At 43.9% G+C, this 72089-nt stretch overlaps 1 protein-coding gene across 1 annotated transcript; it reads right to left on the bottom strand.

The window, feature by feature from the left end:
* Nucleotides 1-17613: 17613 nt before the first annotated feature.
* LOC148016609 (Thioredoxin superfamily protein) lies at nt 17614-49922 on the bottom strand. Its single transcript, XM_087663986.1, has 9 exons — nt 49831-49922; nt 49665-49724; nt 19323-19464; nt 19040-19162; nt 18910-18953; nt 18484-18609; nt 18170-18254; nt 18021-18077; nt 17614-17938 (listed from the first exon to the last, which is right to left on the bottom strand). Exons 1-9 carry the CDS (start codon nt 49920-49922, stop codon nt 17855-17857), a joined length of 813 nt encoding a protein of 270 aa, XP_087520112.1. The 3' UTR covers nt 17614-17854.
* Nucleotides 49923-72089: the final 22167 nt, after the last annotated feature.

Raw genomic sequence — 72089 nt, 5'->3', positions numbered from 1 at the left:
GTTAACTTTTGTGGATGCAGATGGCATTGAATGTCACTTGAAGGTGGGTAGCAGCCTCCCAGAAGAGGAGTTGTCAACCTTGTACAACTTGTTGAAAGACAATTTGGACGTGTTTGCGTGGTCTTACAAAGACCTAAAGGGGATTGATCCCACAATATGTCAGCATCATATTGACTTGGAGCCTGATGCCAAGCCAGTACGGCAACGACAGAGGCGAATGAACCCGAATTATTCCACATTGGTAAAGGCAGAGCTGTTGAAGCTTCTGGAAGCCGAGTTCATCTATCCAGTGGGAAATAGTGAATGGGTTTCACCCATCGTGGTTGTACCCAAGAAGAATGGCAAGCTTCGAATATGTGTGGATTTTCGCAAGCTCAATTCCAAGACGAAGAAGGATCACTTTTCGATTCCTTTCATAGACCAACTGTTAGACACAGTGGCAGGACATGAGCTTTATTCCCTTCTGGATGGATTCAACGGATATAACCAAGTGCAGATCGCAGAAGAAGACCAATCCAAAACAACCTTCACCACAGAATGGGGAACCTACGCTTACCGAGTGATGCTGTTTGGGCCTGCAATGCCCCTGCTACTTTCCAGTGAGTCATGATGGCCGCATTCCAAAATCATCTGGATGACTTTATTGAGGTATATTTGGATGACTTCTGTGTCTATAGTTTGATCCGTGAACACTGGGGACACCTGGAACAATGCTTCGGGAGTATGGGATTTCCCTCAACCCCGACAAATGCATCTTTGGGGTCTCTTCTGGAGTTCTGTTGGGCCACATTGTCTCTGCACAAGGGATATCAACAGACCTTGCAAAAATCGAAAAGATCGCAGCTTTGACAGCACCCACCAACCTCAAACAGTTGAGGGGATTCCTAGGCCATGTGGGTTACTACAGAAGGTTCATAGCCCATTTTGCAACAAAGGCAACCTCCTTGCACAAGCTTCTGAGGAAAGATGTAGAGTTTGTTTGGATGGAAGAATGTGACAAAGCCTTCAACACTCTGAAGCAGTGTCTGATTGAGGCACCCATTCTGCAACCTCCTGATTGGACGAAGGAGTTCCATGTACACACCGATGCATCTATTGAAGGCTTAGGCACTGTCCTCTGCCAGAAGGGCTCCTCGAAGCTAGATCAACCCATCTATTATGCAAGCCGAAAAGTCACTGATAGGGAACGGAACTATACAGTGAGACAGAGCTAGAGTGCTTGGCAATGGTGTTTGCCCTGGAAAAGTTTCGCCACTATCTCCTATCCACCCACTTTAAATTTTATGTGGATCATGAGGCCCTATTCTTCCTGATGAATAAAGCGGATGTGAAAGGACGAATGATGAGATGGCTCCTTCTATTCCAGGAGTTCGACTTTGAGGTGATTACTAAGCCTGGTCGTTCCCATGTTCTGGCTGATCATCTGTCGCGTATCCCACAAACTGCAGACGAGGAGCAGGATGATCCAAACCTCCCTGATGCTTCCCTATTCCTGGTAGAAACTGTAACCCCCTGGTATACAAACATTGCCAATCTGCTGGCAACCCAATAGTACCCTCCTGGCATTTCTAGTCGGGAGAGGAAGAAGCTTCTGTTAGAATCAGCCCCCTACACCCTGCTAGGCAGCGCACTGTACAAGAAAGACAAAGATGAAGTGCTCCGGAGATGTATTGCAGGAGATGAGATTGGGATTGTTTTGAAGGCTTGCCATGACGAGCCATGTGGAGGCCACTTTGCAGGAGAAGCTACAGCCAGGAAGGCTCTGCTAGCAGGATACTAGTGGCCTACCCTTCATAAGGATGCCTATGATTACTGTAAAAGATGTGATGCTTGTCAGCGAATGGGGAAACCTACCAAGACAAGTGCCATGTCACTGCAACCTATCCTTCCTTTAAAGCCTTTCGAGAAGTGGGGCATTGACTTCGTAGGTCCAATCGATCTTCCTACCAGAAGGAAACAGAACCGATACATCCTCGTATATACGGATTATGTCACAAAGTGGTGTGAAGCTAAAGCCCTAAAGCGGGACGATGGTAACAGTGTGGCCCTGTTCATGTACGAGAATATCATCACCCATTTTGGCAGTCCCTTAGAGCTGGTAAGTGACAGAGGCACTCATTTCATTAATAAAGTCATGGAAGAGTTGACATAGTTGTATAAGATCTGCCACCACAAGTCCACTCCTTATTACCCCAGAGCCAACGGCCAAGTCGAAGTTACCAATCGCATCCTCTGCTTGATTCTGACAAGAACAATTGCTGCACATCGTCATGATTGGGACGATCGACTTACAGAGGCCCTCTGGGCGTATAGAACCTCCCATAAAGCAGCAATAGGACAGACACCTTTCCAGCTGGTGTATGGTATAGAAGTTGTTTTCCCTGTTGAACTGGAATTACCCTCTTTGAGAGTGGCTATCAAAGAGCGTTTGGGGGACGATGATTCACTACAACGCCGTCTCCTGCCCTTGGAATGTTTGGATGAAACTCTCAGGATGGCTCTATAGTGCATGGAAGCCACGCAAGCTCGACGCAAGGCTTACCATGACAGCTTCATCAAGCACAAGGAGTTCAAAGAAGGTGATTTGGTCCTAGCCTATGATTCACGATTTGGCAAGTTTCTTGGCAAGCTCCAACAACGGTGGATGGGCCCATATAAGGTACTTGCTGTCAACCCTAATGGCTCTGTCCAAGTGCAGACTGTTGATGCCTCTGATGATCCCTTCTGATCAATGGATATCGCCTGAAGAAGTACTTTCCTCCTTGGGGATCTTGACAATCATGGACACCTGATCCTTTCCCTCGTTGGCGCGGCACTGTACTTCTTATGATGCTAGTTCTGATAGCCATTCTTCAGCCACTCCTAATGAGGTGGACACAACCCTCTATCCCCTCAACCCCACCTTCCAGCCTTGATCTCTTATCCTCTATTTTCCACCAGCGACAGTGGCGAGGTTGGTTCTAATACATGGTCCTTCTACCATTCCCTTGCTTAATTCGAGGAGACAATATATATATATATATATATATATATAGAAAATGACTTAGGTCCCTGTCATGCCGACCTATTCTTCGCGAAAAGGTGGAAACACCCTCGGGAATAGGGAAAACAAGAAAAACAAAAAGAAAAGAAGCAAAAAAAAAACAAGGAAAAAAAAATCTGTTATGGGAGAAAAGGAAAAAAATTCCTTGTCATAGCAGGCCTCGTTCCACGAAAAGGTGGTAAACACCCTTGGGCGAGAAGCTGGCTGTGGAAAAGGTGGCAACACCCAGCAGTCCAGAAAGTGGTATCATCAATTGAAATTTCTAGGATCCAGTTCCGAAGCTACCTCCCTTGGTACGTTGTGTCGTGGGCCTCTCTGCAGAGCGTCTAACTGTCCTCTAGACGACATGTCCTATCCAACTCAACGTTCGATTTGATGGCTACCTCCCTGGGTATGCCTCTTCAACAACTGACGACGTGATCTTCATCGATAAACAATTGAGTGATGCGAGCTTTCATCCTAACCGGATGGGGAAGTGAGTATGGTTGCCCTCTGTATTTATCAAAGTGTGAGACAGAGGGTGGAGCGAGTGACCAGTCTTTTCCCTTCAAATCAAATGAGAGGTGAGAAGTGTGAATCAAGTGTTGCACGCACGGGATGGGCCTCTCAATGCACAAAGCACCATTTGTTTCTGTGCACTACACTATAAGGCTCCCTGGCCTTTCTTCTCGCACCGTATGCTGGCATAGGGCGGGATGCACAGTTGCACCATCCAATGTGCACAAGGCATACAACCTTTGCACACGTGACTGTGAGGATTACATCAATGGGTTTCAGGACATGGTTACCCTCATGTATCTATCCACAAAGCGTGAGATAGAGGGTGGGCTGAGTGTGATTGGAATTTCTTCAATCAATTACCAAGAGGTGAGATTGAGGGACGTTACGACACTTGGAGTCAGGTATGTTCCCGTTTCCCTACGCACCCACGGGATGGGTCTCTACCGTCATCACAGGATATGCCACCCTGTTCTGTACACTGCACTGTAAGGCTCCCTTGCCTTCCTCCTTGCACTTATGCCAGATGGGTTGGACGCACTAATGCACCATCAACTGTGCACCCTGGCATACTCCCTCTGCACCATTCCCCTATCGATTCCTAAATCGGGTACGAGATATGGGTTTCAATCCTTATTCCTCGAGTGATATTAGTCCTGGGGCGAGTGACAGTTCTTTCATTTCATTTGAGTGACTCTGAGTTGATTGCAATATCCCTCGCCATCGACAAATTTCCTGCGATTCCTTCAATCACCTACCTCCCTGGGTGTTGCCGTGTGGTCCATGCCATGACGGATGTGTGCTGTGAAGATGCCTTGGTACATTTTGCAACAGTCGACAAAGACAGTGGAAGTGCCATCAACAATCAACCGTGATCCTCAACAAAATGGGCCAAGTTTTTCTAACCCTACACCTTCTGTTTCTCAATGAAGTTCATGTTTTAAGTGTGGGGACGTTAGTGGATGGTCTGTTATATGGTCCTAGGTCCCTGTTGCTTGGTTCACCCTATCCGTTAAGGTCTTAAGTGTGGGGACGCGTCCCTGCGCGTCGACATTGCCTACCCCTCTGCATATGCCTCAACCTGCTAATGCCTCTATGCCATGACTTGTTTTCACCCTAATGGAGTCCCTTCCCAACCATCTGTTCATTTTCCACCCACCCTTGGGACTGTTCCCTTGTAGTTTTCCTTCATTTCCTGATTTTGAGGTCCTGCCATGTGAATGCATCCTACATTCACCGAAGTCCACATCCAACCTTATAGCCCTGTTTCTCCCTCTGAACTGACCATTTTTCCTTTTTACCTACCCCTGTTCCGGTGCATGGTTTTCGAGTTATTAAATTTTGAAGCATTTTACGCAAATTAGCCAATTTTGCATGTGAACACGCTTTTCTTGCTTCGGAACCATGATCTGATGTCATAGCCCTTACAAAAAATTTCCCCCTGACATTTTTCCTTTTTACTCCGAGTCATTTTGATGCACGGTTTGTCCAATATTAATTTTCTGGTTTTTTCAAGACTTTTTCGTGCGTCTTTTTGACATTTTTCTATGTGAACCTGCCCTGTTTGCATCGGAATCCCAATTTGATTTGATAGCCATGTCCCCTGTGCCTTCCCCTACCTTTTTCCTTTTTTCTTCCCCCTCTTTCGACTTATGGATTTATTATTATTAATTTTTAAATGTGTTTTCGGCCGTATTTTTAGTGTTTTTTGCATATGAACCCCTCCTACTTCCACTGGAACTGTGTTTTAACATGACAACCCTATGCCATCCCTTCCTGCGGACATTTTTTCTTCTTACTGCATATCATTCCGGTGAACGGTTCGTCCAATATTAATTTTCGATCCCATTTTTGGATTTTTTTTTTGGGTTTTTCCCACGTGAATGCGTCTTATCTTAGTCAAAACTATGTCTGGACGTGATAGGATTGTCGGGCACATCTTTTTGCACATTTTTCCTTTTTCCTACACCTCGTTTCGATGCATGGATCTTTTGATATTCATTTTTAATTGTGTTTTTGGATCCGTTTTTTGTGTTTTTTGCAAGTGAACGCCCTATCTTTCCCCCAGAACTCCCGTTACACATTTTCCCTATTATCCCCCTATTGTCCTGCCCACTTTTTGTTTTTATGTCATTTCGTTTTGACGATTAGATTGGGAGATATTAATTTTTCTTTATTTTTATGTGTTTTTGCGCGTCTAGTCCCGCGCATGAACGCGCCCGTTTTTTGATTTTACGCGTCTTAACGCACCCCGGTCCCATCCGCGTGCCTTGTCCCAGCATCCGGGCGCCCTTTCAATCCCATCACAGGAAATTTTTTTACCCTTGCCCTGCGCACGCACGCGGGACAGGGGGATACGCCTCCTTTTTGGGCACCTAACCCTAAACCCTACCCCTACCCCGCCCATTACCCCTACCCCACCCCTTGGGCACCCCCCTATGGCCTGCCCTACCTCCCCCTACCCCACCCCTTGGGCACCCCCCCTATGGCCTACCCTACCTCACCCTACCCCTACCCTTTCCGGGGCATCCCCAACCCCTACCCCTACCCTGCCCATTGCCCCTTCCCACCCCTACCTTTCCCTATCCCCCCTCCCCTCTCACGACCCCTTCCCCTCCAACCGCCTCCCTCCCGTTCTTCTTCTCCCTCCCTGTCGTGCCCCTCCCCTCCCTCTCCTCCATCTTCTTGTGCCTCCCTCCTCTCCCACCTACCCTCCTCCTCCTCTTTCTCCCCTCCTCCCCTACCCCTCGCCTGTCCTTGCGGCGCCCCCACCCGAGTCGCTGATGCCCTCCTGTGGCCCTGCCGGGACGCCTTCGCCTTTGACGCCTCTGCTAGCGTCGCCCCGCCCTCTGACGTCGACAGCGCGGCCGTTGTGGCCGCCTCCTCTCCTGCCTCCCACTGGCCATTGCCAGTGGCCTCGACGCCCGCCCGCCTCGTCCTCGCCAGCATCGCCCCTGCCCCGCCTGGTGTGCCGTGGGCCGCGCCTCCTGCGTCCATGCCGTCGCCAGTGCTCCACCCGCCTCGACAGTGCCTTCCGCTCCCCACCTCGCCTGCGCAGAGGTTCTCCTGCCTCCCCACCTCCTTGCCACGTGTACCCCCCACTAAACCCCCTTTCCCACCTTCCCACCATCCAAAACCCACTAACACCCTTACCCCCTTTCTAAACCCCTATTCCCCCCCATCACCTATATTCCCCCCCACTAACACACCCTCCCACACAAGCCCCAGTCCCACCACTCAGACACACACCACCCTAACCTCCCTGAAGCACCCCCTTCACACTAAACCCCACCCTACCCCCTCTGTAAACCGTTGTTCCCCCCCCACAGGCACACCTACCAAACCCCTCCATAACCCATGTTCACCCGCCAAACCCCACACTCGCAGCTAACCCACCACACCTTTCCCAAGCTCCTGTTCCTCTGCAGAACAGCAGCGGCCCCACCATCGAAACCCTTCCATCAGTCATGTTCCCACCCGCAGGTCCTTTCCTGGTCCTTTGACACGCGCGAGTGGGTGTGGGTGATTGTTCGTGATTGATCGTGTGATAGCTCGTGCGCGGGTGCAGGAGATAGTTAGTCGGTTGCTGCCACGCAGCTTATTTCTGGGTATTTTCTCAGCTTTTTTAATTCAAACACCCGCAACCTTTAAAAAAAAAACCATTGAAATTTATATTTAAAAAAAACCTTTAAACGACCCTTAAAATTCTGAAAAAAATAAAAAAAAAACTAGCAAAATTCCTATTATTTCTGCAACCCATGGCCATATTTTTCTCAACCTGTAAATTTCAGAAAAAACATTTTCGACCATTTTAAAATTCCAAAATCTTTTAAAAATACCCCACACAATGAAAATAATTCATTCAAAATGCTTAACAATTCCAACTTAATAACCGACAAATTCCTAAAATTTCCATTAACATTTTTCCTTATTTTTGGCATGTTTTCTAAGTTGTACAAATACTTTATTATACACCTAAATTCATCAAACCAAAAAACAAAAAAACACAAAAATCAAATATAAAATAACATAAAAAACAAAATCCTTTTTTATCCAAACACCAACTAACCATCTAGGAAAAAAAAATCCAGATATTTTTGGATTGAGGAGAGCGCATTCTTTGCATTTACATACGCCCACTACTAGGTATTTTTCTTTTTATTTGTTATTTTTTTCAACTACCCCACAACCCACGGTTAATTCAAAAAAAAAAAACAAAACAAAACCAACACACCAACAAATAATAAAAAAATGAACCCTTAACACCACCATGGCACGCACATTTTGCGCTAAACACACCATTTTTTAAAAATAAAAATAAACCCGCCATTCACTTAACACGAGCTAAGTGCGCTAAAGAGGCACTTTAATATTTTTTATTAAAATGAACCAACCGTCACAAGAGCGCTGGCAAAAAAGCGCTCCAGATCACCTTAATTTTTAGTACATGAACTTGCATTTAGAGACCCAGTCTAGGTATCGAAGTCCGAGATTCGAATTAAAGCATCGCTTTCACCTAATAATTGGTAATTAAAATTTTAAGAAGGAACCGTCATTTTCTTGCTAAGGTTTATCACTTAATAAAAATTTACACATTCTTAATAATTTATTAAAATGAACATTTCATTAAATTAATTCCCCCTCACTGCACTTATTTCCCATTTTTAACGAACCCGATTTCGTGGGATGGGTATGCGCAGTCTTTGGAGTTATTTCCATGGTCAAACACCGGTTTATCAACGATGTGGTCTTGATATGTGTAGGTTGTGGTGATGTTTTGGTTCAGTATCTTTGTTATGGTTAAGGATACGGTGTGTAGTTTTTTTTCTTTATTGCCTGATATGGGGATTTGGGTGTTTGTGTGATGCATAGCATGAAACTTCGGTCGCATATGTCTCAAGGTCATGTCGAATTTTTTCTAGGCTGTGGTTTGCTTGGGGATAGTTGGTCGAGTCACGTTTTATCGTTTTGGTTGTTCTCTTATCCTTGGTTTTTTGTCTGTTGCTTTGCAGGCATTCTCCTTGATTGTCTGTGTTGTGGTGTGTGTGTGTAACCATCTGAATGGCGCCTTCTCACGCTCCTCCTCCTATCCAGTATGTCCCACTAGTCAATAGGGATTACTCTTCCCTACTCACTTTTGAGCATCTCACGAAGGTGGGACTCGCTACTTTTGTGGCTACCTCCTTTCCATTGCTTCCAGAGGATCCATCATTGTGTGATGAGTTTCTGGCCTCCTACAGCAAGAAGTCGGGACTGGTCCAGGGTATTTCTATGACTTTGATACCTCGAGGCCTAGGGAAAGCTCTGTCTCTTCCCTCCAAATGTGAACCCTTTGTTACCACTCGCCAGCTTTTCTCTAATGAAGAGATTCTGAAGCTGTTACAAAAGCAGACAAGGGAATTGTTGGATGTTAAGAAGGTGATCAACTCTTCAGGAGTTTCCTTTTTCATGATCACTGATCCTGTGTGGAAGATGGTCTGTCAGTTTCTCCAGGACAGGTTTATGCCTGCCAAAACGCCACCCCAGTACTACTTGTCCAAAGAGCTTTTCACAGCTTCAAGGATGGTGTTGAAAGGAGTCGCTATTGATTGGAGCACTTATCTCCTCACTAAAATGGATCAACATTTCGTCAAAGTCACTAAGGGCAATGTTACCAATGTCACCTATGGATCGTACTTGTCTGCCTTCTTGACCTATTCAGGTTTACAGAAGAGTGTGCCTCCACCTCCTCCATCAGATCCAGTACCTCCTCCTCCACCTTCAGATGAGTCAGACCCAATTGATATAGAGGATGATGATTCTCCGCCTCCCCTGGTCATACAGCGCAAACGCTTGAAGCGGGTAGCGGATAAAGCTCCTTCAGTTCTTCCTTCAGTGCCCATTCCTGCTACCTCTGGCAGTGATCTCCTTGGTTATCTCACTTGTAATAACCTGCTCAAAGCACATCGCGAAGGTTCGTTGGACATATCAATTCCCTCACTGAACAGTCTAGTCTCAGGAGATGCAATTCCTTTCCTTTGTAAAGACATTCAGAGTTCCATTGAATTGTCAGTGACAGCCTGTGTTCAACAGCTGTACGCTTCCTTTTATGAAGAGCTGATGTAGTCTAAGGACCAATTGCATAAGGCAACATCCGAGTTAGCCTCTGCTAAGGATACCCTAGCAGATTTGTTTAAGCAGATGGAACAACAAACCCAACTGGTTGCAACCCAAAGAGATGAGATCTCTTCTTTGAAGATCCAGTTAACAGAGGCTCAACCAGAGGTTACTAGCCTTTCATAGGAGAAGGAGAGGATGTCCAAAGAAGCGCAGGCATTCCAAACTCTTTTAGATGACAAACTTTCAGTCTTACAGACTGCTAATGACACAGTGGAATCACAAGCTTCCCAAATCAAGTAGTTGCAAGATCAACTGGCAAAGTCACGGTCTGTTCCTCCAAGCCCAAATGTTCCCTTGATCCCTTCTCTCTCATAGTAGGACTTGGCTGCTCTTCAGAGACAGGCTACCTTGTGTCCTCTATTCCAAGATAAAGTGGAAAGATTGCAATCTAGAATGGATTTGTTATGGTCTACATTTGAGCAGTTTCAGGAATATGTTCCTCTAGACCATTCTTTCTTTGTCCACTACCAATTATAGAAGTTGGCCTTCTACATGAAGCTTTCCACGATGGATTTACCTCTTCCAGAGGATGGGTGGAGTGGGGCTTGGTTTGTTGAGTTGCTGACAGAGGTGGTCAGGATGGTGTTTGCAGATTCTGTCACGACAGATACCATGTTGATGTCATACATGTATCTACGAGGAGACTTGTTGATTCCAGAAGAGGTGGATATGGCTTGGTATGTGGGAGACGTGGTTCTACAAGTTGTTTTGTATGTCAACCATTTGGAGTTGCGCATAGGTGACATGTTCCAGAGTTACTCCTCCAAAGCGGCTAATTGTCCTGATAATTCCTGGTATACCATGATTGATTCTGTGGTCCTGAATCAAAGACAGAACACAGCCCCTACCTATGCCCAGAGTACTAATCAACTGAGGGTGGATCTCTTAGCTTATCTTTCAAAACATAATCCGTTTGATTCTACCTTTTTTGATACCTATCATAGAAGATCTCTCTTAGGACCTTCTATTCCTACCCTCCTGTATTACCAACAAATGGCTTATCGATATGATATATATCTTTCCCTTTGTCAAACTAATTCCACAACTATTTTACCCCTTCTTTTCCAACCTTCATCTTTCACTCAAATTCCCATTTTTACATACTGCTCCTTTATTGAGGATAGAGTATTTTCCCCTTCTCCATCCATTCATGTACCTTCCACCTTTCCTATTTATCAGTTAACACCCTTCTTAACTGATTCCCTACAAATTTCAACCACTCCTTCTTTAAATCATTCTTCCTTTTATGATTTTTCCTATCCCTCACTTCATCCCCTTTTTCTTATTCCACTTCCCTCTCCTAACACTTCTATATCTCAACCACCTCAGTTGCTTAGTGACTATGACGGGTTTGATTATCAGATTTCCAGAAGAAGGGGATGGAGCTCGAATGATTCCCTTACAAGACCTCACATAAATTGGCCAATAATTCCAAGAGAATGGACAGCTACCAGTCAAGCATATCATAACTATATTCATTTTGCTCAGCAGTATTCACAGTCTACAGATCCTTCAGTGCGATTAACTGCTCATTTTGCTTGGTATCTGGTGTATATGCATAGGGATTCTCATAATGATTCAAAGCCTATTCCAAAGTTGTGCATGAATGTCAATGTGAGCATTGATTTCCAACAGCTCGATATATTGTATTTTCATGTCCTTTGTTTGCCTAGCAGATACCTGGTCCTGTTGGAAAGGATGTGCTATCTTCAATTTTTTTAGAATCCTCCCAAAACATTTATAGATGAATCATTATCTATGGATCGTTTTCGAAATCATCAATCTTTCAAGAGGGATCATCTTCATTGATACATTTTCCAATGTATGGTGGATGCTTTTTAATGAAAATCTCTCTTTTTGGAGGAGTCATTCAGATGGTTGTGTTGTGTGTAGTATTTGTGTTGTGAGTTCATTTCTGTAAAAAGAACATGGTGGTTTCCTATTGGATTGGATTTCGTGCAAGCTACATTTTGGAAAATTGTGGTGATGGGGTCGTGGTTGGAGAGTTGAAGATGCTGATGAAGAAGAAGAAACCTCTTATATCCTTTATAAGTTTGTTGTGATTTCTAGTTTGATAAGAAGTGTTAATGTATAAAGGCTTTTCCTTTCGTTGTATTTTTATACAAGATACAAGTGATAAGTTGGGGTCGTGGTTGTATGGATTGTTTTTGAAGAAATATTGAATATTAAAGTTGAGCTTTTACCTGAACTTGTATTCCCTTTTTCCTGGGTTGCGAGGACGCTTCCTTATTAAGTGTGGGGATATGTTGAGTGTTGAAATGACTTGTTTTTTGGCTGATTTTTGTTGTTTTTTAGAGCTGAATGGTTGATTTTATGAGATGATTGATTGGTTTGGAAGTGGTTTGAGAGTATTTTGGATTATATTGATTGTGTTTTGGAAATTCATGATGTTGATTAGTGGAGATATGAGGTTCTGTGATGTTCTGATTGGTTCTGTATACCTTCTGTATAGCTTCTGTTTTGTTCTGTTTTGTTTTGATTGTCTTCTGTAAAGAGGGATGGAGTATTGATTGATGAAGATTGAGATATTGTGAAAGCTTATTGAATGGTTTGTGAGAGTTTTGAATGGTTTGAGTATGAGTTATATGGTTTTGATGACCTTCTGTAACCTTCTGTGGAGCTTCTGTCTCTGTTCTGTTCTGTACTGTAGCTGTTCTGGTACTGTTCTGTGACTGTTCTGTATGTGTTCTGTTGGATGAGAGTGTAGCTTGGGAAAGTTTTCTAGCCTTAGAAAGAGGTGAATACAAGTGCAAAAGAGTTGAAAGAAGTGAAAGAAGTAGCTGCTAAAGACTCAAGTAAAGACTGGAGTGAAGTGACAGTAGTGAGCTATAAAAAGACACTGTAGTGGCTCTGGTGACTCTTCATATCAGACATACCTCTTGGGAGGGGTATCCACGATCTAAGAAGGATTATTGAGAGTGATTTTAAGAGATTGTAGTGAGGATATGATGTATTATTGATGGAGAGAGAGAGAGAGAGAGAGAGAGAGAGAGAGAGTCAGAGATAGCCAATTCTATTGAAACAAAGTGATTGTATATGAGAGATTGAGAGAGAAGACTATGAAGATATTGAAGATGAATACTATGTGATGTATTTCCATTCAAAGATGGTGTATTCATTTGCTTTCTTTGTTCTATTGATGGATTTTATGAAGATATTGAAGAATATGGTTGATTCTATCAAATCTGCGGGAGATCTATATGATGCTGCATGAAGATTTGTTATGCCTGGTGTTCTTTTCTTCATTGTGATCATATGAAACATAATAAACAAGCTTGTTGATGTTACAAGATAGATTTTCTTGCAAGAGAATTCCCTTTTCCTTGGTGTTCCTCTTGGGGCTCCATCCTAGAATACCAACCCACTCAATGGTCTTTATGGGCTACTTATGTTTCTCCTCATTGGAGATTACATCATGGTTTTTCACTATCATTTTAGTCTCTTGATCCCATACACAATATCCCATCTCTGCTGAATGATTTCTAAGGGGATGAATTTTCTACAATTAGGATTAAGCTTGTTTCGCTTATCCTTCTAGATATGCATATAGACCTCATAGCCAAACACCCATACGTGGTCATAGGAGCACATACCACATCTCTTTAGAAATCTTGCCATCCAATGGCTTGCTAGATGATAGATTAATCAAGTGAATGGTTTTCTAAATAGCTTCAATTATCATTCCTCAAGCATTTATGCTTCATATCTAACTATTTTCTACATAAGCTAAGGACTTTGGAAATGTATTAGATATATCACTCTTCTTTCAAATAGGATAAGATGATACTTTCCTTATAATATCTTCAATGAATGTTACAAAATAAGATGCTCCTCCCAATGAGGCTATAGGCATAGGTCCATACACACCACTATGCATTTATTCTAATGGTTTGGACTTCCTCATACCCACACCCTTCTCAAGTGACATTTTAGTTTCTTTTCTATACATGTAATGCTCATATATTTCAAAGTCAAAGAAATTGAAAGATGGAAGATATTGTAAATGAGAAAAAACTTTTATTTTACTATCATTGCCATATGACCCAAACTGCCATGCCAAAGTGGCAGATAATTTTCCATTGCTATGCTGTGATTCTTCACACTAGATACATCCAAAGAGTACAAAGTGCCAAACTTTGGCCCTCTAGCAACAAGTGACCCTTTCTATATCTTCCAAGCATGACTTCTTATGGACCGTCCTAAAGCATCAAAGAGGACCCATTGGCAAGCAATGAATGTACATCTCCCACTCTAATAGTGTTGCATACAAAGTCATTTTCCAATTGAACACACCCTTTCTACCTTCATCATATGTAGCAAACCACTCCCTACAAGGAGTAACACAAAATTATACCCTTGAATCAAGGATCCAATCTTGAGACATACTATCATGGGTAGCAACAAGGAATGCAATCCCAAGAGTAGAGACATATAGTACATCACCGTCATCGGTATTATTTAAGTGGTATTTACTTGTTTAATTTTAGCCATTGGCTTTTTTCTCTTTCTTATAAACTCATTTTGAGATCATTAACCTAATAGTAGAGTGTGAAAGCTTATCCATCTTATCCCATGCACCTATAGCCACATCCTCATGATTTTCTCCTTGCTTAACCTACTTCTTTTGCACTAATGTTATATATTTGCTCTTTCCAAATTCAAGAAGTTTATGCCATCCAACTTCTCAATGTTAAACAATGCATTTTCTAAAGCTTAAGACATCCATAATCATTGCAACATGTGCAAACTAATAAGCAACAATGCTAGTATCAATTGCACAACCAAGAAGATAAGTATCATAATGGCTAAACAATGGCTAACATAATGTCAAAATAGTTTAATCTTGATGCCAAAATAATGTCTAAACACTCCTCAATATATACTTATTTTTTGTAAATTTTCTAGAAGTTTCAAATCATGAAACAACCTCAAAAAGTTTCATAAAAACAACCCTTTATTACATCTTCTAAAACAAGTTTCCTTACTACTACAGTGTGTACAATATGAACCAAATTTCAAATATAACTAGCTCAGGTCTTCCACAGTGTGAAAATAGTTTGAGCAAGTGGCTCACAAAAAATATCATTATCCTTTGAATAAATACATTACAAAGGATTAACTTTAAGAATAACATTGATCTAACAAGCAACATCGGTGCATAGTGAATATGAAGGTGAGTGCTTGATTATCTAACTTAGATGCTTCCATCCATAGATTATTGAACATTAAGGCTAACCCAAATGTCTTTTCCATCAATCTTGCCATATAATGCTCATTGACAAAGCCTTTTAATATTATTTTCACAACATTAATAGCCTCAATATTACTACCAATATATTGTACATTGTTCACAAGAACTACATCTTCCATGCTCAAAACTAACCCATTTTTTGCTTGCTTTTAGCATTGTTCTCCTCATGCATGTCAATAGGAAGAAAGCACGTGCAAAAGGTGTGCTCTCTCCACAATTCTTAATGTGTCATGTTTACAAATCTCTTCACTCTAACCACTCGAAACTCAACAACTTGAGGTTATTCTAGAGCATGACATGAACCACAATTGGAAAATCTCCTTTAGGTTATTTCTAAAAGCATGATATGGACTATAGCTATGAATTGATATCAAGATCCCTAAAATAACCTCAAAAGATTAGTTGTTAAGCAACTAGAGAGACAAGGTTGAAAGTACTACAACCTAAGAATAGTGCAAAGTGCATACCTTTACTACTCCAATACCCTATATTTTTGCATTGATTCACTTGTTTTCTTCCTACTTGCATACAAGAGGAGAGGAGTGTTAAGCAAGGTAAGCATGGCTAGTTCTAAGCCTACCTATAGTGATATTGGTGCCATAGCATGTTTACTCTCAATTACCACTAAGATTCTTAAAATTCTATACTACGAGTTTAATAATATATATGATAAATTGGTTTGGGGTAAATATGTTGGTTCATATTCCCACTATAAAGTAGGGTATTTCCATAAGAATATCTAAGACCTTAGACTTCAACACAAGCAATGGATCATGTCCTCTTACATAATGGCTTCAACATGTTAGGCATAAAACTCCCACGCAAACATTCACAAAGTCTTGCAATACCCAAAAGCTGTCAATAATAACAAATTTGCTTCACCTATAATGTAAAATCTAAAAAGGTATAAATTTCCTATGCAAACATTCACAAAGTCTTGCAAAACCCAATTGGTGTCAATATAACAACTTTGCATCACATACAATGACTATCAAATAAATTCAATAAGAAATTATTAAGTGGTTCAAGGGCAAAGTCCCTCTTTCAAAAGGGCAAGGCAAATTATTCACTTGTGTTAGCTATTTGGATAACATAAATCTAGTGAAAAAACTAATGGATTGGCAATGATGAGCTGTTAATTGCTTACATACAATATTGACCATGTAGGAAAGGCAACCAATAGTATAAGCATGCTAATCGATCCACTTTGGAAAGGCAAAGTTGTAAGGTATAACATTATGGATGATTACACGATAGCTGGTGAAACTTGGAAAATAATTGCTGCCTCACCCAATAATGGTTGCAACATGCAAGAGGTAGTGACAAATTCATCACATAAACTATTTATCATTTTCAATCAAAATTATAAGGACTAGTAAAATGGGCTTGAACCCATACCTCATTCTCTTAGGTGTGATGGGTCATCTAGAACCCATACCTCATTCTTTTAGGTGTGATGGGTCATCTACAAGTACCCGCCACTAGCACTTCTAGGCATGTCAAGATCTACATTGCAATGTTTTATTAACAGGCCCCACTACTGTTTTAAAAGCGTTATCCATCACACAATTGGCCTTCTTACCCTAAATGTATACTAAGAAAATATACAACAATTTACCCTAGACCTAGACTTGAAAAGGATGTAAGTGATTGGGCTTTATATGTTTTTCCCCAAACCTTAGAAAAGGCATGTCCTAGAACATTAAACAACCTAGGGAATCTTGGAACTATGATCAGCATACCTACCTAGAGAAAGCAAGTTTTAGGCTGTTCTCTTGTACACTTCCATTCAACAAACATTTGGAATTTCATAAGGCATAACTGTAGCATAAAAATTAGAATTTGTTTTAAGAATGTAACTTAATGATGGGCACATTGATCTTAGCTGCGAAGCTGAGGAGAACAGGTGCCACAAATGGGCTTTGTAAATGTGGAGTTCTAGAGACTCCAAAGCATCTCTTTTGGAATGGCTGTCAGGCCTCCCAGACTCTGCGTGAAGTGGTCACCAAAATCAGACAGTTCAATCAAAATGCTAATGGTCTGAACAGAGTGTCAAGGAATCCGCACTTGTCATGGTTGGTCACAAAATGCCAAAGACGGTTCAAAAGTGCAGGCCAAATTTACTCTGGACATGGCTGGTGCTTTAAGTCTTGATTTTACATAGATTCATCTTCAGAGTTCCCAATTCACTGGACAAGCACCACTTAGGTACACAGCTTTTCAACAAGGCCACTGGCTGACATGCTACTCTAAGCAATGCCGTAATGCAAAGGTCCTGGATATGGGTATTCATGGGGGCTGCATACAGTAGTATGTGACCCATGAAAAACATTTGTTGGCACAGGTGTGCTTCCAATGTTTGGCCATCAATGTATTCAGGCTAGTAACTCTTCAAGAAATCTAGCAAGCAAGAGTTAAACTCCTGTTTTGAGTGTGAGAATCTGCAGATTATCTGGACCGGGATTCGCCCAAAAGTATGGTGGTATCTAAGTATGCTTTCTAATACGGGTTTTCTTGGTCATGCAGAATCATGTAAGTTAGCCAGCTGACTTAACTACTAACTCATTCTGTAATTGCAACATTTTTTTTCTTTTTTGCATCCAAGAATGGAAGGAATACAATTACAAGTGCAAATAGTAAATGTGTAAAATCTTGTGTTAACATTTAATCTCTTACAAGTAGGAGCATGATAGTAAAGTCCATTTGTATACAAAGTCTTACTGTACAATATCACACCCCACTATCGCACTGGGTGAAAGTTGACATAGGTTTTAAGCCGTAAATTCAGCATATACATTTGTAGTCCATCTCCTTGCTTACAACCAGAAAACTATGTATATTTATACAAACTTCAAAGATACGGTTAGCCTGTCTCATGCTGATTATGTACTAGTTGCTGCCTGCTCAAAAACTTTCAAGAAGGATTCTGGTGGCTGGGCACCTGACAGTTGACGTTTGCCATTGATCTGACAGATTATTGTGGTTAGACGGTAGCTTCATCATACTGTAAAAATGCTTGCTCCAAAGCCGAAATACAAGTATACATACCAGAAAATGCGGAACACCAGTTACACCCTGAGCATATCTTTGTAAATCCAGTTGAATCTGGAAAACAAGGGGGTAAAACTTAAGTCACAAATCCTCTCAACTGATGAGAAGATCTGTCTGTTCTCTGTAACAAGGAAGTTGGGAACTACCTCTTTGGCACCTGCAGTCGGATCATTCAGCATTTCCTCTGCCCCACTTATACCAGCTTTTGATGCAGCTTCCAGCAGGACTTTCCTGCATCAGACAGACACATGTCTAGATGTATCACACATCTAAACATAGAAGTGACTAGATTTACATTTCCCCCCCCAAAATGTTCTATACTATGATAAATTGCATGGGGTTTTCAACAGTTGAGAAACTGTGATGTCAAGCTAGTTTTCTAGAAGTTCATGCAAAGTAGAGAGTTCTGTACAGCATACCATTAACCTGCACCCCCCACAACATTAAAGAGCTAACACACCTGTCACCAATGTACTTTTCTTGTGTGAAATAATTCAAAAACAACTCCTCGACCAGGGCATTTTGCTTATCAAGGCCCTGCCTACCAGCCAACTCAATCAGCCTGTGGCTATCCCAAGTAGAGCCTCTGCAAAAATTATGTTTAGGATAAGCAAGGTTGAGAGAGATTCTAATACTGAGAATCAGTAGATTTAAGTCAAAACTTGACAATTAAACCAAAAAAAGCTCCATATTGCCCACTCTGTTATGCCTTATCCAAACAGTACTGAGGATAACATAGAATTTCTCCTTGTTATCAAATGCCCACAAATGATTGCACAGTCAACAGTTCAAACATTATGTTGCCATCATTACTCCTTTAGTCATGTGGATTTTAAACTGTAGAGACCACAAGTAATGTAAAGGTTTGACAGCATAAAAGACTTACGTCAACCCCCCCAACTTGAATGACAACCCTAGTTCATGGAACACCTGCACACAGCCAGAACCATCAATGAACTCCGCAGAAAAATGTGACTGCAGTCTACAATTAGTGTTATAACAAGCATCTTCATCACCTGAGTAAGTCGATCTCTTATTAAACTTGTACGTTCCACACCAAACTTCTTTTTGTAATATTCCACCTTGTCTATCCCTTCTTTGTCTGCATTTGGATTGAGAAAAAATGGATGCCACTGGACCTGGAAAAAAAACCACACAAACCTTCACTTAACAACCTGACCATTTTCACTTTTGGAAGGATAAAACCCGGTCTTCACAACTGGGTCATTTTCTCATTTTTCAATATGAAATACCAAGAAAAGAACAAGAACTGTGGACAATGAAATCCAACTGTCATACCTCAAAGTTGTACCGGTCCTTTGAAAGATTCATAGCATTCTCAAGATACCGTTTCCCAACAAAACACCATGGACATACAGTATCAGACGTGACATCTATATGGATGAGTGGCTTCATGTGCTTGGACTCCGCCATTAAACCTCTGGAAAAGCAGTAGGTTAAGTATTATTTTGGGAAACGCCCTCATCTTTAAAAACCCCACCAATAGTGTAAGCTTAAAGAATCTATGGAAATGGCATATAGGAGTAGTTCACATTAAGCAAAAGAGTAATTCAAAACAGCTTGTAGCACTAAGAAATGTGGACGAATTAGAAACATAAAGAATTTCTGTTTACAGCCAATCTTGCTATCTTGTTGACATTGTGCAACACGTCACTATTCAGGAGAGGCCTAAAAGACAAACGACATGTTTACAATCTTAGATAGAGAGGAATTTTTTAGTAATTCTGTAAAGCAGCTGACAGTAATAAGCCTGTGCTTTTTTAAATGCAACATTCAGCCTCATTTGACCAAATACACATGGTCCAGTTGCATGTTCTACAGAAGACCATCAAGGGTTAAAACTGCCACTCAATGTTCATAGATCATCAGATTGCAACAAAACAAGGCATCCTAGGAAAGTACCAATGGAACAGCAACACAAAATAGCAACTCACAGGAAACAGGAAGGAATGTGGAACCAACCTTCCTTTTTACACAAGGGTGGTGGAACACTAAAATGCACTGATCTACAGCAATTCACAGCAAGAAATAATTTGATAAAATGAATAAAAGTAAAATTGAACGTTTCACCACTTTGCACTAGAATACGCCTCTGAAAATTAGACAATCCAACATCCAATTGGCCCCAAAATGTTGACACCCCTTGTAGTATGGGCTATTTGCAAGAATCTTTAACCCTCACTATTGCATGGAAGAATTTGGCAAAGCTGTTTGAAGTAAATACAAAGGCCAGAAAGTTGCAGCTCAAGTCAGAGACCAAGTGAAAAGAGGGAACCTGTTTAGTAACATTACTTCCACATTGTATAACTAAGAACTGACCAAGTTAATTCTCCAACGAGTTTTGGAATAACATGCTATCCCCTATAACCAGCAACCACCAAGTTCAATTTTCCCCTCGATTTGATGTGCATCTGGGCACAATTTGGGACTTGAACACTTGCATGCAAGTCCCAAATGACCAACAGCATCCAGGCCAAATTGCCCACACATATATCCAAATTCTCATCTATTTTACTATCTACTGACTGAATTTACATTAGCAACCTTCTAAAATCTCTAAGGCATGAATGCATGCATTCCAATGCTGCCATGCAAAGCCTAATTCCTTGTTAGTTACAAGCTAAGGTCAGCAAATCAACAACACCACAATCAAGTTCAAATCTAAGGCTCAAATTTTCCAATTTCCTTCCCTAGGTGGCACATGCATCAAGTCTAAATGACAGACAAGTACGGGAGAGAAAAATCTACATTTCCAACCCTAAAACAATGACCAGCACCAAAATCCCAAATTTGCCCCTTGATTTGAGCACATGTGGCCACAAATTGGGTCTTCTACACTTGCATGCGAGTCACCCTAGCCATAGATGACTAATTCTTCTCATATTTGCTATAATTTCTCAGATTGCTAGTAAATCCCCTTACTACTTTGCTGAGATTTGATAGCAAGCTTTTCGAGGCAGCAGAGAAACCCTAATTTCTACAAAAGTTGAGAGCTGTATCAGCAAATTAGGGCTGAGAAAATTCAAATATGCTAAGGGAGAAGAGATGATCGGCAAGTTAAAAAGAAAATTCTCTAAATTTTTCTACAAGAGAGATGCTTGCACAGCAATTGCATTGCAGTTCCAACCCCAAAAAGTGTTGCAGATCAGGCCTCTTTATTGTCTCTGATGGTTTATTTGTGCTCCCTCAACCCGTCACTCAATTTTCCACCTCAAATATTCCGCAAACAAACTAAAATGGGAGAAAAACAACCCAACATGGAAAATACACTTGCATGCTATTAGAAGTGGATACAGCAATGGAAGCTTGAAAGAATGCCGAAATAGACTGTTGAACACAAGAGAAAAGAGAGAGAAAACAGAAAACACAAGAACACTGCAAAAGAGAACTTAAAGATGTGCTCAGGAAATGGAATCCATATACCAAACACAAGACAATTGCACACAACACTGAGTCACTGGCTGCATGGCCACTGGCTTCGGCTCCCTCTCTCCACAAGACATGCATTAGATCTACAAGTAATGAATAATAACTGCCTGTGAAGGAGGAGCCCAAATATATACGCAAATAATAATGCAATAATTGCATCAGGTCAGCCAAGAATAAATGCATAAATCACTAACAAAATAACTGATAAAAAAGGCCTAAATATCACTCTAATGCCAAGCCTACTCGAACACATGCCCAAACTCACACATGTACTGACTAGACTACTAAGACCCTATGTCACATCATGGGTGATCTGGATACAATGATACAATGATAGTGACTCATCATAGTCCATACAACAAAGACTACTACAATAGAACCATGCATATTGTCATGAGGACATGTATTTTTGAAACCTCACTTAATATGTGGATTAATTTTTAATCACATGGTCAAGTAAATGTTGCAAATGTGAGCTGTAATTGGGGTTAGAGTAAATTTACGAGCCCAAGACCCGAGAAAATCACAGGATATCAAAGGCAAAACTTGCTGTAAGTTATGCCGCACAAGTACTAGGTGAAATTTGGTGCCACTTGTTGGCCTAGGTCACTCATTTGGCCATAAGTGTCAGTTGGTAATACTAGAGAAGTAGTGTTTAATGATACCTAACACCAATTTGATGGTCAAAGATAGCGTAGAGACACTCGGGATTTGATTATTGGCCAGTCAGATTATTTTTCAACGCACCAAAATAATTATTAGATTAATTTTCAGTATTTTAAGACTGAATTAATATTTAATTATGGATAATGTTAAAAAAACCATTTCGGAAGGCTGCCACTTGTCAAAAATGCCCATGCAAGACTAAAAAACGTTTTTGGAGACTGGAGAGATGCATTTTTTATATATTCAATCTACAAGAGAGAGAGAGGAGATGTTACTGGTCTGATTTGCAACCATTGGAGGACCTTCTGAGACAGCCAGGGGCAAGAGAAGACCTATCAACAATAGATGATAACATCTACGAGCTGTTGAGATAGGGCAGCAGCAGTAAATGACTGATTTTCTTCAATTCTTTGCATCTACAAGCTGTTGAGACACGGCAACAGTAGTAAATGACAAATTTTCTTTAGTTCTTTAAAAAGAAAGTCTGAATTTTCTCTCTCCTCAGCATTCTCTCTCATCTCCCAACCTTTCTACAGCCTTGCTCCAAAGATTGCAGCATTGAGATCACTAGAGGCTGAGAAATTTCAGATTTCTTTGCTGTAAACCCTAATTTGCAGCAGAAATTAGGGTTTAGCAACAACCTCAAGAAGCGTGCTAAAAATTGGAAGGTCCAAGACTTGGATTCAACAAGGCTGAAGCTGTTTTTAGCCTATTCAAGTGGAGGGACCAGCAAATAATTGAATTTGGGTCATTTTCCATCTCCATCAAAGCGGGTGAAGGCCAATTGATTGCCCGAATCAAGGGGCAAATCAAATTAAAGACTTGTTGGTCATTTTGAACAGCAAGGGAAGTTGAAATATCAAAAGAGATTAGGAGAATCCCATTGTACATCAACTTCTTCTTCAATTAAGTTAAATAAATACCGAAAGGGGCACTAGTTTTGGAGCCAACAGGATGTCCAATATCCAAGATTATATAGTAAAGTGTACTTTTCAGTTTTGTGAATTTGTTAATTGCTGTAAATAGTGCTTAATCAAGTTATTTACCACCCTATCCGAGGAGGAAGGCTGGTTACAGGTATCCAAGTAGTGGGTGATCAAGCCACCACCAAGGTGTCTCAAAGAAAACTTGATTGTTGATGCCAATCGTATCAAAACCTAAAAACAGAAAAGAATCATAGTATCTCTCGGTATCTGTCATCAATGCCTCGCAATAGCACACATGATCACCTTGTCAAAAATGCCTCTCGGCATATATGAACATGGATTCCCCACCTTTGGCCAAGATTGCCAAACTGTCCCCTCATGTCAGCTAAAACTAGAAGCCAATCCCACTCTCTATCAAATAACAATCCATCATGAACTCGAAAGTCAGCCCCAACTCCAAGATTTTGAAACCTGCCAAACTTCAATCAATGCATCAAGAAAATCCCTCTCTAAAACTTGTGTACATGTATATACCTATATAGATAAGGCTCACTTGCCCCACCTCACCACTCTCTCATATCCCTTCTCTGGCATTGGAGAGTTGTGAGGCATGGCTGCATCACTTGCACTAAAAGTAGCAATAGCAGGAGTTGCCAAGCCCTTCCCTCCATCAAAAGATGACCCTTTTTGCACCTTGGCCTTTGCCTTGGCTACAAGATCTAAAGTGGACATAGTTGCCAAGAAACTTGTTTCATAAGGTTTGGAAACTCCTTTCATAACTAGGCATTTCATAAACATATAAAACACCTATTTTAAACTTTAACAAATGCCACACCCTAAATGACTTGGGACTTTTATAATCATCGTTTATCATGGATTTACTTAACATGTTCATATAGATATTGGCATTGATTTCCAAGGTTTTATTTTGGGTTGTTATCCATGATGATTAACATATCGATGGCTCCTTTTACAACTAAAGTTGATATTGGGCATGGATAGTGGACCATAATACACGCAAATATTGATGTTATGTTGAATGTTCATTTGCATTGTATAGAATAATGAATAATGTCAATCCATGTTTTCTACGTTACACGAGTCATATAATGTATGTATATAAAACTTTCCTACTTTTTTATATCTCGAATGAAACCGGTTTCTAACATTTTAGGAAACTCGCATGAAACCTACAAAACCCGTTTCATACCTCCGATTTCAGAAACCCTTGGCAACTATGGAAGCGGAGTCCAAGGAGACAAATGACTCAAAGAGGAGTCCATATCCTGCTGCTATTGCTTCTCCTTCTTCCTCAAAGCCACAAACTACTTGCAAAAATGTCCTTTCTTACCACAATGATAACATTGGGCCTTCAACTTCTTATCACCCCTCTTGAACGCTGCAAATGCCTCATTGGAGCCACCATACTGAGATGGAAGCCTCCCCTGTAACTAGAAAGATGCCTCATCCTTCAGCCGCATGGAGAACATACGAATAAAGCTTACTGGCATCAATATATATGGGCTTGCAAAGCATTGGCCACTCCATCAAGCTTCAAAGGGAGCTTGTAGAGCACAATCCCCACAATATGACCCTCTGGAAGGACAGACTGCATGTATCGAATTTGATCATTTACATATGTAACACAAAGCGAAAATGATTGAATAGCATCCTTCAACTCAAACTTCATCTGCTAAGCTATCCATTAAGGGTAACTGCACGTATAGTCGAATGAGCCTTGCACAAAATCTAAAGTTTTGCCCATATCACTGAAGCAATCCTGCAAGAGGTGAAAGCTAGAAAAACTTCTTTAGAGATACAATGAAGCAGGGTAGAATATGCATAGGCATCATCGATATCCCATGTGAGCACAGCTTCTTCATAGTTGTCCTCGTCAAAATCAATTGGAAGAGAAGTGGGGCGTTCAGGACACTCAAAAGCTCCAAAAAAAACGTACCATAACCGCTTCCGCACAAACCATGCTTTCATAACAGCACTCCATGTTAGATAATCAAGGCCATGTAATTTGTCATCAGTGGATCAGCAAGAGGGAGCCATCTAGAGAGGATAGGAAGAGAAAAGAAAGAAAAGAAGAGGAGAGACAGACAGAGGCTATAACCAAACCAACAACACAAACTGCACTAAACGGAGTTCACATGCAATATAGACAAGCTGATCACAAAAACAAATATTGAAAGCAAGAAAATATATAAGAAAACAACCAACAAACAGTCGCCTAGCACTGTATCAATAGTAGAACATGAAAACACAAGACAATCAAAACGCAAGTTGTAGGAGCATTTAATGCAGTAAACGCCGATTGGAGAGGCTAGAAACAAGATGATTTGTAGCAAATACAAGTTGCCTGATCAAGAGAGGGCAAGAGAAGATCAGCAAGCAACAGGGGAAGACCTGCAATCAACAGAATACAACAATAAGAGCATAGATCCTAAAATCTGATACCATGTCAGAAGTGGATATAGCAATGGAAGCATGAAAGAATGCTGAAATAGACTGTTGAACACAATACAAGAGAGAGAGAGAAGAGAAAACACAAGAACACTGCAAAAGAGAACTCACAGATGTGCTCAGGAAATGGAATCCATATATCAAACACGAGACAATTGCATACAACGAGTCACTGGCTGTGTAGGCACTAGCACTAGCTCCCTCTCTCCACAAGGCATGCATTGGATCTAAAAGTGATGAATAATAACTCTATGAAGAGAAGCCTGAATATATAGACCAATAATAGTGTAATAACTGCATCATGTCGGTAGCAATAAATGCATAAATCAACAACAAAATGACCAATAAAAAAGACCTAAATATCACTAAAATGCCCAACCCATTGGGACACATGCCCAAATTCACACATGAGCTGACTAGACTGCTAATACATGCTGCCCAAAACTGTCCAAACTTTACATTTGGCAAATTTTCATTTTCACTAGGGCCTCCACCTGCAAAAACGAGTTGCCTAGCCCTTTGGCCCTACCCCCATTTTTACTACCATTTAATGCTGCTTGAAACTTTTGCCAAAAATGGGTGCAACAATGGAAGCGTAGAAGACTATTGTGATAGATTGTACAATAGAAGAGAGAGAGAGAACAAAAGAACATTGCAAAAGAAAAACTCAAAAGAATGCTCGGAAAATGGAATCCATAAACCAACAAGACTAGCTCCCTCTCTCCAACAAGACTAGCTCTAGAATAATGCAAGCAAATGAATAATTGAGGAGGAGGGAGCCCACAAATGAATAGGCATAAAATAATGCCTAAGCTACATCAGGTCAGCCAGCATCATAATGGCCTTAAAAAACAGTCCGCCAACCAAGAAATGCTAGGAACCATAAAAATAAGCACCAAAAAAATACCTAAAGTAATATGTTGTGCCTAGCCCACAAATACACATGCACAGATTCACTCATGAGCTGGCCAATTTGCTGACACCCTCTCTCAAATTATGAGTAATCTAATTCGAAACGATGATACAATGATAATGACTCGTAATAGTCTATACAACAAAGACCATCAGAATAGAACCATGGATACCCAAGCAATGTGGGTGATTAAGCCAATACCAACGTGCCTCAAAGAGAACCTAATGTTGATATCAACCATACCAACTCGTAAAATAGAGAAGAATAGTAGCAACTCTCTATGTTTATCAGCTATGCCATGGAGTAGCATACATGATCAACTTGTCAATCAATGCCTTTAAGTATACATGACCATTGATTCCCCACCTTTGGCCAAACCGCCAAAGTGTCTCCTCATGTTAGCTCCGACTAGGAGCTAATCCCATTCTCTATCACAAAACAGCCCATCATGAACCTGGATATCAATCCTAGCTCCACAATTTCAAAACTTGCCAACTGCATCAAGGAAGTCCTTCTCTAGATCTTATGCACCCGTATATCTATATGGATGAGGCTCACCTGCCCTGCCTCACCATGCTCTAACACTCCCTCTCTAGCACTGGAGAGTCGTGAGGGATGACACATCATCTATGCTAGAAAGCAACAAAAGTAAGGGCAGCCAGCCCCTCCCCCATCTCTAAAGAGGATCATCCCTTTCGCACCTTTGCCTTCACCTTGCCAAAGGATCCAAGTTGGAGTCGGAGGAAGAGGAGAAGGATGACTTGTCGAAAGACTCAGCATCCTTTTCTTCTTCTTTTATAAAATTGAAAACACATGGACAAACCAGCCAAAACACAAATTGATGAAGCATTAAATGTAGCCAGACAGCCAGCAAGAAGGTTGCCTCAGCAAAACACACAAGCTGTGGTTCAAAATGCTGTTAGACAGTCATTTCCTGGACAGACGAATGTCAGCAACCACGTCAGCAATCTACGTAGGTGCCACATGGCAGCCTGCAGTCAGACAGGACAGGCTGCAGCCAGACAGGTTTTTATATTATTTTCCTACAGTAGGCTGCATTTAATGCAGCCGACCTGGTGCTGGGCATTCTTTTCTTTTTGGCTATTTATAGCCAGTTGGTGGCACACTCCAATCATTGTCATTATTCAGTGATTCAGATTTTAATCTTGAGATCTGTTGGCTGAGATAGACTGTGCTCGGGCTGACGGAGATCGAGGTCATCAAATCGGAGACACGCGCAAATATTTCCTCTGCCCCCATGTATTTCTGCACTCTTATACAACATACTCTACGTTTACAGTCTCCTTTTCTCTCTCTTCTCTCTGTGTTCACTCTCTTTGTCTTTGTCCTACGCTTCCGCATTGCTGCACTCTAACATGGTATCATAGCAGTGAAGATGGACTGACTGAGGGTTGAACCTATCTGAAGAGGAGATTTCAGCGCGACACAAGGCTGCATTTCCAGGATTCGAGGGCAAGCAGGAGGGCTGCACATCGGATCAAGGCTGAAGCGAGTGTGGGCGTGCGGGAAAGGAGTCTAATCGGTGAATTCGCTGCAGGTTATTGCTGTTCGAAGGGGAGGAAAGCTGCGTTTGAGGCCTTCCATTGCATATTTTACCTTTTTATCGCCTTCCGCAGGTGAAGAAGGTTTGGGCAGTGGAGGAACCAGCCCTATAAGGCTGCGTTTTCACAGTCAAAGGGGGCTGATTTTGCGTGTGTGCAGGTATTTTAGGTTAACATGTCTACAAAGACTGATTTGGAGTTCCAAGCAATCATGGACAGGAAGGTGCCTGTCCTACCGGCTCTTCCAACGGATCAAAAGCTTGATGGTGACAATTACCGCATCTGGCAGGTGATGATGTTGGCCATTTTAGAGTCTTATGATTTGGCGGAATTGGTGATGGAGAAGATTAACAAGTCCTCGGTGAGAGATGAGTCCAAACTCTCTTCCAATGCTCGTGCGGAGTTGACCAAGGCCTAGTCTCATTGGGACAATCTGAATGCCAGGATTCGATCTTTTCTATTTCTATCTTGCACTACAGCCGTGGATTAATCAAATGTGCAATTAAAAAAAGCACATGTGTTGCACATGTGAGGTACAAGCTACTTTCTCACAGTTGAAGACCGAAGGACCCTGTGAAAAAGATGGGTATCAAAGGCAAAAGTTGTAACAACTTACACTTGTTAGATTCTAGGTGAATTTTGGAGTCAGTTTGCCCCTAGGATCATTAATTGGCCATTAAGTGTCAGTGGTGACACTAGGGACTAGGCATTAATTAATTGATTAATGCTTGTCCAAGGGTCAATTAATGCATGGGACCACTTTGGGTTGCAAATGGCCTAGCCAATTATATTTTGGATGGGCAAGGTCGATTTTCTAGACATGGATTAAGGACTGAATTAATTTTCAGAATTAATCAATTCTGAAAATTAATTAAGAAAGCTGCCACTTGGCAAAACTTTCCCATGCAAGTGGGGGAAAGGCTAAATAGGGCTAAAGGGAGAGGGAAATCTCGTTTTTTCATTTTGCAGCCATTGGAAAGAGGTGTTGGACTGTGTCAGAGTGCAGCGATGCGGAAGCGTGGGACCAAGACTGAGAGAGAGAGTGAACACAGAGAGGAGAGAGAGAAAAAGAGACAGTGGAAGATGAAGATCTGCTGTATAAGGTGTGCTGTATACAAAGATATACAAATATATACACGGGCGCAGTGCGCGAGACTGCGTGTCTCCACCTCGACGATGCAACCTGCTGTCCACCTCGAAGTACACTGCAGTCTACACGATCTCTTGCCTGAAATCTGCAATCACAAGTGGGAACAATGTGCAGGCTGCCGGCTATAAATAGCCTAGGAATAATGTGAAAAATATGGCAGGTCGGCTGCATTAAATGCAGCCGACTGGTATAAATCAGTCCGACTTGTACCAAACTGCCACATGGCAGCTGACATGGCCTGGTGACGTGGCTGCCTACTCCGCCAAGGGATGACAATCGCTAACACCCCCTCTCAGAGCTTGGACAGGGCAAAAGCCTGAGGGATCTGGCATGTCTCCGAAGTAGAGCCTGGGGAAGCGCCTTCGTAAACAAATCTGCAAGATTGTCCTCCATCTTGCAGTACTCCACAGCTATGGTCTCATCCAGAAGCTTCTCCCCAATGAAGCGGTACTGGATCTCTATGTGCTTCGTCCGGGCATGGAAAACAGGATTCCGTGCCAAGGCAATGCAACTCTCATTGTCGCATCGTAGAAAAGTAGGACGAGTCTGGGGGCATCCAAGCTCCTCCAACAATCTCCAAAGCCACACAGCCTCACATGTGGTGGAAGACGCGCACCGATACTCCGCCTCAATAGACAAAAGGGCTACCGTGGACTGCTTCTTGCTACTCCATGAGATAACACTTGCACCCAAGGTAAAATAGTAGCCTGTACTAGACCGCCTGTGGTCCACATCGCCAGCCCAATCCGAGTCGCTCCGACCTGCAAGTACAAGATCTGAACCACCTGTGCCTGCTGAAAAATGAATCCCTAAGTCTGAGGTTCCCCTCAAATACTGAAGTATCCTCTGGTTAGCCTGCCAATGTACCGTCTGAGGTTCACTCATGAACCCCGCCAAGAGACCTACAGCAAAACAAAGATCAACACGAGTGTTGAGGAGCCAAATCAATGATCCAATCAACTGACGATAGCGGGAAGCATCCACCAAGGGAGAATCTGAATGTGAAGTGGCCTTCCAGTTCGGATCCATAGGAGTAGAAATGGGCCGACAATCCTCCATCGCAAAAGAAACCAAGAGCTCCTGTACATATCTCTGCTGAGAGATGAAAATCCCCCTCTGAGACTGATAAATCTCATGGCCCAAGAAGAAGTGGAGTAGACCCAAGTCCGTCATCTCGAACACCTGATGTAAAGTTGCCTTCGCCTCTTTGACCTTCTGTGCATGATCACCTGTCACAATCAAATCGTCAATATACAACACAAAAAGCACACAACCAGCCTCGGAAGTGTGTACATAAAGCTGCGGATCGGCCTTGGAACGCCGATATCCCAACTGTGACTAAAGGAACGAGTCAATCTTCTCGTTCCATGCACGTGGAGCCTGCTTGAGGCCATACAAGGCCTTCTTTAACCTGTAGACGTGCCCATCTGAAGATCCAAAGCCAAGAGGCTGCTCTACATAGATCTCCTCCTTCAAATCACCATTGAGGAAGGCCGACTTCACATCCAACTGGTAAACAGGCCATCTCCTATGGCCAGCCAAGGCAAGAACAGCTCGAATAGTCGCCATACGAGCAGTGGGCGCAAAAAGTATCATGACAGTCAATCCCGGGGCACTAGGCAAAACCTTTAGCAACAAGGCGAGCCTCATGCTTGTTCAAAGAACCATCGCTAAGGTACTTGGTCTTGAAGACCCATTTGATGCCAATCACCTTCCTATGAGAGGGGCGAGGCACGAGATACCAAGTGCCATTCCTCTCAATAGCCTCCAACTCGGCTTCCATAGCTTTCTTCCATGGTGCGGACTGTAAAGCCTCCTTCACAGAGGTGGGCTCTCGATCCTGCATAACACGGGTCATCAAACAATAGTTAGAGCAAACAAGCTCTGTAGAATGTGCCTGGTGCCTCCGTGACCGCCGCGGACCATCCTGCGATCTCCACTCCTCAAGGACCCCCTCGATCCCTGAATCTCAGAGTGTGTCACGGGCCCAACGAGGATGAGCCCGGACTTCTCCTCGTTGCTCTCCATCAGCTGAAGACTCTGGGATATCCACCGGTGGTAACTCCTCGGGGGTGACCGATGGAACAGTAGACTCTGTATCGGAAACAGAAACGGAATCAAAAGGCACTGGCTCCAAAGGAACTATCTCAGGAGCCCAACTCTCCCCTAGATCTCCAAGAACGGGATGCTCCTCACCCGCTGCTGTGGCCAGAACCTCCACGAACCGCACATCTCGACTGGTGTACACATCCCGCTTTACAGGATCATACAAGCAATAGCCTTGGGACTGAGAGCTGTAGCCAACGAACACCTATCTTCGGGAAGCCGCTTCAAATTTATCACGATGAGGCTTGGGAATGTGAACATAGGCATCACACCCAAAAACCCTAAAATAAGAAACATCGAGCTTAGTCCCAAAGTAAGCCTCAAAAGGTGTCATCCCATCAACAGCCGAACTGGGGGATCGGTTGAGGATGTGGACTGCAGTAGCCACAGCCTCAGCCCACAGAAACTGAGGTGTCTGTCGGTGCTCCATCATGGTGCACGCTATCTCGATCACACTTCGGTTCTTCCGTTCAAGAATGCCATTTTCTTGAGGAGTGTTAGTGTTAGCAAACTCCTGGTGAATGCCTCTACCTGCACAAAAACGAGCAAACTCATAAGAAACAAATTCACCACCCTTGTCGAAGCGCAAGATCTTCAATCGCCGGCCCGATCGGTTCTCCTCAAAGAGAAGCCAATCCTTGAAGTGGGAGAAAGCCTCTAACTTCAATGCCAAGAAGTAGGCCCAAGTCATCCTGCTGTAGTCATCTACAATCAACATGAAGTACGAGCTTCCTTTCAAGGACTCGTTCCGCATAGGGCCACAAAGATCCGTAGATACAAGCTCCATCAGGGAAGTAGACCGCCGCGAAGCTTTGTTGGGAATCGCACCCCTATGCTGCTTCCCACGAATGCAGGAGACGCATGGCTGCTAGCTCACCACTATGTCCGGCAACCCTCGAACAAGCTGTTCACGTGACGCCCTCCGAAGATAATCATAGTTGAGGCGACCAAACCGAGCATGCCATAGCTCGGACTGTGTCTGAGAGGTAAAAAGAAGAGTAGGGAGAGCGGTAGAAGACGTCAATTTGTAGATGCCGTTCTCCTCATATCCTGATGAGAGAACCTTCCGAGATCCACGATCAAGGACTCGTACCGAATCACTTCAAACTCCACCAAAAGTCCAAGTGAACAAATCTTATGAACCGATAGTAGATGATACCCTAAACCTGGCACATGCAAGACCTCTGAGGTATGGGTACCACCACGTCCATCTGGAATAAGCTGCATCTCACCCCGTCTTGCAATAGACACCGAAGAGCTATCTCCGATGAGAATCTGCCCACGCGAAGGTCGCAACTGGGCAACACCAAACTAATGAAGGAGTCATGTCTCGGGAGGCACCACTGTCTACGATCCACTCTCGAGCCTAGGGGGCTATCATCGCAGCATCAGAAGCCGTCGGTGTAGAGTCCTCAATGACTACTAAATGAAGAAACGCAGCTGATGAGGGTGCAGCCACCGCTCCAGAATCCTTCAAGCCCTTCTTGTTGGTGTCCTTCTTGTCTTTGTCGGGATAATCCTTCTTCCAATGGCCGGTCTTACCACAAATATGGCATGTGGATTCTTTTTCCTTGTCCTTATTTGACTTGTTTTCCTCCTCCTTCTTCTTTTGGTCCTATCAAGGCTTCCGACTTGGAAGCATGTTGTCCCTTCAGTTGTTCCTCTTGGTCCAAGACCATAGGAACCAACTCTTCCCACCGAAGAGTGGACTCACGCCTCGAAGCAATAAGAGCGGAGTAAAAAGCACCGAATCGTGGCGGCAGCTGGGACAAGAGTGTGATTGCCATGTCTTCGGAGGAAATCGGCTTCCCCGCATTCTGAACCTGCATCTGAAGCTGTCTAAGCTTGTTGATGTGCTCCCGCAACGAAGAACACTTGTTCATGGACAAGGCCGCATTTACACCTACAAAGAAACCCTTTTCATAATGGTCATCCGGTTATACATCTGGTCAAGCTCCAGCCATATCTCCCGAGCCACCGTCAAGTACTCAATGTGGGCTATCACGGCTGTAGTACAAGACAGAAAAAGAAAAGAGCAAATCTGGGCATTCCGTTTGTCCCAATGAGACTGGGCCTTGGCCAACTCCGCACGAGCATTGGAAGAGAGTTTGGACTCATCTCTCACCGAGGGCCGGTCGATCTCCTCCTGTACAAGCTCTGCCAAATCGTAAGACTCAAGGATGGCCAACATCATCACGCCCCAGATGCGGTAATTGTCGCCATCGGGCTTTTGATCTGAGGGAAGAGCCGGTAAGACAGGTACCTTCCAATCCATGATCATCTGGAACTCCAAGTCAATCTCTGTAGACATCTTCACCTGTAATGCCTAAACAAATGCAAAAGCAACCCTCTCTGACTATGAAAACGCAGCCTACTAGGACTCTTTCTTCCGCGTCCCGAACCTTCTTCAACCGCCGGAGGCGATGAAAAAGTAAAACCTGCACTTGAAAGCTGAAAACACAGCCTTTCTCCTCTTCAAACAGCAGCAAACTGCAGCAAATTCACCAACTGGACTTCTTTCCCGCGCGTCCACGCTCGCTTCAGCCTTGTTCCGATGCGCAGCCCTCCCGCTCGCCCTCGAACGTTGAAAACGCAGCCTTGTGTCGCGATGGAATCTCCTCTTCAGGCAGGTTCTTCACTCAGTCAGCCCTTCTTCACTGCTCTGATACCATGTCAGAGTGCAACAATGCGGAAGCATGGGACCAAGACTGAGAGAGAGAGTGAACACAAAGAGAAGAGAGAGAGAAAAAGAGACAGTGGAAGATGAAGATCTGCTGTATAAGGTGTGCTGTATACAAAGATATGCAGATATATACACGGGCGCAGTGCGCGGGACTGCGTGTCTCCACCTCGACGATGCAACCTGCTATCCACCTCGAAGTACGCTGCAGTCTGCATGATCTCCTGCCTGAAATCTGCAATCACAAGTGGGAACAATGTGCAGGCTGCCGGCTATAAATAGCCTAGGAATAATGCGAAAAATATGGCAGGTTGGCTGCATTAAATGCAACCCACTAGTACAGATCAGTCCAACCTGTACCAGACTGCCACGTGGCAGCTGACGTGGCCTGGTGACGTGGCTGCTTGCTCCGCCACGTGATGACAATCGCTAACAGACTGCTGCTGCCAGCTTTTGGGACCAATTCCCAGCCATTGGAGACCATTTTGGTGATGGAGATTGCATATTCTTGACCTTGGGAAGCTGGCAACTGCTGCTGATGCACTTTCTCCTGAAGATCACAGTCTCTGATGCTCCTATTGTTGTTGGTGCATCCATTTGGGGCTGGTACAGCAGGGCACCAGCTGATTTTGATCAATTCTTCGCGACAAATCTCAAAATTTTCTCTCTCTACAGCATTCTCTCATCTCCTTCAGCATATACTCAGCCATTCTCAGCAATTCTCAGCCATTCGGAGGAGATCTCAGCCATTTTCAGTGGGCTGATCTGTAATTTCTGCAGTAAACCCTAATTCACAGCAGAAATTAGGGTTTAGCAACCACCTTGGGATCCGTGCCAGAGATTGAAGGCTCAAGGAACTAAAATCAGCAGAGCTGATAATTGAAGATTATCAAGGGATTTCAGGAGCCAACCCATCCCAAATTGATTTGGGGCAGCATTAGGCCAACCAAGGGTCAAATTGGAGAAGAAGTCCTGGGTGAAACAAGGGGCAAATGACCTAAAAGGCTTGCTGGACATTTATGACGGCAAGAGCAATTGGTTAGTAAGAAGAGATTGAAGAATCTCAAGTTGTACTCCTTCCAATTGAATGAAAGCCAAAGAAATACCGCAAGGGGGCGCCAATTTTGGGGCCAACAGGGTGTCTACTGTCCAAGAATGTTATGGTAAAGTGTGTATTTCATTTTATGTGCATTTATTTATTGTTGTAATTAACTCTCAAATCACGTTATCACCACCCATTCCAAAAAGGAAGGCTGGTTTCAGATGACCCTGATGAAGAGGGTTTCTTTGGAGGTGCAGATGCGGACCTTGTCCGTGAATAAGTCTTCTTCGCTTCGAGAACACATCAACAAGCTTCGGCAGCTTCAAATGCAGGTTCAAAATGTAGGGAAGCCTATTTCCTCCGAAGACATGGCGATCATTTTACTATCCCAATTGCCGCCACGATTTGGTACTTTTTATTCTGCTCTTATTGCATCAGGGCGGGAGTCGACTCTTCGGTGGGAAGAGTTGGTTCCTATGGTCTTGGACCAGGAGGAACAATTGAAGGGACAGAATGCTTCCAAATCAGAGGCATTGGTTGGTCAAGCCTCTCAGAAAAAGGGGAAGGACCAAAAGAAGGAGGACAACAAATCCAAGAAGGACAAGGAGAAGGAATCAACTTGCCATATTTGTGGAAAGACCCGTCACTGGAAGAAGGATTGCCCCGACAAAGACAAGAAGGATACCAAGAAGAAGAACACGAAGGACTCTGAAGCGGTGGCTACACCCTCATTAGCTGCTTTTCTACACTTAGCAGTCATTGAGGACTCTACACCGACAACTTCTGACGCTACGATGACAGCTCCCCAAGCTAGAGAGTGGATTGTGGACAGTGGTGCCTCACGGCACATGACTCCTTCCATTGGTGTTGCCCATTTGCGACCTTCACGTGGGGATATTCTCATTGGAGACAGCTCTTTTGTATCTATTGCTACGCGGGGTGAGATGCAACTTATTCCAGATGGACATGGTGGTACCCACACCTCTGAGGTGTTGCATGTGCCAGGATTGGGGTATCATTTACTTTCGGTCCATAAGAGTTGTCATCTTGGCCTGTTGGTGGAGTTTGATAGTGATACTGTTCGAGTCCTTGATCGTGGATCAAGGAAGGTTCTCTCTGCAGGGTATACGGAGAATGGAGTCTACAAATTGAAGTCTTCTTTAGCTCTTACTTCTCTTATTCTTACTTCTCAGACACAGTCCGAGCTATGGCATGCTCGGTTTGGCCACCTAAACTACGAGTACCTTCGAAAGGCATCGCGAGGGTTGTTTGTCCGAGGATTGCCAGACATAGTGGTGAGCCTTCAGCCATGTGCCTCCTACATTCGCAGGAAATTGCATCGGGATGCGATTCCCAACAAAGCTTCTAGGCGGTCTACTGCACCCATGGAGCTTGTCTCTACGAATCTTTGTGGCCCGATGAGGACCGAGTCCCTGAAAGGGAGCTTGTACTTCATGTTGATCGTAGATGACTATAGCAGGATGACTTGGACCTATTTCTTGGCTTTGAAGTCTGAGGCTTTCTCTCACTTCAAGAATTGGCTTCTCTTTAAAGAGAACCGTTCTGGCCCGGTGACTGAAGACCTTGCTTTCAAACAAGGGAGGTGAATTTATGTCTAATGAGTTTGCTCGTTTTTGTGCAGATAGGGGCATTCACCAGGAGTTTGCTAACACCAACACTCCCCAAGAGAATGGTGTTTTGGAGCGGAAGAATCGAAGTGTGATCGAGATGGGCCGCACCATGATGGAGCACTGACAGACACCTCAATTTCTATGGGCCGAGGCAGTGGCTACCGCAGTTCACATCCTCAATCGATCTCCCACTTTGGCCGTTGACAGGATGACACCTTTTGAGGCTTACTTCGGGACTAAGCCTGATGTCTCTTATTTCAAGATCTTTGGGTGTGACACCTATGTGCACATTCTGAAGACATGATAAGTTCGAGGCAACTTCCCAACGACAGGTTTTTGTTGGCTATAGCTCCCGTTAAGCGGGATGTCTACACAAGCCGAGATGTTCGGTTCGTGGAAGTACCGACCATAGAGGGGGGTGAGAAGCACCCCGTCCTTGGAGATCCAGAGGAGAGTTGGACTCCCGAGACAGTTCCTTTGGAGCTAGAGCCTCTTGATGGAGATTCTTCTTCGGATTCAGAATCTTCTCTTCCACCAACCACCCCCAGGGAGCTTTCGCCGGTGGATGTTCCTGAGTCTTCAGCACAGATGGAGAGCAACGAGGAGAGGTTCGTCCTCCTCCTCATTGGACCTGTGACACACTCCGAGATTCACGGACCGAGGGGGTCCCTGAGGAGTGGGAACCGCTGGATGGACCGCAGAGGTCACGGAGAAATCAGGCACATTCTTCGTAGCTTGTCTGCTCCAACTATTGTTTACTGACCCGTGTTATCCAGGATCGAGAGCCCACTTCAGTGACGGAGGCTTTGCAATCTGATCATTGGCGGAAGGCCATGGAAGCCGAGTTGGAGGCTATTGAGAGGAATGGCACTTGGTCTCTTGTGCCTCATCCCTCTCACAAGAAGGTGATTGATGTCAAGTGGGTCTTCAAGACCAAGTACCTTAGCGATGGTTCTTTGGACAAGCACAAGGCTCGCCTCGTTGCTAAAGATTTTGCTCAGCGCCCAGACATTAATTTCCATAATACTTTTGCCCCCATTGCTCGTATGGCGACTATTCAAGTTGTTCTTGCCTTGGCTAGCCATAAGAGATGGCATGTTTATCAATTGGATGTGAAGTCGGCCTTTCTGAATGGTGGCTTGCAGGAGGAGATCTATGTTGAGCAGCCTCCTAGCTTTGGATCCTCGGATGGGAAAGTTTACAGGTTGAAGAAGGCCTTATATGGCCTCAAGCAGGCTCCGCGTGCATGGAACAAGAAGATTGACTCGTTTCTTCAGACGAAGTTGGAATATCGGCGCTGCAAGGCCGATCCACAGCTTTATGTGCACACTTCCATGGTTGGTCGTGTGTTGTTTGTGTTGTATGTTGATTTGATTTTGACAGGGAATCATGCACAAAAGGTCCGAGAGACCAAGCCAGCTTTACATCAGGCATTCGGGATGACAGATTTGCGGCTTCTTCATTTCTTCTTAGGTCACGAGATTTATCAATCTCAGAGGGGGATTTTCATCTCTCAGCAGAGGTACATTCAAGAGCTCTTGGTGACTTTTGAGATGGAGACTTGTTGGCCCATTACTACTCCTATGGATCCGAATTGGAAGGCCACTTCACACTCAGATTCTCCCGTGATGGATGCTTCACACTACCGTCAATTGATTGGATCCTTGGTTTGGCTGCTCAACACTTGTCTTGATCTTTGTTTTGCTATGGGTCTTTTGGCACGGTTCATGACGTAACCCAAACAGGTGCATGGGCAGGCTGCCCTAAGGACTCTTCGGTATTTGAGAGGGACCTCTGACTTAGGGATTTCTTATCCCGCAGGTACAGATGCTTCAGATCTGGTTCTTGCAGGTTGGAGTGACTCAGATTGGGCTGGCGATGTGGACCACCGACAGTCTACTATAGGCTACTGTTTTATCTTGGGTACAGGTGTTATCTCTTAGAGTAGCAAGAAGCAGCCCACGGTAGCCCTTTCTTCTACTGAGGCGGAGTATCGAGCTGCGTCTTCCACCACATGTGAGCTTGTGTGGCTTCGGAGATTGTTGGAAGAGCTTGGCTGCCCCCAAATGTCAAAGTGCAGCGATGCGGAAGCGTGGGACCAAGACTGAGAGAGAGAGAGAGAGAGAGAGAGAACGCAGAGAGAAGAGAGAGAGAGAGAGAGACAGTGGAAGATGAAGATCTGCTGTATAAAGTGTGCTGTATACAAAGATATGCAGATATGTACGCGGGCGCAGTGCGCGGGACTGTGTGTCTCCACCTCGACGATGCAACCTGCTGTTCATCTCGAAGTCCGCTGCAGTCTGCACGATCTCCAACCGGTAATCTGCAAACAGAAAAGTGGGGAAGACTGCAGAATGTCGGCTATAAATAGCCAGCATGAGAGCGCCCAGAATAGGTAGATCGGCTGCATTAAATGCAGCCGACTGACCAATACAGGTCAGACTGCCACGTGGCAGTCCGACTGGTCAGTCCGACCAGTCTGCCTGTACGGCCAAGCCAGGACCTGATATCACTAACACCTCCTCTTAGAGCCTAGATGGGGCAGAAGCCTAAGGGATCTTGCATGTCTCCGAAGTAGAGCCTGGGAAGCGCCTTCGTAAACAAATCTGCAAGATTGTCCTCCGTCTTGTAGTACTCCACAGCGATGGTCGCATCTCTCTGATGAAGTGGTACTGGATCTCTATGTGCTTTATCCGGGTATGGAAAACAGGATTCCATACCAAGGCAATGCAACTCTCATTGTCGCATTGCAGCAAAGTAGGACGAGTCTAGGGGCAGCCAAGCTCCTCCAACAATCTCCGAAGCCACACAGCCTCACATGTGGTGGAAGACGCGGCCCGATACTCCGCCTCAGCAGACGAAAGGGCTACCGTGGGCTGCTTCTTGCTACTCCAAGAGATAACACCTGCACCCAAGGTAAAACAGTAGCCTGTAGTAGACTGCCTGTGGTCCACATCACCCGCCGAGTCGCTCCAACCTGCAAGTACAAGATCTGAACCACCTGTGCTTGTTGGATAATGAATCCCTAAGTCAGATGTCCCCCTCAAATACCGAAGTATCCTCTGGTCAGCCTGCCAATGCACCGTCTGAGGTTCACTCATGAACCCCGCCAAGAGACCAACAGCAAAACAAAGATCAACACGAGTGTTGAGGAGCCAAATCAATGATCCAATCAACTGACGATAGCGGGAAGCATCCGCCAAAGGAGAATCTAAATGTGAAGTGGCCTTCCAGTTCGGATCCATAGGAGTAGAAAGGGTCCGACAATCCTCCATCGCAAAATAAACCAAGAGCTCCTATACATATCTCTGCTAAGAGATGAAAATCCCCCTCTGGGACTGATAAATCTCATGGCCCAAGAAGAAGTGGAGTAGACCCAAGTCATCTCGAACGCCTGATGTAAAGCTGCCTTCGTCTCTTTGACCTTCTGTGCATGATCACCTGTGACAATCAAATCGTCAACATACAACACAAAAAGCACACAACCAGCCTCGGAAGTGTGTACATAAAGCTGCGAATCGGCCTTGGAGCACCGATATCCCAACTGTGACTAAAGGAACGAGTCAATCTTCACATTCCATGCACGCGGAGCCTGCTTGAGGCCATACAAGGTCTTCTTCAACCTGTAGACTTGCCCATCTGAAGATCCAAAGCCAGGAGGCTGTTCTACATAGATCTCCTCCTTCAAATCACCATTGAGGAAGGCCAACTTCACATCCAACTGGTAGACAGGCCATCTCCTATGGCCAGCCAAGGCAGGAACAGCTCGAATAGTCGCCATACGAGCAGTGGGGGCAAAAGTATCATGACAATCAATCCCTGGGCACTGTGCAAAACCTTTAGCAACAAGGCGAGCCTTGTGCTTGTCCAAAGAACCATTGCTAAGGTACTTGGTCTTGAAGAACCATTTGACGCCAATCACCTTCCTATGAGAGGGGCGAGGCACGAGATACCAAGTGTCATTCCTCTCAATAGCCTCCAACTCGGCTTCCATAGCTTTCTTCCATGGTGCGGACTGTAAAGCCTCCTTCACGGAGGTGGGCTCTCGATCCTGCATAACACGGGTCATCAAACAATAGTTAGAGCAAACAAGCTCCGTAGAATGCGCCTGGTGCCTCCGTGACCGCCGCAGACCATTCTGCGGTCCCCACTCCTCAGGGACCCCCTCCATCCCTAAATCTCGGAGGGTGTCACGGACCTAGCGAGGAGGAGGCCGGACCTCTCCTTGTCTCTCTCCATCAGCTGAAGACTCTGGGATATCCACCGGTGGTAACTCCTCGGGGGTAACCGGTGGAACAGTAGACTCTGTATTGGAAACAGAATCGGAATCAAAAGGCACTGGCTCCAAAGGAACTGTCTCGGGAGCCCAACTCTCCCCTAGACTTCCAAGAACGGGATGCTCTTCACCCGCTGCTATGGCCGGAACCTCCACGAACCGCACATCTCGACTGGTGTACACATCCCGCTTGACGGGATCATACAAACGATAGCCTTCGGACTGAGAGCTGTAGCCAACAAACACCTGTCTTCGAGAAGCCGCTTCAAATTTATCACGATGAGTCTTGGAAATGTGAACATAGGCATCACACCCAAAAACCCTAAAATAAGAAACATCAGGCTTAGTCCCAAAGTAAGCCTCAAAGGTGTCATCCCATCAACGGCCGAAGTGGGGGATCAGTTAAGGATGTGGACTGTAGTAGCCACAGCCTCGGCCCACAGAAACTGAGGTGTCTGTCAGTGCTCCATCATGGTGCGCGCCATCTCGATCACACTTCGGTTCTTCTGTTCAAGAATGCCATTTTCTTGAGGAGTGTTAGTGTTAGCAAACTCCTGGTGAATGCCTTTATCTGCACACAAACGAGCAAACTCATTAGAAACGAATTCACCACCCTTGTCGGATCGCAAGGTCTTCAAGCGCCGGCCCGATCGGCTCTCCTCAAAGAGAAGCCAATCCTTGAAGTGGGAGAAAGCCTCTGACTTCAAAGCCAAGAAGTAGGCCCAAGTCATCCTGTTGTAGTCATCTACGATCAACATGAAGTACGAGCTCCCTTTCAAGGATTCATTCCTCATAGGGCCATAAAGATCCGTAGATACAAGCTCCATCAGGGAAGTAGACCGCCGCGAAGCTTTGTTGGGAATCGCATCCCTATGCTGCTTCCCACGAATGCAGGAGACGCATGGCTACTGGCTCACCACTATGTCCGGCAACCCTCGAACAAGCTGTCCACGTGACGCCCTCCGAAGATAATCATAGTTGAGGTGACCAAACCGAGCACGCCATAGCTCTGACTGTGTCTGTGAGGTAAGAAGAAGAGTAGGGAGGGCGGTAGAAGACGTCAATTTGTAGATGCCGTTCTCCTCATATCCTGATGAGAGAACCTTCTTGACCCACGATCAAGGACTCGCACCGAATCACTGTCAAACTCCACCAAAAGTCGAAGTGAACAAATCTTATGAACCGAAAGTAAATGATACCCTAAACCTGGCACATGCAAGACCTCTGAGGTATGGGTACCACCACGTCCATCTGGAATAAGCTGCATTTTACCCCGTCCTGCAATAGACACCGAAGAGCTATCTCCGATAAGAATCTGCCCACGCAAAGGTCGCAACTGAGCAACACCAACTGATGAAGGAGTCATGTGCCGGGAGGCACCACTGTCAACGATCCACTCTCGAGCCTAGGGGGCTATCATCGCAGCATCAGAAGCCTTCGGTGTAGAGTCCTCAATGACTGCTAGATGAAGAAACGCAGCCGATGAGGGTGCAGCCACTGCTCCAGAATCCTTCGTGTCCTTCTTGTTGGTGTCCTTGTCTTTGTCGGGGCAATCCTTCTTCCAATGGCCAGTCTTACCACAACTATGGCATGTGGATTCTTTTTCCTTGTCCTTCTTTGACTTGTTGTCCTCCTTCTTCTTTTGGTCCTTTCCCTTCTTCTAAGAGGCTTGACCTGTCAAGGCTTCCGATTTGGAAGCATGTTGTCCCTTCAGTTGTTCCTCTTGGTCCAAGACCATAGGAACCAACTCTTCCCACCGAAGAGTAGACTCACGCCCCGAGGCAATAAGGGCGGAGTAGAAAGCACCGAATCGTGGCGGCAACTGGGACAAGAGTGTGATTGCCATGTCTTCGGAGGAAATCGGCTTCCCCGCATTCTGAACCTGCATCTGAAGCTGTCTAAGCTTGTTGATGTGCTCCCACAACGAAGAAGACTTGTTCACGGACAAGGTCCGTATTTGCACCTCCAAAGAAACCCGCTTCATAAGGGTCATCCGGTTATACATTTGGTCAAGCTCCAGCCATATCTTCCGAGCCACCGTCAAGTGCTCGATGTGGGCTATCACGGCTGTAGTACAAGACAGAAAAAAAAAGAACGAATCCGGGCATTCAGATTGTCCCAATGAGACTGAGCCTTAGCCAACTCCGCACGAGCATCGGAAGAGAGTTTGGACTCATCTCTCACCGAGGGCCGGTCAATCTCCTCCTGTACAAGCTCCGCCAAATCGTAGACTCAAGGATGGCCAACATCATCACGCGCCAAATGCGGTAATTGTCGCCATCGAGCTTTTGATCTGCGGAAAGAGCCAGTAAAACAAGCACCTTCCAATCCATGATCGTCTGGAACTCCAAGTCAATCTCTGTAGACATCTTCACCTGTAATGCCTTCACAAACACAAAAGCAGCCCCCTCTGACTGTGAAAACGCAGCCTGCTAGGGCTCTTTCTTCCGCGTCCCGAACCTTCTTCACCTGCCGGAGACAATGAAAAAGTAAAACCTGCACTTGAAAGCTGAAAACACAGCCTTCCTCCTCTTCAAACAGCAACAAACAGCAGCAAATCTACCAACTGGACTCCTTTCCCGTGCGCCCACGCTCGCTTCAGCCTTGTTCCGATACGCAGCCCTCCCGCTCGCCCTCAAACGCTGGAAACGCAGCCTTGTGTCGCGATGAAATCTCCTCTTCAGGCAGGTTCTTCACTCAGTCAAAGCGCTTCTTCACTGCTCTGATACCATGTCAGAGTGCAGCGATGCGGAAGCGTGGGACCAAGAGTGAGAGAGAGAGATAACGCAGAGAGGAGAGAGAAAGAGATAGCGGAAGATGAAGATCTACTATATAAAGTGTGTTGTTTACAAAGATATGCAGATACGTACACGGGCGCAATGCGCGGGACTGCGTGTCTCCACCTCGACGATGCAACCTGCTGTTCACCTCGAAGTCCGTTGCAGTCTGCACGATCTCCAACCTGTAATCTGCAAACAGAAAAGTGTGGAAGACTGCAGAATGTCGGCTATAAATAGGCAGCATGAATGCGCCCAAAATAGGCAAGTCGGCTGCATTAAATGAAGCCGACTGACCAGTACAGGTCGGACTGCCACGTGGCAGTCCGACTAGTCAGTCCGACTAGTCTGCCTGTACGGCTAGGCCAGGACCTGATATCGCTAACACCAAACTCGTCCTACTCTTCTGCGGTGCAACAATGAGAGTTGCATTGCCTTGGTACAAAATCTTGTATTCCATGCCCAGACGAAGCACATTGAGATCCAGTATCACTTCATTCGGGAGAAGCTTCTGGATGGGACCATTGATGTGGAGTATTGCAAGACGAAGGATAATCTTGCAGATTTGTTCACAAAGGCGCTTCCCCAGACTCTTCTTCAGTAGCATTCCAGATCCCTCAATCTTGTGACCCGTCCAAGATCTGAGAGGGGGTGTTAGACAATCATTTCCTGGACAGACGGATGTCAGCAACCACATCAGCAATCTGCGCAGGTGTCACATGGCAGCCTGCAGTCGGATAGGACAAGCTGCAGTCAAACAGTTTTTTACATTATTTTCCTGCACTTGGCCGCATTTAATGCAGCCGACCTGGTGCTGGGCATTCTTTTCTTTTTGGCTATTTATAGCCAATTAGTGGCACACTCCAGTCATTGTCATTATTCAGTGATTCAGATTCTAATCTTGAGATCTGTTGGCTGAGACAGACTGTGCTCGGGCTGACGGAGATCGAGGTCATCAAGTCGGAGACACACGCAAATATTTCCTCTGCCCCCGTGTATTTCTGCACTCTTATACAACATACTACACTGCAGATTTTCCGCGTTTACACTCTCCTTTTCTCTCTTCTCTCTGTGTTCACTCTCTCTTAGTCTTTATCCTACACTTCCGCATCGCTGCACTCTGACAAATGCATGTTTCCAGGGCAGCTAACAAGCCAATTTGCAGCAAATTGGGATCGTCTACGCTCAAAAGTAGTCACAGCAAACAAAAAGAATCAACAATGACAGTTGATGAATCTGCAACAGCAAAAAAAAAGCACTCCATGTTAGCACAGTATTTGTCAGCTCATGTGTAAGTCTGAGCTTGATCTGGGCTTGATCTGGGCCGGGCATTTTTATTAGGTATTTTAGGTATTTTCTAGTGTGGCATTTTATGCTAGTGGAGCATTTTTATGCACCAGTCGGCCAGCATTAATGCTGTCCGACCAGCATTATTGCTCCCCACTTTTTCAGCCTATTTATACTCAGTGGCTCCTCCTGAGTCAGACACATCATCTTCACCATCTGCAGACTCTGTGGAGAGAGGAGCCAGTGCCAGTGCCCACGCAGCCAGTGACACACTGTTGTATGCGATTGTCTCGTGTTCAGATATATGGATTCCATTTCCCGTGCATACATCTGAGTTCTCATCTGTATCGTGTTCTTTTCTTTTCGCTTTTTGTCTTGTGTTTCAGCAGTTTATTTCAGCACATGTTTATGCTTCCACCGCTGCTCCACTTCTGACATGGTATCAGTTTTCAGGATTTGTGTTTCTGCTGTGTTTTCTTGCTGATTTCAGGACTGTTTTGTACCCCTGCTGATCAAACGACTGCTGTCGCAGCCAGGCGACCTGTTTTGGGGCTGTTTTCAGCCTGCGTTTTTTGCAGTTTTGCCATCGCCTGCTGCCTACGCACCCTCTGCTGCCTGCGTTTTTCATCAGCAGCTGCTGGCGACAGTTTTCTACCTGCTTTTCTCCAGTTTACAACCTGCGTTTTGCTGATTCAGTGTCTCTCGTGGCTGGGTGACTGTTACTTCAGGTCGTTTTCTCTGTTTTTGGCAGTTTTTGACTTGTTTTTTAACTTTCTGCAGCAGATTTTGTCTTCTATTGATCAGATTTTGGGTTATATTGCATGTAAACTCTCATTTTCTGCAGTCTGTGCTTGTGTTTTGGCTGTGTTTCCTCTCTCAATTCCATCTCTTCTCTACTTCTCTTCTTATCCTCTCCATATGGCTCCGTGCACTTCCACTGATGATAAGTTACATGGACTTGATTATCTCACATGGAGTGCTGTCATGAAAGCTTGGTTTGTGCAGAAGCGGCTATGGTACATCGTCTGTGGAGCTATTGCTCGACCTCTCTGTTCTTTTCCTCTTCCTGAAGACTTTGATGAGGACAACCATGAGGAAGCGGTGCTCACATGGGACTCGGACGATGCCCGTGCTTACTTGGCGTTGCTTCGGTGTATTTCTAAAGCGGTCTTACCAGCGGTTACCTCCTGTAGGACATCTCCTGAAGTATGGCAGAAGTTGCAGCAGATGTACGAGGCACCTTCCACCATGCGGGCCGTCACACTTTATGGCCAGCTCCAGCAGATGAAGTTTGAGCCGAAAGATACTATTCAGTCTTTTCTTCTTCATGTTACGCAGGTACAGGACCAGCTTTGGCACATGCAATCTGCTCTTCCCGAGGTGCATCTTGTCGGGACGGTCCTCTACAAGCTCCCCCCGGAGTTTGATGGAGTGGCCAATGCTTTGCGGGCGCAAACATCATCGACTCCTGTCAGTTTTACACATATGACCTCGATGCTTCTTGAGCATGAGACATCCTTGAGATTACAGGGGCGGCTTCTGGCACATTATGGAGGTGAGGCTTATGTAGCTTCAAAGAGGGGTGACGGGAAGAAGAAGTCGAAGGCCCAGTGTTACCACTGTGGCAAGAAGGGACATTTGCGGAAGGATTGCAAGAAGTTAGCGGCTTCCAGGAAGAAGGAGCAGAAGATGAAGCGGGATGCTGGCTCTACCGATGAGTCCTCTCCTTCATCAGACTCCGACTCCGATCCTCCGACCAAGGTGAAGTCCAAGGCGCGGAAGGGATCCTCTTCTTTGGATCGCGGGAAGGGCTTGGTGGCCCCTTCCTCGGCTGCTTTCTAGTGGTGGTGATGAGGTCATCCCTCACGACTCTTTCCTGCCAAAGAGGAAGTGTGAGCGGGTGTTCAGATGGGGCAGCCGCGCCTCATCTATATTTTTATACAGGTGCACAAGTTCCAAAGAGGGACATCCCTGACGCATCGACTTCAATCTGGCGGAATCAAATCCTGGAGCTAGGATTGACATCCAGGTTCATGCTGAGCTAGTTATCTAACAGAGAGCGGGAGGCTTTCGTCTGGAGCTCACATGAGGGGACACTTTGGCGGTCTGGCCAAAGGCAGGGACTCCATGGTCACCTATGTTCAGAGGCATTTTTGACAGGATGGTCTTGTATGCTACTACGAGACATTGGTGATGGACACAGAGACATGCTATGATCTTCTCTATTTTCCGGTGTTTGGTACGATCGACATTGACATCAGGTTCTCTCCGAGGCACCTTGGTGGTGGCTTGATCACCCACTGCTTGGGTATCCATGGTTCTACTTGATGGTTCTATGTTGTAGAGTTTCTGATCCCTTTTCATTGTACTATTGTATTGTATCAGATCACTCATGATCTGAGAGAGGATGTTAGCAGAGTATTTGTCAGCTCATGTGTAAGTCTGAGCTTGATCTGGGCTTGATCTGGGCCGGGCATTTTTATTAGGTATTTTAGGTATTTTCTAGTGTGGCATTTTATGCCAGTGGAGCATTTTTATGCACCAGTCGGCCAGCATTAATGCTGTCCGACCAGCATTATTGCTCCCCACTTTTTCAGCCTATTTATACTCAGTGGCTCCTCCTGAGTCAGGCACATTATCTTCACCATCTGCAGACTCTGTGGAGAGAGGAGCCAGTGCCAGTGCCCACGTAGCCAGTGACTCACTGTTGTATGCGATTGTCTCGTGTTCAGATATATGGATTCCATTTCCTGTGCATACATCTGAGTTCTCATCTGTATCGTGTTCTTTTCTTTTCGCTTTTTGTCTTGTGTTTCAGCAGTTTATTTCAGCACATGTTTATGCTTCCACCGCTGCTCCACTTCTGACACTCCATGACCTAGCATGGACATCTAATACCATCAAAAGTGGGTACAACGATGGAAGCATGTGAAGTTGTTGTAATAGACTGCACAACACAAGAAAGAAAAGAGACTGCAACGATAGAGAGAAACAGTACAAAGAGAGAACTCAAAAGAATGCTCAAGAAATGAAATCCATATACCAAGGCATGACACAATCAAATACAGCAAAGAGTCGCCAGCTAAGTAGGCACTAGCACCGACTCCCTCTCTCCAACTATCAACCAGACCTACAAGTAACTGCCTAGGAGCTCTTGGCTGCTTTAAGTGACAGCCTATTGTCCCATTCCTACTCCAATGGATCTAAACTAGAATATTTCAACTTTCGGAGATTCAAGGGCTGTTGATGCTTCTTGTTATCGAAGACTAGTGGGATCATTGACTTGGTTACTAAACACTCATCTTTAGCCATGCTATGCAGTTGATCTTCTTGCAAGGTTTACGAATGAGCCCAAAAAATTTCATTGGCAAGTTGCTATAAGGATTTTGTGATTCCTCGAGCACCCCTAACAAAGACCTATTCTATCCCCTAGGTTCCAATGACACGCGCATCATCCAAGTGTTGCGTGGATAGAGTGACTCCCACTGGGCTAGAGACATTAATCATCAGCGATCAACTATGGGCTATTGCTTCTTACTTGAATATCCCATACCCAGTACAAGTGTTGCTTCTTGGGGCAGCCAGAAGCAATCAATGGTGGCCCTTTCTTCTAGAGGCAAAATATAGAGTGACATCAATTGCCGCATGTGAGACTATGTGGCTTTTGAGATTGTTAGGAGAGCTTGGTTGTCATTAAAGCCACACTACTAGTATTCTATGCGACAACCAAAGTTGCATAGCCATTGCTCAAAACCTAGTCTGAGCACATCAAGATTCAATATTCAATATCATTACATTCAGGAGAAGATATTGGACAGCATAGTTACTATGAATAACTTGATGGATCTTTTCACCAAAGCTCTAACCTCTTTCTTAGGACTATGAATAACTTGATGGATCTTTTCACCAAAGCTCTAACCTCTTTCTTAGGCCATTGTACATTAGCGCTCCATTTCCCTGAGTCTTATAAGTTATTAACCATCCAGGCTCTAATAGGGGGCATTAGAGGATCATCCCCCAAACAGAAAGCGGATAGGCAAGACTTTAGGCAAATGGGCAGGGGCGACAGGCAGGCAGGCAGTTTTTGGGCACCACAAGGCAATTAGACAGATTCCAGGTAGGCACCAGCAGAGGCACATGCAGTCCAATAGACAGTGGGCAGGTTTTGACCAGGCACACTTCCATGCAACAATGCAGTCAGCCAAATTCAACCTAGCCGGCCTCTCTCTCCTCTTTTTCCCACAGCCTATTTAGGCAGCCCCGGCCCTAGTGGTCATGTTCTTCTTGTTTATGTCAGAGAGTGTGAGGTCATGCTGCATGCATACTCCCACGCTCATCACGTACATATTCTGCTTCAGATTTCAATCTTCAGCGTCCTTTCTTTTCTGAGCTCTCTCTCTCTCTCAACCCTACATCTGCTTCCACAACACTACACTCTGACACGTTCTACCTTGAGCATCGACGTCGCGCACATAGCAGAGGCAGCGAAGTCCTAAGAAAATAAGAGGTGAATGGTAAAACCTCAATACACAGACCCTGAACACACCCCCCTCAAAAATTGTCCAAAATTCCCTCCCTCGCTCTCTCCCTTGTTCATTCTCTCAGTATCTCTGTCATAACCAGCATTTCTTACAAGATATGGGCTCTCTGTTCTCGAAACCATAAAATCGGATGAAGCTTCCTGTCTTTCATATATGTGGACTAACCTGACAAGAAGCCGTGATCCAAGGTTTGCGTATCGGTCGCTTGATGAGAACCGAATGAGCCTGGGAAAATGGCGAATGCGAATTTTACTTTGGGTTATGGCTGTAGCCTGTAGTCTTAGAATCGAGGCTGTAGATGGCGAAAAAATCCCGACCGGCGTACACCTACCTACCCAAGCCTTGAGACTGCACTGGGCACCATCGCCACAATTGTCGCAAATAGTATCTACTGCTAACTAGTATCTGCTGCTGTCGACACATTTCACACGTGAATGCACAACACATACATATTAGTCCTAAATTTGCACACAATGCATGAGACTTACGGCCTTACAAAAGACAATATTGTGGCCACACCATGGACACTCAAGACCCTCCACTTGCCAACCAACTGTCAAATACAGCTAGGGTTGAGGATCAATAAAGTAACACCTTACGCATCCCTTCTCATTCTCTGCATACAGAGCGAAATTAAGAGGCGCACCACTGTAGACTTGTGCGCATGGTTGCTATGTATGAGAGACACAAATTTTGTGCTCATATATGTAAAACATTATGCACTGTAGATGGAGGCCTGTGAAAACCTTCGTAACTATTTTGACCATGCAAAGTAACGAAGCAAAGAGCCTTCGTATTTTGCAAGTGAGGACCGTTTGAAAAACAATGCAAGGAGAAATGAGAGGTGGACATGTCAACCATTTTGAGTTGGTATATAGTCTACAGTGTAACATTATCAATAGCTAGTTGCACCTCAAAAGTGTCATCCTTCTAGGCCCCTTTTTTTCTTTCAAGGCATAAGTAGCATACACTACTGGATGGAGACTATCTCCAAGGCTAGGGTAGAGGAGCCAGACTGCCTGATTTCTAGTAAGCCATATAAGATCTAAAACCACTAGCCTAATCAACTGTGCAACGAGATATCAATGCCTATTGGTGGAGTCAAAAGGTCCTAACACGTAAGTTTGCAAGTTTTTCTTTCTCTTCGACCTGAGGGAAGTGACTAAATACTACTTTCCACACCCTTTTAGCTAAACATTCATTCTAGAACACATCCTGCAGGGATTCCTCCATTCCACAAATGTAGCGACCACTCGATATGCCTCTTTTTTTCAACTTGGACCCATAAAACAAAGCTCCTACCATCACTTTCCAAAAGAAGATTCTATCCAAGGGAATCTTAGAGCCCATGGCTGACCTTGTCCATCGTTATTTGTATGCCCTAGACTAACATATTACCAGGACTACTCTTAACCTTAAGGATCTAAGCCTTGATTCCCTTGTGTTGAGCGACTTGGAAAGGTCCTTTTCCCCCACACCAAGGTAGGAAAGGATAACTTTCTTCGTTGAGGACAACTTCGAATAGGAACTTTGATGTACCACTTAGTCCTTACTAAGTTGGACTCACCTGGAAATAGCATCCTAGTTAAGCTCTTAATTGTTTGCTTGGTTTTGGTTCTCCTCCCCAATCCAATGTTTGAACTTGACAAGACCTTTTTTTAACTAATTGTAAGGCTTTATGCCCCAAGCTAGAGATCATAGGGAGATTGAATTTTCTAGACCAAAAGATGTTGTCATCACTATCGACTTCCTTCGATGAATGGGTGATTTTTGTCATGTTAAGAATCTGATCCCATGAATTATGGAGTTCCTCCATGAGACCTTAGGCCTTGACTTTGGATAGACCATGCATTCAAGCTCATAGCCCCCAAGTGCTACATGTTTTCTTGTTGCTTGCCTTTAGCAAGTCAGTTAACATGCATGTCCATGGTAGATCCTCTAGTTAGCATCTACTTAGAAGCTTTGGCTCTAAGAGCATGTATCTCCTTCGAGGGGTCTAGGAGGCTTAGACCCCCTTTTAGAAGCAAAGCTTTGAGTTTGTCCAAAGAGATTGGTGTAGAATACCACACCTTGCCTCGTTTACCCCATAAGAATCTACTGACCAGAGAATCCCATTGCTTATGCTCCTGCTTTCCCCACCTAATGAATGGCAAGCAAGATGAAAGCATTGGAAAGATAAAGTGATGTAGAATCTTAAGCTTGACGCGGAATGGCAAATTTGTGATGCCTAGCTACTAGCTTTCTCATGGACCTTGTTTAGTACCCAAGAGGACCTGTTTGTTTCCAATGTGTCCACCCCAAGAGGCACCCTAAATAACTAAATAGATTACCTCTCCCTACTAGGCTTCCCTTCCATTGAAGGTTAGGAATGTCCACTTCTGACACACTAACTAGTTTGGATTTGTTGATGTTGATAGCAAACCCTACCACTTGCTCATAGATACTTAGAATCTCCATAGCCTTCTCTAAATTCTCTTTTTGGGCTAGGAGCTACTTTCCCATATAGTGGATGCCATGGAGTTCTCCATTTTTTACAAGTTTATCCAATGTGCACAATAGAGGATGGGCAACCCCATCAAACAATAGAGGGCTCAAGGGGCAATCTTGTGAAACACCACAGGAAATTTGAAAAGGATTGATGAGTAGGCCATTAAATGAGATGCAAGCTTGCGCTTAATTGGCCACCAGCCTTGGGAGACATACAATCTTGTTGGCAAACCCCATCTTCAATACCTTCTCAATGTAATGCCAACAAACTCAATCAAAGGCTTTCTCAATGTCAAGCTAAAGGAGTACCACCTCCCGCCTAGAGGATCTAGCCCACTCTATTGGAATCATGGCATTAGGAACATTCTCAATTAGGCTCCTACCCTTTATGGAACCCAAATTGATGCTTGTGAATGTGTTTGCCCACCAATAGCATAAGCCTATTTGCCATGGCTTCTACAAAAATTTTGCAAATTGAATTGAGCATGGATATTGGCCTCTTTCAACTGGACACATTGTCTATGATTAGGGATTAGCACGATGATGCTTTCCACCCATGATTTGGGGAGTTCTGCCAATTGCCAACATTTATTGATCATGAAGCTAATACTCTACTTTAGCACCTCCCAATTGAAATGCAAGAATTTGATTGTTATCCCATCTAGGCCTAGGGATTTATTAATACCCAAACTCTTGAGCACCACTTCTAGTTCTTCTATGGTGAAAGGGCATATTATGTTATGTTTTCCACCTCAATGATAACTTCAAGCACTGCATCAAGTAGTTTTTGTATCGCATCGGCCTTTACTTTACCTGGTATCTCTTGGTGTTTCTTAGCAAAATACTCTTTGCAAACATTTGCAACTTGCTACTAGTTGGATATCCAATGCCCACTATCAAGTTGGAGGGCAACTAGACTATCCCTTCTCCTCCTTTTGTAAAGACTTTTAATGAACTATGGAGAAATGCAATCCAAGTCTAACGTTGGCCTTTCTATCGATGATGTTCTCCATCTCTCTTTCCAAAGCCATACTACGGATTTCTTGGGCCTCGGTAATAAGGGATTCAATTTCCTCTTGAAATAGGGGTCTAAGGCCCACCATAGCCAAGAGGTTGGCCATCATAGCTCCTACCCATTCCTCTTCCTTTCTTTCCTTGGATGTGAGCCAAACACTTTGAAGAATGATTGCATACGACATTGTATTGACAAATATCTCCTAGGGATCATGGTCTTGATTGTTCAAGTCATCCTCCAATTTTGCTATGGCCCCTAAAAGCATGTATTGGAATGAAGTTTGGCCATAGTGCATGTGGTTAGCAATCAAGTGCTTGTGATTACCCACTTTTCTAGAGGATTCAAACTACTACAATTCCAAAATGATGGGTAGATTATCTGAAAGGAGGTAATTGACATCAGTTTTAACAAGACAATATTCAAGATTCATTTGCCTACTTGTGTGCAATACCATCTATCTAACCTTGACTAATAGTCCTTGTGAGAAAGGGAGTTGTAAGTTAGGGAAACATACATGATGTTGAGGTAATCCACTATGTCCACCAAGCCTCCATTGTCCACAAGCACCAAGCATCAAGTTTGTCCCAGTAGGTCACTACTGAATCTATGGAGGTGTCCTTATGTTGCATCACCATATTAAAGCGCCCCCCCCCCCCACCTAAATCAGGTAGTTCCCCTCCATGATGTCTACCAATAGATCCCACTAAATCTTCCTTTGTTAACTGCAGCACGAGAAAAAGTGAAAAAACGCAAGTAGAGACCTAAAAGAGGCGGCCTAGAAGAAAATCAGACACAACGGAAGAAGTAGGCAGGGAAATGGCCGAAAGCACAAGGACGGCGGTCTCAAAAGCTAAGGCAAAGGCAAAAGCACACTTTTAAATACAAGGCACCCCAAAACTTCTTGTGAAAGAGCACCGGGCTCCCTCCTATGTAAATTGTAAAAGTAGATGGGCAGTAGGAAGAAGGAATCTAGAAAGATACAAGGACAATGGGAAAAAGGACCTAGCCGACCATGTAAAAAAATTTAGGGTTTTGTATATAAAGTTAAAAAGTGAATGAGGAGCTCATTCTTTGGTGTGTGGCAAAGTGGACTCATCTTCTTCTCTCCTTCTTGCTTGCTTGTGTGTGCTTGAGAGAGGGAGTGAGTGTGTGAGGGTGAGGGATCAAGGAGAAGAAGCTCTCCATCATCTGCTCTCTTCTTCTCTTCTTTTCTCTTCTCTTATCTCACATGCGGCTATGGAGGATGGAGCTTGAAGGTGGAGGCTTGAGGTTGCTTGAGCTCGCATCACGAATCATGGAGCAACTACTATACATTCACATGGCCAATCCTCTTATGCCATATCTCAACATCCCATATAGCACCATCATCATGTGTAAACATGGCAGGAGGCAACTCATTTGGACATCAAGGTAAGCTCACTACACCCCGATAGGATTGAAGGTGTGTCAGCTAGGTAAGAGATAGCCATAGGTGTGCACTTGAAATGCTTGAAACAATAAGTGGTCTGTGGGTCTTGGTGATTGAGCGTGAGTTTTTTGCCTCTACATTTTGGTTCCATTGCTGAGACCAACCGATTCAAGCTTGAGCACTTGCACCCCTCAAATCGAGCAACGAAGTAAGGATTTCATCCCTGCATCGGAGCTTGAGATAGGTAGGAGGTTTTTGGATTTTAATCTCTGCAACAAGTAAGTATTTTGGTTTTTGGATGATTAGGCAAGTAGGAGGAATCATTTCAGTATTTTGCTTCTAATTTTTGTTGCATTTAGAGTAGGTTAGGACCAAGAAATCGAATGAGAAAACTTTAGGGTTTCTGCTGTTGAACAGGCCCCAACAGGGCACAAATAGGGAGAAAAATGGGAAAAAAGAGTGCTTGGAGGTGTTAGAATCACACGGGGAGTGATCAGGTAGATTAAGACTGAACCCAGCAAGGGTTTAAGACCCTGGGAGGCAAAGGGACACCTCATTTTCAGGTTCTGCAGCAGCAGGGGAGAGAGAGAGAGAGAGAGAGAGAGAGAGAGCTAGAGCTTGAGAGCTTGTGCAGGACTTGGTGCTTCTAGCGAATTGATTGAAGGCCACATGAGTTTATTGCTTGGATCAGGTGTGTAGAAACCTTTATGTGCATCTAACCTTTGATTTTGATGGACCTTGCTAGCGTGCGTGGCAAAAAATTGTTGGTGCGAAGAGATTTTCTTTCTAATTGTTTACATATCGATGAAATCGGACACGATCCACATGTGTCCAATTCTCAAAATCGGACGCTCGGACGCCCTACATCCATCCTATTCCAAGAATTGGATAGCCGAAACTTGACCAGTCTGATCAGACCCAGCAAATCGAACTCGGACACTCGGACACCCTAGACTCGAACACTCCAATAATCGGATCACTACTACGTGTCCGATCCTGAGGATTGAACACTGGGACTTGACATTGTCCGATTTTAAAAATCAAACTCTCAAACGACCCTGTCCAATTTTGGAAATCGAACACGCTCAAATCGAACCAACTTGACATGCTGATTCCTAGAATCGGACATTGCAAATAGGACAGCTAAAATTGGACACCTGTCAAATCGAACATCTGATTCCTGAAATCAGACATTGCAAAATCATAACAAATTTTAACACATCAAAATTGACAAATTTAGCGCGTCCGGGTGACAGAGAGTACCACTCGCAATAGAAGAATTCACCAAAAGCCTTACATGAAAATTTGACCCTAGAAATCGTAGCCAAATGGCTAGGAACAATGCTAACACTCATGTCAACATATTCAATGCACTTAGAGCCGTAGGCTAACCAGTAGACCCCATTTGACTCTAAGCAAGCTGAATGATGTAGCACAAACCCTAGAGACTAGAGGAAGCGGCCAATAACTAAGTGTAAAGCCCTATTTGACTGAGTACGTAGACGAGAGTGCAAAAGTTGCAAGTATCACTTCGTATTCACACTCAGATTGTTTTTCCAACACTTGAAGTACACCTAAGAAAAGCTAAAAGCCTGATTTCTCACGGCACACGAAAGAGAGAACATGCACATACATATCGAGTGAGTGTAAGTTGAATTCTGTTTGTAAATAATAAGGAACTCACTCAAAACTAATAATCTGAACGAACCCACTAGTAGGAGAAGACTGTGAAATGTGTCGACGATCGAGAACCCCAAGCATAGGACCAAGTAAGGACTGACACCATTGGAGAAGTGAATTTGCCCGACTTGATCAATCTCATTGACAACCTATTGGAGCACAAGACCGCAAACATGGCAAAGCCATGCACTAACCACGGATGTGACGAAGAGCTTGAGTTAGGTGGTTTCTCGACAACAATCCAACGGCTAGTCGCCAATTACGATCTACAGACCTGGATAGACCACCACGGTAGGATGTCTGAGGATATCATAGTGGACCTCATAGCCGCACATGAGACAAGAGAAGAGAAGAGAAGAGAAGAAGAGAGAAGATGACGGAGAGCTTCTTCTCCTTGAGGGGGCGGCCCTCACACACTCACTCACTTACACTCTCACACTCCCTCTCTCAAGCACACACAAGCAAAGTGAGAAGGAGAGAAGAAGAGAAGAAGATGAGTCCACTTTACCACACACCAAAGAATGAGCTCCTCGTTCACTTTTCAACTTTATATACAAAACCCTAAATCCCTTTTAGGCAGTCATCCCCTTATTCCCTTTTTTACATAGCCGGCCATGGGCTAGGCCCTTTTTCCCATTGTCCTACTGCCCATCTACTTTTACAATTTTCACAGGAGGGAGCTTGGCGCTCTTTTACAAGAAGTTTTAGGGGCGCCTCACATTTAAAAGTGTGATTTTGACTTTGCCTTAGCTTTTGAGGCCGCCCTTGCGCTTTCACCCATTTTCCTACCTGCTTCTTCCATTGTGTCCAGTTTCCTTCTAGGCCGCCTCTTTTAGGTCCCAACTTGTGCTTTTTCACTTTTTCCACTTTTTCTTATGTTGCAATTAACATTACCCCCCTCCTAGCCTAGTGCCAATCCCATGACACTGATGGTTAGTAATTGGAAGGTGGGATGGGTGTAGCCAGATGGCTTTTTTGAGTTTGTAGACAAGTCCTTGTGGGGGATGGTGTCGAGTGGATCAGCACTTGAAATTGAATATGGTGTTGGGCATGGTCCTTGCTAATGCTGACGGTAGGGGGATCTGTCCTTTGAAATTGAAGATAAAGTTGGGCCAGGTCCCTCTGTTACATTGGCCTTTAGTGGATTTGTCCCTTGAAATTGAAGATTTGTTGTTGGATGGATTGTTTTTGGGGAATAGCAAGTGGATCCGTTTTTGGGGAATAGCAAGTGGATCCGTTTTTTGACGAATGCCTCCCTATGCCCTCAAAGGTTGTGATGACACGAGGTGAACATGGCTCTTCCTTATTCCCTTCAAGTTGCCTTATTCCTTCACCTATGTCTGTGTAGGCCCATCGTGTTTATAAAATGAATTACATTGCACCTCACGCTTTCCTTGCGAGAGCCTTCAAAGGCTCTCCCTCATCCTTAAGAGAGCATTGCTAGAATATTCGATGCTTTCTTTCATCCTTGAGAGAGAGTCCTTTTCATCCTTGATAGGACTTCCCTCATCCTTGAGGGAGCATCCTTCATCCTTGACAAGACTTCCCTCATCTTGAGAGGATCTTTCCAAAATAGTCGGAACTCCCCCATGTTGTTTCTGAGGTTGCCATCTCCTACACTATTCCTAATGAGCTTCTTCATTCACTTTTTGACTCAAGCTTCTATGGTCTTCCTTTACTTTGTTTTGGTTGCATGGTGACATGTGCAACAGCGGTACTGTAAGTTGATGATGATGTGGTTGTGGGGGGATTGGTCTTTGGAAGGAACCAATCAATTAGTTGAAGTGGTGGGGGCCAAGAGTGTATTGCATAGATGATGGGGCTTGCGAAGTTGGTGGGTTGTAGCATTGGTTTGTACCTAAAAATAAAAGAAGGTGCACTACTTGGGGGTGTGTGCCTTACTGTGTGGTGCATAGTGCTCGTGCGAGTGTAATTGGGAGTTGGGTTGATGAGAACCACATGCAACCTAGGTGTTATCCCACACTCGAGGACCCACTCGTGTATTGTTGGAGGTGTAGTGTGCGGCTTAGGGAGACAAGCCTGGAAGTCCTACCCTCCTTGAGGTGCCCTAAAAATGAAGTGGGGCATCAAAATGGGCTAGGGGGTTAGAAACAGAGCCGATCAAGATCCGAAGCCACCGGACATGCCTAACTTGAGAACCCCTAGGTGCAATGACTGCGACATGTGGAGCTAACCACTTTTTCTCTTTTCATTATTATTATTATTTTTCATTTCATTTTCATTTTTCTTTTTTAAAAAGAACTTACATAATCATGACGAGAGCTAATCTTCATCATCTGTGTCACGAGAGGGTGGAGTTGGAGGCTTACAAGATTTACTAGGGAATTGCTAGCTCCGCATGTATCCTCTGAGGTTCAGGTGCACTTGGAGAGTGGTGTGGAAAGAAATGGATGATTGCAATGTGTGAAGTATCATTCATATCTTCTAGGAGGGCTAATCAAAACGAAAGAAGTAGCGTTGCTCGCATCATCAATCTTGCCATGGTGCAACTATCTATTCCATTAGGATCAAAAAAGAGGGGTGGAAGGCAATGCTCTTGTGGCATGGGATCCTGTCTAAGTTATAACCTAAGTAGTCTAAGAAAATTATAGGTAGTGATGAAGGTGGTAAGAGGAGAATTCGTCGATGATGCAAACTATAGAATCATATAGGTCATCTGGCACAAAAATGAGGGCCTTTTCAGGTTCAGTAGCATTGGCATTGTAGATCCATGGAATGTCATACTGGTTGTGGATGCCTGGGTTAAAATCGACTCCTACCCTTCTCAGATATGGCATGAAGGTTGGATTATTTCACTCAAAGGGTAGGATGTTACAAAAATCCATCCAGGTGTCCATGTTCGCATAAAAATATGCATCCTCCATGTGGGTTGGCACTCATAACCCTTCACAGCCTTGGGCACTTTAAAAATTTTATCTTGCCAAAAATCTACATCCTTGGTCCCCCACAGGGTGGGATTCTGCTCTCTCTTTGAGGTCCATTTGTCTCCTAGCCGGCTTCCCACATTAATGACCTCTTCCACCATCTTAACTAGCAGTACCCTACGCAAGTTGGCAAGGAATCAAAAATTAAGGTCGAAGGGCCTTCTAGCGATCTCCTATTGCTCCCATATCACAAGTTCGACATTGAAGCTTGTTGGGTCATCGTCCTGGCTTGGGCACGGTCGGCACCACTGTTGGCTTGGCATTCAATCTGTGCCTTGCTTGCTCCACTATCTGTTGCCCCTTCCTTTTAAGCGATGCTTTTCTTCCAGCAAAGGTGTCTACCTATTGATGCTGCTGTTATTGTTCTTCCGAGCATGGGGAAGGAGGGTGTGGGACAAGTTCTTCTTTGTAAGGTCCCGTCAAAGCTTGTGCTAGTCCCTTCTCCTTGTTGGTCTTCTTGTTGTGCCCCCTCAACAAACCCTAGTGCATCGGCTTCTTGTGGGGTCAAGCCTGCCTCTCTTACATTAGATAGCTTCGTTGCTCCTCAAGGTCAAGGTTGACACCCACAGGTTGCGCTGGCATCTGCAGGCCTACTCTTAGGTCCCTGCATGCAATCCCTAACTTCTTCTTTATAGAGTCAATGGCCTCCCCTTCCTTCGTTTGAGTGACATCCACTAGTGTGCTCAAGAAGGCGCATTGATGGGCTTCGAAACTCACTTGGGCAGCCTCTGCTCTACTCTCAGCTAGCACTTTGTCCTTTTCCACCTGAGCCAGACGGCACGCCAAAACTTTGACTTTCCTCTCATTATGGTTTGCCCAATCCTGTGCTCTCTTCTCCATTTCCTCAAGGCTTTCTTCTTACCTTTGAGCCAATATTCTCAACCTCTGCTCTTGATCTTTGATTTCTCTTTTTAGTCTATGTTGCCCTTCCTGCTCCTAGGTTGCCTCTTGCTTCAATTTCTCTATCTCCTCTTGGTATCCACGTGCCCTTTCTTCCCTCACCACCTCTAACTCTTTTATGGCTTTATGGACCTTTTACATCTCCCCTTGTAGGTCTTCATAGAGCCTTATGAGCTCATCGTTATGGCATCGCAGGCTTACTAGGGCTTGAGTTTCTTCATTCAGCCTTGCCTGCCACTCAATTTCTACTTCGTCCTTCACTCGCATCTACTCCTTTAGCTCACTTATCTCCTTTTGGCACATAGCCACTTGACAAGTTTTCTCTAATTGTGACGCAACTGTGGCCTCTTTTTCTGCCTCTAGTTTAGCCAATGCCATCCTCTTATCTTACTTTGCCTTCTCTAGTTGCAAGAGGAGCTCCTTGATGTATTCCTCATAATATGTAGGTGGTAGCTCTGTCGTGGGCATGGAGGTTGTGGGGGTTGCCCTCTTCTGCTTCTTGGGATCCTACCTAGATTCAGCGTTTGTTGCCGCTGGTCTTTTAGTTTGTGTTATGGGGTTACCCTCCCCCATTCCTTGCGCCATTTCCTTATTAACAAAGTACTGCACCCAAGCCATGAGGTTAGTACCATCCACTTTGGCCATGGAGCTCGGTGCAGACATGATTATGGGAGTTGCGGGTACTATGAGAGTAGAGGTGGGATTGATCGGGGCCTTTCTCTTACCTTCCTTCATTGTGGTTGGCACAATTTCTAGCACTTGTGTGCTTGAGATTAGGCTCTCATCTCTAAACGGGCTCATGACACCCAACTCGTCCTACCTGCCTAGCTGCTCTATAGATAAGTGTGTTGCCAAAGCCATGTCTTTGTCTTCTTTCCTTTTCAACTCCTCCTCAGATTTTCTTGATTCTTCCTTCAACTTCTCCAACTCCTTTTCTTTCTTCTTCCTCTCTTCCCCTTCCTTCTTAGACTTTCTTTTGGCTTTTTGTAAGTCTGCTTTTTCTTTTTTCCTGCTTTCCTCCTCAGCCTTCTCTTGCGAATCCTTCTTCTTTGGCTTTTTGGGTTTTCATTGGTTACTTTGCATTTCTTGTTCTCCTTCCTCATCATCACTCATTGTCCTTTCACTAGAGTGCAGTTATTGTTCATGGTGAGGAGGTGACCTCTCTGGTGTTTCTCTGACTCCTTCTTCTTCATCCTATCCTTCCCCCAATGCTTCCCTTATTATAGATGTAAAACCCCCCCGAAGCGAATGGTTGAGGCCTTGGGGGATGACGCTTTCCTTTTTGCCTCAATAGCCGGGGACTCTCCTCCCATGGGTCTTTCTCCTATTGCCAGTGCTTTTGCTAAAACTCAATGGTCTTCCACACAAAGCCATTTAGGTTCACTTCAAAGGATCCTACTCTACAATGCTCTCTAGCATAGGCATGTTGATTCGGCTCATTATTGAGTTGTATCTATGGCTAGAGAATAGTGCGTGCATCATTTTGGCTTGGAGATGGATTTTGAAGTCGGGGATGTCTGCCAAGCTGATGCCATCATTTGTGTGGACCATTACCTTGTCCATTCCTAACATGGCATACACATCTCTCTTCCATCACCTTTCCACCTTATTGGCTAGGCCTAATGCTCTTTTCACCAACTTTGGGGTCAACTCGATCTAAATTCGGCGGGTTTCTTCTTCTTCTTGCATGGTGACTATGCCACGGTTTCTACCAAAGGTCCTGAGGAACTCTGAGCACTTCTCATAATCGACTACCTCCATGTACTTTTGTAGATGGCATTGTTTGATAATCTACGTCACTACTTGTTCCTCCATGGTGACATCCTCCAAGTTCAAGACATGCCTCACCTTGAACTGGTTAAAGACCCTTGTTTCCACAAAGAGGCCATATTTTGCTTGCTCTTCATCAAAAAATGGTAACTTGCTGGCTTTTTCTTGGCCTGCCATGTTGGTCACCTGTCATGGAGCCGTGTTCATCAAAACAATTATTTGCATAGAGGAAAAGATCACATGCTTACGGAATTGAAATGTTTAATTATAGAATTAAACTTCTCCCTCAAGTAGTCCATACATTCCAAGTTTTATGACCCTTTTTCTTAACCATGAATTGGCTTTGATTTGTTTCCCTTTGCTTTTGAGTTTTATTCTTATTTCCTCCTTAGCCCCTCCCCCTGCGAAAAGAAGAAGAATCCTTCCTCGGATTATGGTTAAGGGGTTAAGGACAATCTACACATGGTTGATGTGTTTACTTTTGTATGAGCCAAGGATAAAAATTGGGGTTATATTCCATTTGAGCATAGTGGTCCACGTCGTAGGGTCTGACACCTACTTATGTGATGTAGGCGAGGACATCATAAAGGAAATCCCCGAAGTCGACTCTGTTAGCAATATGGAGTTCCTCTTCTGTGAGAATTCGATCTAAATAGGGATGACCTTGGATGTGGTCCTCAAGGGGTCAATTGCAAATGGTGGTCAACACCCTATAAGAAGTTGGAGCTACATATGTCGAGTCATACTCTGCAGTTTTGATCATGTGTCTATGTTCATCCAGCGTTTGTCATGACTTGGCATCCTTCTAGTTCCCATTGAAGTCAAAGAGCATATCATTTGCGCAAGGAGGAGTCATTGGTAGTGAATTGCTTCAACTTTTCAATTTCCTGGTCCATGTGGCAAGGACTTTGCTCTTGACATAAGATGTGATCAAGTGTTGTTTGCGTACTTTTTCAATGGAAAGCCCGGTGGCAATGAGTTTCTTGGCTGCCTGGAAAGTTTTGACAAATACAAACTCAGAATCCTCCCATGAGCAAGGTAGCGTGTGCACTTTGGTTGCTAAAGGCTCGTCTAAAAGACCTAAGTCCAGTTGATCGTAACTTTTGGCAAGCATGGTAAACATGGCATCCAAGTGTCTGAGGCAAGCAACCAAGTCATCACATGTATTCTTAGCTAAGTCTGCGGCCAAGGTTAGGATGGATCTCCACTAGTAAGAGGGTCTAAGACCAACACATGTGGCTTAGGTTTGGTTAGGCTTGACAATTCCACAGCTATCGGCAGGTGCACCTTTGGTTGTGGTTTTAATTAGGGTTGTGGCCTTGGTGCACTTGGCGTGGCCAATGTAGTGAGTAGCGCGCTACTAGATGCTTGGGTGGCAGCTAGGGTACTAGCAAGGCAAGGTTGAGGCAGTTTAGAAGTAGTGAGGTGTAGTTTGGATTGATAGACTTTTTGAGTCTCGATGGGTTTAGGTTTTGGAAGGGTAATGGGCCTTGTAACCAGAGGCTTTAGTGATGCTAATGCTTGAGTCGTCTTGATACTTCGTGTGGTCAAGTTTGATGGAGCTTGAAGGTGGAGGCTTGAGGTTGCTTGAGCTCGCATCATGAATTGTGGAGCTATTGGTGTGCTTGGGGAGGAGGCAACTCATTTGGGCATCAAGGTAAGCTCACTACATCATGGTAGGATCGAAGGTGCGTCGATTAGGTGAGAGATAGTCATAGGTGTTTGCTTGAAACTCTTGAAACAATAAGCAGTCCATGGGTCTTGGTGGTTGAGCGTGAGCTCACCTCTACATCCTTATTCTTCTATCACTCAAACTTTAGACATTGACAAGTGAAAGAGGCTCACTATCCCATGTGATGGAAATGGCAAGGATGCCCCCTCCTCAAACTAAAAGACTAGAGATGTCTTCCAAATTCTTTTGACTATTATCAACCACCCAAAGTAGTTACCTTGACCTCCACCAACAAAACAAATGTAGTCCTTATAGGAAAACTTAGAGGCCCCCTATTTATGAAGTTTATGTTGTACCAAGACAATGTCTAGATCATGCTTAAATAACTAGCCCCAAAATATATGTATCTTGACCCTTCCATTTAGGCCCTTGTAGTTGATAGTTGCCATCTTGATCTATCTGCTAATTGTCTCCATTTGTATGTTGGGCAAGGATTTGTTCTCCTCACTCCTTTGTACCACAATCTCCAAGGGAGCCGCTTCTTTAGGCTGGCTGTTGTGCTCACTCTCTCCAACTACCATGCAATGCAAATGCAATTTGCACTAAAAACCAGTCATTATGCTTCTTGGCTAGTTGATCTTCATACCCACCACTTAATGCTACACAAAAATTGCTATCCAAATCCAAGTATTCCTTTGCCAACTCGTCTAGGGGGATTTTGTTGAGTTGAGCAAACAAACTAGCCTTATTTCTTGAGTTCTTCAAAATGGCAGCCTTAGAGAAAACCGCTTAACATAGTGTTGGATGATGTTGGCTAGCTTAGAGTTATACACATTAATTTGATGTGAGATTGACTTGCCTTTATTGCCTTTGACTTGTTGCTAGCCTTCCCCATCACTTCCACCTTGACTCGATTGGTCTTTGCTCTTGTTTTTCAAAAGGTTATTCTTGGCCACCTCCACCCAAGACGAGTTGTGTGCAAGGATGTCACCCTCTTTCTTGTCCACTAGCTCTAGACATTCTTTGATATAGTGCCCCCATCTATTGCAGTTGTGACATGAGCCCACAAACTTGCTCCACACTAGATGGAGCTATAGCTCCCCAACATTTAGGATGTCCAAGTCCACAACCTTAGGCTACACCTCATCAGGGTTCCAAAGAATGCACACACGATTTCTAAAAGGGCTTGCCAATGGGGCAATGTATAGATATTTCCCCAATTCCTTGGAAATATCTAGTAGCATGCACCATAAGTAGGTAGGTAAGTTTGGGATCTCCACTGAAATTGGGCAACTCTTGTGCAGGGATTCCTTTCCTAGATCCACTAGTTTCTAAGCACTGATATACACCAGGTCTATCCCCTATAAGCAAACCCCCTGGTCTAAAACTTTGCATGCAACTTCCTTGCTATTAAATAGAACTTTGTAGAAGCCCTTGCCAGCATAGAAAATTTGTTCCACCTACCTCGAATCATTGAGAATTGCATCAAGCCATCCAACCACCTCCATTGCTATGGGTAGCTTCTTAGTAAAGAAAACTAGAACCCCACAAGAGTTGAAACGACACACATTGCTACATATATTTCCAAAGTCAAGAGTGATTCTCTTGGCCACCCCATCTTATCTCTCCTCCATATTCTTGTAGAGCAAATTAGCCAAGAGGTTTGGAGACAGTCTCCAATCGCAGATTGTAATCCTGTTGTGAGCTTTGTTGCTCAACTCTGGGTGAGTTATTGCCTTGCTTGGCTCCCAACATAGTATTATCAATTACTGTAGATAGCCAGTACATCACCTTTTTGTCTTTCGCATTTCACTCTTTCCATGCTTTTAACTCATCGGAGGGATACCCAGCTCTGGCTCCTTTTCTTCACCTGAGACAAACTCATAAAGGCCCTTTCCAACGAGGAAGTTCGTCACACGGAACTTCCATGAAGGGTAGTTGTTCTTGTTGAGCTTCTCAATAATGGGATTTCCACTATTCTCTGCCATTATCACAAAAAAGGATATAATGGAGCAAGCTAGTCTTTTGCAATCTTCCACAACATGTGCACAGTAATACACCAAGCAACCTTTTTCACTGATTGCTCAACAGTACATGTAATCTGCAACCTATTTACAGATAAACCTTATGCTTGCTTCCTGCAAACACCTCAAAAATTACAGATTCGCAATCTGTAACCTGTGCACCCACTTTCGGTCAATACAACCGAAATCACAGTGTACCGTGAAACTGCTGTCTGCAACCTTGCGGCTCTAAAACAGGGTCTGAAACGGCCTCAGATGCCCAAAATAACAGTGGGCAAGTCCTAAAGGGCTTATTCGCAAAATATAAAATGATATGCTTGCACACCAAATCTCATAGCAATCTGAGATTTTTGCTCGATCCTCTGCTTTCGGTGCCTCCACAGGCACTATCCAAGAGAGAGAGTGGAAGGATGGGAGAGCTTCTTACCCGTGGCTTGCTTGCTCAAACCTTGCTTCTTCTCCTTCACTTTAGCCTTCGAAATCAGCCTCTCACAGTGGCACGGCTCTGATACCATGTCACGAATCGCGTGGTGGGGGGACTTGCTCAAGATGCTATGCCGAACACACATAGAATGCACAAGGAGAAGCTCACTCAAGAGACAAGAAGAGAGATGGAGGCCAAAACGTTTTCTTGCTGGTTTCTTCTTCTTCTTTCACACACTTTACAATGTACACAAAGTATAGATAAGATACAACATAAAGGAAAGTGGCCTACTAAGTCAAACAATGCATAACCGACTACGCTAGTCGACTGGCGCTATAACTATGCCAGTTGTAAATAAGTGTAACAACCTGAATATAATAAGTAATGAGTCAGTGGCCATGTGAGAGTCATAATGATCACTGACATGCTAAGTGTAGACGTGTGGACCCATCTAACCAGGCGGTCCATCATTAATGTCCGCGTGTGTTGAGCTTGCCATCTCAACATCCAAAAAATTTCAAAGAATTCACCATCTATGCTTAGGCTAGTGATCGTGGTATTGGGATTGTCCTATGCCAATAACTTGGTGTTATTGTTGCTCTATGAGCACAAAGTATTAGCCATACTTCATACCATTAAGAAATGGCGTCACTACATTTATGGTAGCCATTTCAAAGTCAAAGCAATCACCAAGTGCTAAAGTATTTTCTTTCACAGTCTAATCTATCTTCGAAGGAAAGAAGGTGGTTAGCTACATTACAAGGCTATGACTTTGAGATCTCTTATATGGTAGGCAAGGATAATTTAGTGGTAGATGCATTATCAAGGATGTGGGCATGTTCTGTTTTTACTATTCTACTCTTTGCAAAGATTGGATCCAAAACATACAGGAAGAATACTTGTTAGATGAGGATAGATCTAACATAATGAAGAATTTATAGCAAGGCAATGAATTTGAATTTCCTAATTTCAAGTGGCAGAATGGACTTCTTTGGTTCAAAGATAGAGTATAATTGACTCCTCAAAAATCTTTTAAGCAAAAGAATCTTACAAGAGATGCATTCCTCTCCTTTGGTAGGGAATAATGGTTGTTTTAAAGCCTTTGATAATATCCATAAATGCTTTAATTGGAAAGTACTTTGGAAATATCTCAAAGAATATGTGATGCAATGTTGACTATGTCAACAAAATAAAGATTCCAATTTGTTGATTAGTGATCTAGTTCAGCCATTACCCATTCCATGTGGTAAATGGACTAATATTAGCATGGCTTTTATTACAAGATTGCCTACTACTAAGCAATTGGAATAGTATTTTTGTTGTGGTCTCACAGATCATCTCACGCAATCAATCCATTTTATACCCATAATAATCATTGTTTGGGCCCTCTTATGGGTAGCACAAGAGAAGCAGCAGTAAGAGGGGCTACATGTAGCACGTTTGCGCTTGCTATCCCTGTTGCTCTTCCTACCTCATTTAGCATCTTCTCCAACTCCCATATGGTAATTTGCACTCAAGCAATCATCTCTAGCACCCTTGACACCAACATTTGACATTAAGCATTGGTTTTGAGTCATCAAGCTTCAACCATTGACTGTGCAAATAGGATAGCCTACCATAATACAATTTAGGATAGTAGTTGCCTCATTGTCAAGAGGCCAGTTATACTTCTCGAAATGTCTATTTGATGCCAGATCACTTGAGGATTCTATCTCAATGTTGTGAGATGCTATTGGACTAATTTGTGCATACTTTTGGCTTATTTTTCTCATATATTTCCTTGCTATAATAACAAGGATAAATTTCATATATGTGGAAAAAGCATATGCCTCTTGCCATTTGATGCTTTCGAGGCTTGGTATTGATGCTTGCCTAAATGTTATTTTGACCCTTGGGGATGCTTGCCACATAACTTGGAATGCTTTTGGGCTTCGATTGAGGTTGTATTGACTCAATTTTAAAAGAGATTTCACTATTGTAATACAGTGGATAGCAAACTTTTCTCAAGAAATACTAAATGCCTATTGCTCTTAAATGTCATTTGGGTGTTTTGTATATATGTATTTATGGTTAGCATTGGTCTATGCACTCGAATATGCTACGGGGTGCTCTTCAGCTTCAATTTTGAGCTTGGTATTATTCATCTTGACTGTGCTTCATAGCTTATGTGGTTGCAAGATTGAAGAATATATTGGGTTCATGCTTCCGGATGTATGCCCTATGGATCTTAGATGTTTGGATGTCATTGCCATGATGTTCCGAACTTTGCTTGCTTATTTAGCATTTGACTTTTGCTTCAATGGGAGCTATTCAGATTTATGTATTGAGCCACTTTGACACTTGGATATACTACTACAAAGCATTTGGTTTATGCAGTTGATCTTAAGTCGATTATAGTGAGACAGTGGGACTCATTGTGATTGACATGTACATGCTTTCTTGATATTTATTGGATACAGTTACCCTATTGTGGGCTGATTTGATCTCTTGGCTTGAACCTAGTACATATGTTTGTTAGGGTATTGTTAGAGGTATGTATATTCTTTTGGGTTATGTATTGATCCTTTACTCACTGGGTTATGCATCTGGTAGTTCTCTTTATTTACCCTTGAGATCTACCCTGTGCATGACATCTATGCCTATTACATATATTGTTTCTAATACACTAGAGTTGTGACAGTCTTCAATGCCGATTGTTCTTGGTTTCTCCCTTCTTGGTTGTTCACACTTAGTTGTTGGCATATTACTATAGTTTATTACACCAAACTATCATTTTCAATTCCATGCATGCATTCTATTTTAGGGCAATCACCTAGAGTTGATAGTCTTTTTCTTATAGGTTGTGGATAGCTCATTACTTTGGTAGTATCTCTTGTCTCTCGCTTGATTTAGTAGGGGTTTTGGGGCTGATATGTAGGGTATTATAGTAGCCCATCTTGCCCTCCTATGTTCTTGTTCAATCTCTTTATGATGGCTAGTGATTCTCTCAAAAGTGCTATCTTCAATATTAAGAAAGTGGATGGGACCAATTATAGCTATTAAAAGACCCAGATATGGCAAGTTTTAGTGCAAAAATTGCAACTTAGACCACTCAAAAATGAAGATGCTAAATTTGAAAACATTGCGACTGAGGATTGGGATGAACTGGATAAGCTATGCAAGTCTACCATCATTTATCACTCTCTAAGCAGGTTCACTACAATGTTGTAACTAGAAATCAAACTACATATGAGCTTTGGACACAGATTAACAATCTTTATTACAAGAAGATTCTTGCATCTCAAATGTATTGGCTAAAAAAGTTGATGGACCTTAGCATGAAGGAAGGGACATATATGTTTGCACACTTGAATGAGTTTCACTCCATCATCAACCATTTAGCTTCGTAGGAGATTGAGTCCAAGGATACTTTGCATCCTTTATTTCTACTTAGTACTCTACCTAAGTCATGGGACACTTTTTATATAGCTCTCTATGCTAAGGATGAGCTAAATTTAAAGGATGTTAAGAGTGCTCGCTTCACACAAGAGGTGAATAGAAAGTTAGTGGATGCTTCCCTATGTTGCATACATTAATTGTGAGAGACTGGCAGGATGGAACTGGCCGTGGTAGATATTCTAACAAGTCTCAGTCTAGAACACATGGATAGTCTTGCAGTAAGTCCTATGGTAGATACTCTAACAGGTCTCCATCTAGGACACATGGATAGTCTCGCAGTAAGTCACATGGCTGTAATTCCGGTCTTACTTGTCATTATTATGGGAAAGTGGACCACATTCATCCACAATGCCATAAAATGCATGATGACAAGCACAAGGAAAAGGGAAAGGGTAAAGTGCATGACAAGAATGATAATCACAGTATTGTGCTTAGCAAGTCTAGTGTCAAGATTGAGGAGATTAATGTAATGTAGCGCTTGATATATCTGATGATCTTATCTTGGCAACTTCTTCTTGGGATGCTTCACAGAGTTGACTTATGCTTGTTAGGATATACTCAGTGTTGGTTGATAGATTCGAGGGGACTTCCTTTTATGTGACCCCTCATAGAGAGTGGTTTCACTCCTATCATAGTATGGTTGGACTTGTCCATTTGATTAATGACCTAGCATTGGAGATAGTTGGTATTGATGGTGTCTAGTTGTGTTTTGGTTCAAGTAGTATGTTCACTCTTCACGATGTACACCATGTAGTGGCTCTCATGATGAAGAGACTTATCTCTAATGGCACCTTGGATGATGTAGGTTATCTTATCTCTTTTGATGATTCCTTATGGAAGATCACCCATGGGAATCTTGTTATTGCATGTGGTGCTAAGTCTAGTACCCTCTATCCTTTGATTGTATTTGGGTCAATTGACCATGTTTTGGCTGTGGTGGATGTAGTTCCACATGTAACTCTTTAGCATCATCACCTTGGGCACATATCTTTGAAAGGAATGAAAATTCTTTTGAGTTTGTAGCATCTTCCACCCCTAGACTATAAGTGTCTTGAGTCTTATGATCATTATTTTTATGGCGCAGGTAAACATATAGTACACGTAAGAATTCTAGCATGAAGTGCATGGGTGAGCTTTTGGCTCTTGTTCATTTGGATATATGTGGTTCCAATTGTTGCTAAGTGGTGCCAAGTACTTTGTCACATTCATTGATGATTACTCACATAAGGTCTGGGCTTACCCTATTAAGCAGAAATCAAATGTTTTGTCTACCTTTCAATGTTAGCTTGCTTTTGTTGAGAACAAATCTAGGAATAGGTTGAAATGTCTAAGGTCAAATAATGGGGGTGAGTATGTCTCCAAACCTTTTGAGAAATTGTGAGATGAGTAGAGTATTAAGCATTAGTCTATTGTCCCATGCACCCCTCCCTAGAATAGTATTGCCAATCGCATGAATAGGATGATTCAGAAGAGAATTTGTAATATGCTTAGCTAGACATGCTTACCCTAGCACTTTTGGCCTGAGGCCATTACAATTGTCATACAATTAATCAACCAATCCCCTTGCACTCTACTATAGATTGCCTAGTTGTAGAGGAGGTCTAGACTAGGAAACCCCCATCATATGCTCATTTACACGTTGATAACTAACTATTGCTGCCTAAATTTTGCATTGAAAAATGTATTGATTCAACTACTCTAACCACGTGGTAATCTGCTCTTCGCATTGGCCACTATGTTGCTCCAAATACTCCTTGATGTTGGGGGTAAAGGCCCCTCTACCTAGCCACTCGTGTATTCCTACACTAATAGTACCTGCCACTGCACACTGCAGGTGGCATGTGCCTGTCACCGTCACTTTATTCTTTATTCTTTTAGTGACAGTTTGAATAAAGGAAGGCCCGATCACACATTGTGATTGTTGGAGTTTCCACATTCTGAGTCTCTTTCTCTCTTGCTCTTGCTCTCCCGTCATAGCTCTCACGTGCAAGCTTCGATCCTTCTCACCTTTCAACTGGTATCAAAGCATGGTTGCTTGAGCATTTGATCTTGGTCCGTGACTCCTTCAGCATTCATTCGAATCCCTACACCATCGGGTCTCCTTCCCGGTAGCCATAGCCGACTCTCCCGAGCTCCTGTCACTCCCTAGCTTCCCAAGCACCTACTGGTCCATTTGGGAACCCTCAAGGTATTCCTTTAGAGGTATTGGAGCTCTCTTTTGTTATTTTACTTCAGTCCATAGGTTTTGTGAAGCAGGGCATCCATGTCCTCTTGCTGCTTGTGATGCCTACTCTCCTGGGAGTCCTTGACTAATCCCCCAACCTTCCCTTGACCTTGCCCAGCCCTTCCATAGGTCTCAGATTAGTTTGGGCTAGCTTGAAGACTTGCAAAAAATTTATTTTTTACTTTAGCCCTCCCTTGGCACTCATTGGCAACTTGAAAACACTTCATTTGGCACTTGGGAACACCCCCTTGATGCGCGACATTGGTGGTTATCATTGGCATTGATTTGTGGACTAATTTATCTCAATCTAAGACTATTTTCCATAGTCCACAGGCAGCCACAAACAGTTTACATTAGCACTTTATGTTTATGCTTGGTTGGCATCGACATTGGTTGCTTGGTTGGTCCCAAATGTGCCCCAAATGCTAAGGGAATGTATGCCTATGATATGAGATAATTTTGGGGCTGAATTTGCTCATTCATTGACTATTTTACATAGTCCACAAGCAGCCCAAAATAGGGTAGCCCTCTGTCATTACGCTTTATGCTCATGCTACATAGTCATTTGATGGCCGATTATGCTTGGTTGGTGCCTACACATAT

Source organism: Lygodium microphyllum, chromosome 23 (assembly GCF_053477565.2).
Source record: "Lygodium microphyllum isolate KBCC chromosome 23, Lygodium_microphyllum_v1.1.10, whole genome shotgun sequence".
In the NCBI taxonomy this organism is placed as follows: Eukaryota; Viridiplantae; Streptophyta; class Polypodiopsida; order Schizaeales; family Lygodiaceae; genus Lygodium; species Lygodium microphyllum.
This window is presented reverse-complemented; position numbering and strand designations above follow the sequence as displayed.

Excerpts from the sequence above, each read along its gene's own strand:
- LOC148016609 (XM_087663986.1), bottom strand. The coding sequence starts at position 49,922 with ATGTGTCGACAGCAGCAGATACTAGTTAGCAGTAGATACTATTTGCGA. Across the intron at positions 19,163-19,322 it reads AGGACCGGTACAACTTTGAG|GTCCAGTGGCATCCATTTTT; the intron begins GTATGACAGTTG and ends TTTTTTTTCCAG. Across the intron at positions 18,954-19,039 it reads TAAGAGATCGACTTACTCAG|GTGTTCCATGAACTAGGGTT; the intron begins GTGATGAAGATG and ends GGCTGTGTGCAG.